The 72,089-nt window shown below is 46.1% G+C and overlaps 1 protein-coding gene across 1 annotated transcript; it reads right to left on the minus strand.

Moving 5' to 3' along the window:
* Window positions 1-3,595: 3,595 nt before the first annotated feature.
* On the minus strand, window positions 3,596-54,213 carry LOC146869055 (proteasome subunit beta type-7-like). The gene is made up of 8 exons (XM_085647137.1): window positions 53,259-54,213; window positions 24,225-24,318; window positions 20,497-20,594; window positions 14,821-14,961; window positions 9,515-9,630; window positions 9,074-9,132; window positions 6,238-6,389; window positions 3,596-5,805 (listed from the first exon to the last, which is right to left on the minus strand). The coding sequence occupies exons 1-8, from the start codon at window positions 53,321-53,323 to the stop codon at window positions 5,694-5,696; spliced, it is 837 nt and encodes a 278-aa protein (XP_085503263.1). The 5' UTR covers window positions 53,324-54,213; the 3' UTR covers window positions 3,596-5,693.
* Window positions 54,214-72,089: the final 17,876 nt, after the last annotated feature.

A 72,089-nucleotide genomic window follows, 5' to 3' on the forward strand; every position in this document is an offset into this window, starting at 1 on the left:
TTCCATATCGGAGAAGGTGGAACTCTAGGTGGAATTATTCTTTTAAGTCCTTCCATAAACGCTTTGATAGCGGGTACGTCAAAAAAATTACAAATAGTGACTGTTTTGGAGGTAAGCAGCAAGATGTAACCATATAGATGTATATGCTAGGTTACATTGTTGTAGATGTAAAAGATAACAGATAATATTTTGGATGGAAGCATCTAGCGGATCGAATTTGTTACTTGTACAATAAATGGCAAATCGCTTCAGCTTTCCTGCATAGCATGCTCTAGTAGTAGGACGTCTAGCCTCCTTAATGATGTTCATGCAGTCTGGTGAGAGATCAAGGTAGCCAAACTCTAGGACTTCAGGAGCCAGATCGCAATATTGAGTTGATTGGGATCTGGGTGCCTTATCTCTCCATGGTTCTGAGTGAGGAATTTGGGAGAGAGGTGGAGCTTTTGATGAGGCACTACTGAAAGTTCCAACAGAGTTGTGAACCATGGTTGGCGTGCCCATGTTGGAGCAACTAGGATCATTGTGAGGGAGTGTTGTTTGAGCTTACGAACCAGTAACGGAATAAGGTGGAAAAGCGTATGCAAATCTGCCTGACCAGTTCATCCATAGTGCATCGTCTTTGGACAATGGGTGAGGATATCTGGAGGCGAAGCTTGGGCATTTTGTGTTTTGGCGTGTGCCGAACAGATTTATGTCTGGATGACCCCACATGTGAAAGAATGGAAGAAGAACTTGAGGATAAAGTTCCTATTCGTGGATCTGATGTGTTTGATGACGGAGTAGATTGGCAATCTGATTGTGTTCTGCGAGCAGGTAAGTGTTTTGAGGAATGGCCCATCTCCATATGCTTTGCGCTAGTTGTGAGAGCTGAAGAGAGCGTATCCCCCCTGATTTTGTATGTAATACATTGCTGTCATGTTGTCTGACGGATCAAGACAGCTTTGCCCAGCAGCAAAAGTTGAAAAGACTTTATTACTAGAAAGATTGCCAGTAACTCCAGGTGATTTATGTGGAGTTGTTTTTGTTGATGGGTCCATATAACCTAAATGGTTTAGTTTTGGAGTTGAGCTCCCCATCCAGTGAGCAATGCGTCTGTGGTTAGCACTATTTGTGGAACCGGGTCGAGGAACGACCGCCCTTTGGATAGGTTTTGTGTGTTCCACCACTGCAGAGAGCGATGGGTGCGGCTGTCCACCAACATCAGATCTGTTAACTGGCCTTGAGCTTGGTTCAACTTGTAGGGGACGCATTTGAAGTCTTGCATAAGGAACGATGAGGATGCAAGAGGCCATCATACCTATTAGCTGCATGAACACTCGAGCTGGAAGGGAGTGCTGAGGTTGGAATTTTGATATGAGAGCTTGCATGCTGGCTATCCTGACTGGATTGGGGTATGCAAGGGCTTTTGAGGTATCTATTGTGGCACCTAGATGCTGAATAATGTGAGACGGTTGAAGGTGTGACTCAGGTAGATTTATTGTGAATCCCAAGTCGTGGGGAAGCTGGATTGTTCTGTGTGTATTGTTTACACATTGTGTGTGTGGCTTGGCTTTTATGAGCCAGACAACAAGATATGGAAACACGTGAATGTGTTATCGGTCCACTACAAACCGTAAAAAATGTCTGTGAACGGGGAGAATGGGAATATGAAATTGGGCGTCCTTGAGGTCTAGAGTGGCAAGGAAATCGCCCTGTTGGAGCAGTGGGAGCACCTGTTGGAGAGTGTCCATGTGGAAGTGGTCTGACTGTATGCAGAGATTTAACGGTCGGAGGTCTAGTATTGGTCTGAGAGCACCGTCTTTCTTTGAGATTAGAAAGTGAAGAGAGTAAATCCCTGTTCCTTGATGAGGTAAGGGAACTGGTTCTATTGTCTGTTTTTGTAATAAGGAGAGAATCTCTTGTTTTAACAGTGTCAGATGTTCTGGGGACATCGGGCGTTGTTTGGGGGTATCAATGGGGGAGTTGAAGTGAGTTCCAGGCAGTAACCATACTGGATAATTTGTCTTACCTACTTGTCTGTGGTTATGGCGTTCCAGACAGGTAGGAACTGTAATAGTTTTCCCCCGACTGGAGTGGAATGGTCGGGGGGAAGTCACTGTTTTGTAGTAGGAGAGGTGCAGGTGTTATTACCGCAGCCTCTACCCTTGTTGTTGTTGCCTCTATAACCTCCTCTGAAATAGCCTCTGCTAGGAGAGGTTTGAGCAGTGTTTTTGTAGGTGGATGTAGTGTTGTCCATCCCAATAGATTTAGAGGCGCACCTATAAAAGACGCGACGCAAGGAACCTCTACTGGTTGTTGCCTGTAGGGCTCCCATGGACTTAGCAGTTTCTGAGTCCTTCTTCATTTTCTCCAAAGATGTGTCTAAAGTGGGTCCCAATAAGTGTTCTTGATCAAAGGGTTGATTAAGAATTGTGGACTGCACATCTTGTATAAACCCAGATATGTGCAGCCATGCGTGTCTGTGTAGTAGAACGCTTGTGTTAACTGCATGGGACGCTGTGTCGGCTGCATCAAGAGCACACTTTATGTGTTTGTGATTAATTTTCCCTCTTGTATGAGGTCATTAGCCTTAGCCTTATACTGATCGGGAAGATGTTGTATGAGCTTTTTAAGTTCATCGTAATGAGCCCTAGCATACCTGGCCAGTAAAGCTTGGGTATTGACAATGCGCCAGTGATTTGCTGCTTGTGAGGCAATGCGTTCGCCAGATGCGTCTAATAATTTAGACTCCTTATCTGGAGGTGGGGCATCCCCTGATGTTTGGGAATTTAAACGTTTACGTGCATTTGACACCACCAATGAATCTAGAGGGAGCTGTGCTTTAATATAAGCTGGATCGTTGGGAGCTGGCTAGTACTTTTTCTTGAACCTGGAGTTGACAACTCTAGCCCTAACGAGATCTTTAAAAATGTCAGGTGCATGTTTGATGATACCCTTTAACGTAGGTAGAGTGCTTGTTGATTTTTGTGACTGTGTGAAAGTCTCCAACAAAAAATCTTCTTCCCGTGGGTATGAATGTAATTCGACCCCATGATATTGTGCAGCTCTGTTCATGAGGTGTGCAAAACCTATGTTGTCATCTGGGGGGATGGCCTAGATGGGTAGGAGTCTGGATCGGGGAGATTTGGGGCGTCTGGTGGATTATCATAATTTTCCCAAGGATCAGGTGGAGGGAGAGTAGTGTCATCATCATTATCCTCTTGTGGGATTTCATCCCCCCCCACTCCCACACTCAAGGTGATCATCATCACCATCTTGTGGTGTAGGCGAATATGGAAGCACTGGAGAGTGTGCTGGAGAAAGTGGTAAAGTGGTGTAGTGGGGATATTTGGAGGAGAGAAAGGCCTGGCTGGAGACGTTCCCATGTCTCTCTTCTTTAAGGGTATTTTGGGTTCTGCTGGGGAGTTCAAAGGTCTCTTTTTTTATAGAATTGTTTTGATTTTACCAGTTTTAGGATCAATATGAAGTTTTTTTTTGTTTAGGGTCCACTGGATCTGGTTGAAATAGGTCTTCTAATCCAGTATCCTTGTTCGGCACCGATGATTTTGGTTGTTTTGGCCTTGATTCCGAAGCTTTAAGAGGAATTTTAGTGTACTTTTGCTTTGGAGGAGCTGAGGAGTCCGAGGCCTTTTTTGGCTCCGAGGATTTATGGTCTTTTTTGGGCTCTGAGGATTTTTGGGGCTCTGAGGATTTGTTGAGTTTTTTCGGCTCCGAAGATTTGCTCTTTTTCGGCTCTGAAGATTTGTGGCCTGGTTGCGGCTTCAAGGGTTTATTCGGATGGTATTTCGGTGCCGAATGTTTGGGTTTAGGTACCGAGAATGATAGTTCGGTACCGATACGTGGCTGGCTCGGTCCTGAGTCGTCTGAAGGCTTGTCTTTGAACTTCGCAGCCGAGCCTGAAGGCGGGGCATCAGAAGTTCTGTCAAGGTGTCGACCTGAGCCGGAAGGTGACGGTGTTACCGGAGCCTTATGTTTTTGAGAAGAGCAAGGGGTGTCGATGTCGGTACTCATGGTTCGTTGCCCTGGAGTAACCATCTGATATTTGGCCTCTGATTCGTCGGTCTCGGAGACGCTGATGTCCTCATTTTGTGGTTCTTGTTCCTCTGGAGCATCAGGGCCTGCATCGAAGATGTCGTGCAGCACCGAGGTAGTGGATCGAGACATTATGTGACGTAGAGCCCGGTGATAACGTATGGTTCTCTTCGATATGAATGAAGCGCAGGCCGGGCAATCTTTGTCCTCGTGTTCTGGAGAGAGGCAAAGGTTACAGACCTCGTGGACATCAGTGTGTGGGAACTTGGCACCACACAGGGGGCATTATTTGAATGGAGTTCTTTACATTAGCTGTAGGGCCTGATGGCGCGGATAGGCCCAATGGCCCGCCTCGACGACTGGAATCGAAGGTGTTGAAATTTGTGTTGGATCCGCGTCAAGGAGCACGATCAAAAACAATACTGTCGAGCGGTAAAGGATTGCGCGTCGAAGGGGAATCGAATACAATATCGCCCCGAAGCGCAGCCGTTTATATCCAAACCTGATGGCGGAAAAAAACAATCTTAAGATGGAGTCGATGCCCATGCGCACAATCACCATAAGGAGGAGTCACCTATCCTGTGACTACAAAGACCTCTTCGACAAAAACAAACTGCAAACATCCGAGTTCAACACCAGATGGCGATCTATGCTCAAGTATACAATCTACAGCTCATATGCCTCGAACATCTATTTCTGAAGAAGAAAAGTGAATCAATCAAATATTAGTTGTGTATTTTGTTTTCCATTACAATGTTTGGGATTTATCTATTGAGGAAGTGGTACATATCCCAAAAAGCAACAAGATGTCTAATTTTGTCTAAAATAAGATTTTTTTTATACAATTAATCAAAAAATCCTTTAAAAATAATTGAATAAAAGTATAGAAAGGAAAAGAAAAAGAGTGTAATGTAATCTAAATGTGTGATGTTTCTATAGAGGGTAGCAATTTCATATGGGGACTCATGGGTGTAGTGCAAGTTAGCTGCACCACTGTGTCTCGGGGAGGAGAGCTTGAACTGTATACATCTGGACCTGCGGGTGGATTCAAAGAAAGAAAACACTTTTCTAAGTTTAGGGGAGGAGGAGCATTGAAGGAGCTGCACACCTCTGATGGCAATGTGAAAATGGAGGGAACCTCACAGATGTGGCCCAGGTCATGTGGATAATCCAAGGAGTGTTGCGCTCCTCAGACCAGGCACGGGGGATGGGAGTAGCTGTTCCTCAGAGGCCTAGGACTGAAGGTGGATTGAAGGAGGTGTACAATCCAGCCCACAGGTTCTGACCTGTAAGGGAGGATGAAAAGAGCAGCATAACTTGAAGGGCTGCTCAAAGACGAAAGGACGGAGCTGCATGTCGTTTTCACGCAGCTCGTGATATAATGTGCGGAGACCTCATATATTTAGAGAAGGGATAAGGGATGGTAGAAAGATTGGTGCACCTGTTGCCAGGTCTGGCTGATGACACAGAAATGGCATAGAGGCAGCTCTTGGATGGAGCAAGCTAGCCAGACACCACTAGCCTACAGCTGGCACAGGATTGAGGAAGTTGCAACCCTGTGTTGTAGGGCTGGGGGACATTCATGCCTCTGCTCCTGGCTGGGGAAGATAGACTCATTTATACACCTCTAGTTCAGGACTGATGAAAGCTCACAGTGGATTTCATTCTGTGTCCATGGGTTGCACCGCCTCTTCCACTACTTCAAGCTCCAGGGACGTGATGGTTTTCGTCAGCACTGCGGTGGTCCCCTTCCGGTAACGGTAAGACCCAAGCCTGGGAAAACAACAGGTTCAGAGGGCTTGAGTTAGACACTTGTGATAACTTGACATCGATCCATGGAGCACAGAAACACATTGTTATGACGGTGGAGACAGGATTCCTTAAAATGGAGCAATTGTAGGGGTCACAGGTACAAACACCATCTAAAAAGATCCAACAAACCGCTTATCCAGACACATTATTTCTCATGTGGTCTCAATCAGAGTTCTACTGTTTTGCTCTGCCAGACAAGGGGGAAGCACAGCTTCACACTGGAGACACATTGCACTGCTAACTACATACTGGGGTAACATTTCCCGCAGCAGAATTCACAGGAAGAATTCACAATTATAACCCTTTAAGAAAAGACCAGCTACACGTTGCCAAGAGTGTATTAGGGATATGCATGAGTAAAGACGCTCAGGAGCAGAACTGATTCAGGCTCACCTGTGTCCGCTCTGGCCTGGGCTGTCATACCCACGCAGAGACTCCGTGCCCTCCTTGGTGATGATGCACAAGTCCACATTGCTCCCGGATCCCAAGTCACATGTGATTCCAGCAGTAATGGCCTCCTGCACCAGCTGTTTGGCATCCTCACGCTGTGAGCGATGAAGTGGACCGAAAAATGGCAAAAGGGAAGAAAAGGCAATAGAAGTAGTCAAATTGGATGTCACTTCTATGTGATCCTGTATACCCGTAGTGAGTCTGAAGGCAAAGCAATAAGCAAGAGAAGTACAACTCCAGGAACACACATTAGGAAAAGAGATGCAGAGTTGTACTGCGGAGAGGCGCGTTCAAGGAATAATCTACTATCACACACATGCTGGAGGGACAGCTTCGTATTCCAGACAATAGTATTGTAGATCAACATTCACTCACTTACCTTCTGCTGGGACAGCCCGGCTTATACTCAAAGAAATCACATGGTGTGGAGGGAAGAGAAGCCAAACATCCTACACATAGGCACTAGGCCTCTCATTGTCCCATCAATCCCAGCCCGCAGCAGACATAGCAAAACGGATTCCCACAACCACATCTGGCAATCTGCAATCATCAGGCATTCACCTTGGCTATTTACAAGAGCTCTGCTGGGGGCTGGTTCATCAGATAGTGCTGGGAGTAAGTGACACATGCGTCTGGTTTTTTGGTGGTTTGAGAAGGGAGTGACATCTGCCCATTTCATGATCTTACTTAGCAGTGACGAGGACAGTTGTTCTTCGCTTCTGAATTCTACACCACAGACTTTACCCAGCAATCACCCTGGCCCTTAGCCTCCCACTCCATTCCAACTTTGTGCCGCATGGCATGTCTACGAGGGGACAGCATGCACAGTGTCTCTTCTGCTGCACTTGCTAGTCCTGCCGGCACATGACTTCCACTTGATAAACACAATATACAATTATACAGCGCGCTATTACCACCAAAAGTGTCCTGAAGCTAATGGAGGAAGCAGTGCACAGAATCAGGAATGCAAAAAAACTTAGGATCATTATCAGGAGACCTGATGATGAGATCCTGGCTTTAAGATACCCGCAGCCAGTGGCCGGAAAGTCAATATTTCTGCATTCAGAATGGAGTTTATGGACTTTTGGAATACAGTTGAGCCTGAGAGCATCGGGTGTGGAATGGTTGATACATGACCTGTTTTTTTTGGTTTTTTCAAAATATGTTTGGGATCTAAACCATGACAAGCCCCATAACAGAGGCAGAGGATCACAGACGCCGACCACTTCCGAAGGAAACCAGGGCAGAGAGCGGGGACCAGAAGAGACAGCGGCAGGGCAGAGGAGGCTGAGGAGAGATGCATGTTCAAGCTCAGACATAAAAATGGACTGTACTGTGGGGGTCCTTTGGAAGAAAAAGAATAATACTTTGGATGACCTGAAGATGAAAGAATCTGCTGGGTGCAAAACGGCAGAGTGGGATCAAAGCAAACTCCCATGTTTTTGGCAGAATGAGTATGGGAGGGTAGAGTACTCCGCCTCAGGTGGTCATAAAGCAGCTGACCATGCACTGGGGGTGGCAATAATTATAAGTCTTATCAATGTTGAGTATGAGCCACAATATGCAAGACAAAGCAGAAGAATAATATGGGACACAATAGCTGCCGAGATATCCAGGAGGATCTAGGGAGCCAGGACTCCCCGATCCACTGCAAGTTTAAGATTATCAGTGACATACATGAAAGCAGATTCAGTGACATACATGAAAGCAGATTCAGTGACATATAGGAATGTAGATTCAGTGACATACAGAAAAGTAGAATCAGTGACTTACAGTAAAGCAGGTTCAGTGACATACACGAAAGGAAAGTAGATTCAGTGACGTACAGGAAATCAGATTCAGTGACATACAGGAAAGCTTATTCAGTGACATACAGGAAAGCTGATTCAGTGACATACAGGAAAGCTGATTCAGTGACATACAGGAAAGCAGATTCAGTGACACAGGAAAGTAGATTCAGTGACACAGGAAAGTAGATTCAGTGACACAGGAAAGCAGATTCAGTGACAAACAGTAAAGCAGCTTCAGTGCTATGAAATGGTCTTAAACCCGACTAATTAGAGACCAGGAAAGATTTGAATTCAACAAAAAAGAAACCTGAGCATGAATGTGCTGTTCTAGTGCTTTGGATGGCAAAAGGAGCAAAGATATGTGGAGAAAATTGCTCACGACAACCGGGTTGGAAGAAAGTTTTTTGAACAACAAAACTATGACGTGTCTTTTCAAATTGCAAGTCCGTAGTCGGAATTCAACTCATGGCTATGCAACTAATACAAAGTTGTTAGAAGTGACATAATATTGGTATTACAGGTGATTTCTGACTTCAGCATGCATCTGTTATTGCAATAATCTTAAAGTGAGATTAGCATATATTATATAGCGTCACATTGTATTATATTATAATATAAAATATTTATACACTGCACGTCTCAAAGTGAATTTTGTAAATAAAAAGTGTTATTAGTAACTTAATAGTGTCCATTTTGTTAGCTTCTGAAAGATCTAAAGCTTAGTTAACCTTCCAGGACTGAAAACTGGTGACCTGTAGGCTTTACAAAGATCTCTACACCAGAGGCCGTATTACCACAGGCGTGTGCCACCGCTTTGTGTGTCCCTGGGGCACTTTGGCATTACAGAAGGGCCCGCAGCCCCCTCTGTAATACTGATAGCGCTGGTGTATTACCACATATGTGCAGCACAATCATCACCCCTCCTTCTGTGCACTGGGTGATAAAGCGACATTAGTGAAAACCATTGCTACATGGGGAGAAACTCTCACCTCCATGTTGGGCTTGAAACGATCTTCCAATACAGCGATGGCAGCATCTGATCCGGAACCTGTGGCCGCAAGATGAGAACGGATTAGAACCAGCATCTAGTGACAAGTCACCCCTCATCATCTACAGTCAGCTCCAGAGGTAGAGTATGTATGTCTGATCTGTCTACATTTATGAATTTGTGGTCTATCAAACGGTGTATCTGCCAGTCTCTGTGTCTGCTCATCTCTCCATCCATGGCCGTGTGTGTTTGTCTGCCTCTCGGTCGGTCATTCGTTCTCTTATGCACGTCCATCCATTAGTGTGCATTAATCTATCTATAAGTCTCTACAGGTACAATGTCTACTTGTGTCATTGTCATAATGGCATTTTCTCCACCATGGTGCACTGTCCATTACGCAAACACCTCAGTCATGCTTACAGTACAGGAAAGAAAGTCTTACCCATGGCAACGAAGGGAAGAGTGTCGGTGGATCCATGGGGGTAGATGGTGTACAGGTGGGATCCCTTGCAATCCACGCCGCCCACAATTATAGATGCGCCAATATGGCCCTGGTACCTGTGGCAGAGGAGGGCAGTCATATGCACAGAAGTAAGAACATGCATGACCTTAATCGCTTCTCGACCTGTGCTAAAGCACCATTGCACACGGAATACGCAGCCACTTGGATCTAAACGGAGGACGCGGTGACCAAGAGCATGCCTGCCTCAGCTCCCAGTGCTGGGTTGTACGGCGCCAACATACAACGACTAGACGAACATCTTCAGGGAGGGGGGGGGGAGAAATGAGAAGACGGGGTGGTCATTACCAAGCATTCCTTAAATCTCAGAACAGGGACGTGTGAGGTCTGCGCTCCATATCAGTCAGTAGTTACTGGCAGTATCTACTTTGGCGTCTGTCATTTACTACCAGCGCCCGGGGCTGCTGTTTTTGCCCGTTGTACACTTGACTCTCCATAGGCAGTAAGGGCAAGCAGTCAAAGCTGTCTCTAGGAGGCAACAGCAACACAAGCAATTTCACAGAAATAAATTCAAAGTCTAGTCTGGTCTTTTTTTAAGAGGAATGCCAAGAATACTTCTAGGTGGGCCCAACACATGCCACATTTTCAAAAAAACTTAAAACTATGGGCAGAGATTTACATCACCAAACCTACTTTTACTGTTTTTTATAGTAGATATTCCCAATCATGTGGCTGGACAGCTCAGCCATATGCAGGGATCTAGTGAGAATGTCTTGCGGCATTTCCGACAGGCTACTAGTCTCTGTGCGGAAACTATATAGCACAGAATTCCTAGAGGGAATGGAGCCCTCAGTGCAAAATCACTTTTTTTAAAACTTATTTTCACTGCAAAAAGCCCTTTATCTTCACCTCCATCAAATGTGGGAGTAATACGTCCCCCTTCTCATCCTGGAAGGGGAATTACTTCAGCCTTTCCAGCCACTTTACCTACACAATAAACCTATGATTCATAAGTTCATATAGCCAGGGTGGCGAAATAATCTCTACTCTTTTGAATACCATAATGTTCTCGGAGGCGCGATCAACATATACTATGGCCAAGACCAAAGAACATTTTTCAAAGTATCAGAATCTATTGGAGAAACATATTAAAAATATACGTAAAAATCCCTAACACGACTGGAACACATCACCGTTCCACACAGATCAAGAAAAGTAATTTTGAGGTAATTTAGACAATTCTTAAAGTAACCCTGTGGTACTGTATATGAAAAGAAACATTATCTCATTTTCATAACAGCCACAGAAGAGAAGATTTGCTGCAAATTACATTCGAGCTGATTTTTTGGGCTATGCTATAACTTTTTGAAGTCTTCATCAGGGGAAGGAGTGTTCTTTGTCTGCAATCCTCTATCCCAGCCTGCAGATAATTCTATATGCAAATATCAATGAAAGGGATAACTGCTGATAGCAATTAATGGAAGAATTAACATTATTATACACCATCTATTTTTTTTTTATCAATTGCAGTAGATAAGGTAATGACCTCATAGATGTTTAAGAATACTTGGTTGCAGGAATCATGTCAAACAGCATTCATAGCTGAAATGATCTTAAATCGATGAAGACAGCTATAAATACTCTTTCCAGAATCAATTTCACACGTTAGTAGTATGGGCTTTTTCAGTTTGAATAACCGTTAAAGGTGTCCTGTAATTTGGCACCAATGACTGACACCAGTCAGATGTCGCGCAAGCCATGTTGTGGTATAAACATCAAGAAAGTTCTCTGTGGTTTTTACAAGTACCTTACTTAGCTTTGCATCAAGCCGACACTTAACTTTTAACTTCTCACCCCCCCCCCGCCTCCCTATCATAGACCCTTCTTGCCCCTTAATTCCAACCTTTTTCCTCTCAATCCCTTGCTTTGCGTCTCAGTTCCTCCTACTCTAATCTAGGCCATTCCTTCCATCCCTCTCATATTTATTCCTTTTCTCCGCGTCTCTCTTCTCCCTCCGTAATTCCACGTGTTCCCTCTCTGTAAGAGGGTGTCCCGGTGAACTGAAGAAACTGAGCCTTCAAGTAAGTATTCAAGTTATTACTGTTACAGAGACCCACGACAGCTCCAGTTGCAGACAAGCAAAGAATGACACAAACTCAACAGGAGTTCTAGATCTAAGAGCGCAGTGACCTAATACATTCTTATTACATCACACTCGATATACAAATAACTTTATTGATACAAGAAAATACCACAAAACATAAGCATAAGAAATACAGCTCTCCACACTCTCTGATGTTCCTTCCCTCCTCGTTCACTTATTTTCTATTTGCTATCCTATCTTTCCCTCTGTAATATGTGGAAGGGAATTTCTTATGTAAGTAGGGGCATAAGTGTTATTTAATGTTTGTTGCTTTAAGGAATGTAGAGTATAGAATTCTTACTAGGTCACGCCATAGCACAACAGGTTAATTATTTAGGACACAACATTTCTGGTGATGGTATCAGACCCAAAGGATCATTGCTAAAAGGTATACATGAAGCGGTAGTTCCAGGTGACAAAGATTCCCTTAGGGCGTTTTTAGGCCTGAGTGAGTACTACGCACGTTTTGTGCAAGGTTATGCAGTAGTTGTGCAGCCTTTAAGGAATCTCTTGAAAAAAATGAGAAATTCATATGGTCCAAGGATTGTCAGGAGGCGTTTGAGGCTGTAAAAAAATGAATCACTTCTGCTTCTGCAATTAAGCCATTTAAGTATGGGGCGAAGTGCATAATTACAGTTGATGCCAGTGGAAGAGGTCTAGGGGCAGTCCTCAGTCAAATGGTTAATGGTCAGGAATGTACCATTGCATTTGCCTCACGTACCTTGAATATGGCTGAGAAAAACTATAGTACAATCGAAAGGGAAGCATTAGCGTGCTCTTGGGCCTCTGAAAAATGTAAAATGTACATTTGGGGGAGCAAATTTGAATTGCATACGGATCATAAACCCTTAATATACATGTTGGGAGATAGTTGTTCGAATAAAGCTTCATCTAGACTGATTAGATTGTTGGCTAGGTTACAGGAATTCAACTTTGACATAAAATACATTCCCGGTGGGAAAAATGTTAGAGCGGACTGTTTATCACGCCTACCTGTTGAATGTGATGATGTGGTGGATGTCAAGGATAAAAAATGGGAAGGATTGGAGTACGTGTTTACTATTGGAGATATAAATGAACAATTTCGGATTTCTGAGAAAGAATGGGTTGAGAATTGTGACAAAGATGAGTGTATGACTCAAGTGAAGAAATTTTTAATTGATGGTTGGCCCAATGAAAGATCTATGTCAATGGAGTTGAGATGTTTTCATCAGGTTGCTTCAGAAATGTCGATTGTTAATGATATCTTGGTTCGACAAGATTTGTTTGTCCCTCACAGTGTTTTACGTCCAAAAATTATTGCTTTGGCACATGAAGGACATTTAGGTATTTCGGCAACGTCAAAGAAAATTAAACAAATTTATTGGTGGGCAGGTATTGATGGGCAGGTTAGAAGATTTGTTGATTCTTGCACGAAATGCTTGTGTTCAGACAAGCATTGGAAGACCTCTACGGTTCCTTTATGTCCGGTTACTTGGCCCAACAATGCTTGGGAAAAAATTGGGTTAGATTTTTCGGGCCCCATTAACATGGTGGGTTGTGATAAAAGGTTTTTGATTGTGGCTATTGATTATTTTTCAAAATGGTTGTACTTTTCTTTTGTTAAGTCTGCTGATTCTGCGTCTGTCATAACATTTTTGAAACATCTGTTTTATATAGAAGGGAGAGTTAAGGAGATTGTTACGGATAATGGCTCCCATTTTATTTCTGAGTTGTTCACCAATTTTCTGGATAAAAATGATGTAAAACACATAAGGGTACCTTTATATAGTCCCTCTTCCAATGGCTTAGTTGAAAGGGCAAATAGATTAATTAAGGAAGGTGTTCAAACGGCAATTGCTAATAACCTTGATGTCAGAGATTACTTACAGTTCAAGGTGTGGAATTATAATATTGCACCACAGAGTACAACAGATGTGGCTCCTTTTATTTTGTTGAGAGGAAGGAAACCTATTACTGCCATTAGCCCAAATTGGTTATTGGATAGAGTGGAACGTTATCAAAAAGTAGACTTACAAAGTCTCAGAGAACATGTCCGTAAAAAACAAGATTGTTATAAAAAGAACTATGATTCCAGGATGCATGTTAAGGAAGGAACGTTGAGTGTGGGAGATTGGGTCCTTATCAAAAAACCGTATAGGGTTCGTAAGGGGCAGTCAAAATTCTCTGAACCTGTAAAAGTTGTAAGGATGAACAGGACAGCAGTTCTATTGCAAGATAGAGGGTGGTGGAATTGCAATGCTTTAGTCAAAATTACTCCTAAGCAAGCTGGCATCATTTATGAAAGGGTGAAGGCACATGGTAGCAAGGTAAGACAGGATTGGTTTGACTTAGATGCTCATACATGTGCGGGCCGCAGTAGGGATTTGCATGATCATTTGAATCAAGGAGATGGTATGGGGAGCAGTGACGATACAGTTGTTCCTTCTCCGCCATCTAGTTTCCGGTCTACAGGTGGTGGAGATGCTTCAGTCAGGAGTAGTTCTAGAATGAGATCTGCTCCTATTCATTCAAGGGACTTTGTATATTATTAATGATTTGTAAATATGTATATTTCCTCTGTTTGATTTTCCTTTATCAATTTTAGAGTCAATGTATTTTGTGTGCATTTTTATTGTATATTTGTATATATATATTTTGTGTTATTGCTTCAATTTCTCATTTGATTTATGGAAAGGGGGATGTGTAATATGTGGAAGTGAATTTCTTATGTAAGTAGGGGCATAAGTGTTATTTAATGTTTGTTGCTTTAAGGAATGTAGAGTATAGAATTCTTACTAGGTCATGAGAGAATGTTTGGGTTTGATTGTACAACAGACTGGGGCACTGGAAGAAGAAGGTCGTGGGTCTTGTCATGAATAAACTTCAACTTTCTTCAAAGAGATAATTCTCCTGATTTCATTGGATGCGCGATTACTACACCCTCGTATCTATTCCCACACTCCTTACATTTCCTCACACTCTCCCTCTGAACCCTTGCTTCGCTCTTCTATTCCCCCAGGGCGCCTCGAAGCAGCTGTGATGCTGGAAAAGCGACGTAACTTGTAATAGCAGATTAGACTGCGAAAGACTGTATAGTCTGTATGATTTCGCTGAATAATATATTTCCCTGGACTCAAGGGCCCGGGCCTGCCCTGGCACCCACCTGAACAGCATCTGTTTCAGCATCCTGTTGACGGTCACCACGCGGGGGGTGCGGCCGGTGGAGAGGGCGTGCAGCAGCATGTTGGAGGATATGAGCTGTGTGGTCACCTCTGCGTCCGCCGCCACGCCGGCTCCGCAGCAGCTGTGCGGGGGTGCAAGAAAACAGGAGTCATCGCACAGTGTCGGGTATCAGAAACTTACCTCAAAACACCCTCCCTGGATGCGGGCCTCTGCTGCACTGACATCTCCCAGTATGGGGACACACTGTTTGAGAGGTCATATTTGTTGCATAAAATAGCCGGCAGGTGGCGGTGTTGCACAAGAAATTAAATTTTACAATTAATATCTTTGTAAACAAACGCACTTAGTGCGCCTTTCACATTCTAGGCCCCGTAGTCCTGTTAGAATATTAGAAAAGAGCGGGAAGAACTGGACTGGAAGAACTAGAACTACCTATGCAAGGAAATGAGAAACAAAGGAGCTAAGGATGCACCCATCCCATGTCAGTTCTAGTGTTTCTTCCGGTGCATATTCTTATAGCCAACAATTTCCTTGCATGGGAAGATTCCCAGACCCAGGCTTCGCTCTTATTGTCTATTTGACGTCACTCACAACCCCTCAGTGAAAAACATACCGAAAATTCCCTGTTACCCATCTATAAATCTATATTTTATCAGGTGAGTTAGCCTAGTTGGTTCAACTGAAGGAAACGGAGACTACAAATGTCCGAATGCACTGAAATAATAAAGTAAAGCTGAACATTAAATGGTAGCTTGATATGGAGAGATACAGCACAGTGATGGGTGGGAGGAGATGCGACTTCCTAGATACGGCAGTGTATAAAGTGCGTCTTTGTGTAAGGGTGATGGCTTGGATACTCCCTAAACATTAGAAGTTATGACGGGTCTTGTGGAATGGTGAGGGATTCAGTACACACTAGATGTTAGTGGGTAGAAACTGTGCCCTGTGCCATCACCCGCACAGGTTTCCTGGTGCTGAGCAGGTGTGTGTGCCCAACGCTGCCTATGCTAGGTTGGTGAATTGAAAAGCCAGATTTCAGCTTCTTGCAGAATTCAAGAAGAGCGGAGGAGGTTCTAGTGGGAGTGGGAGGCCGTTCCACACTTTAGGAGCTATGTAAGAGAACTCCCATCCACCTTAGCTGGGTCTGTGTACGCGTGGGATGTTGCAGAAGTCCTGCGGAGCAGGCGTGTCTGGATGGTTGGTGGAAGGAGATGCGACTGTTCAGGTAGGTGGGGCCTGAGTTGGGAGTGCCTTGAATGTGTGTGAGAAGTCTGAATTGAGCGTGTGTCTGTATTGGACGCCAGAGTAGGTCTCTGCGGTGTGGTGTAATGTGAGGTTGAGGATGAGGTCGGGGTGGTCTGTAGTCTTGTAGTGAGTTGCTTGGTGGTCTGGGCATAGGGCCAGCCCTCATAGTCCAGCCTCCTGGTGACCAGGGTGTGAGCGGCAATTCTTCTTGTGTTGCATGGGAGCCATTTGAAGATCTTCCTCAGTATTTTCAGGGTGTGGAAACAGGACGCCCGGACGGCGTTGACTTGTGCAGTCCTGTCTAGTTTGCTGTTGATGATTGTTCTGAGGTTCTTGGTGTGGGTTCTTGCAAAGTGGTGGAGAGGCTATCAAGAGCGTCTTGTGTAAGGGTGATAGGTTCAAAACTCACTAGAATTTGAAGGTTATGAAGTACATCTGGCGATGGCTCCTCTATTCACAAGATTTTACAGAGTATGAACAATGTCTTGTGTAATGGTGATGGCCTCAATGCCCGCTAGATGTTGGAGGCTATGAACAGTGTCTTGTGTAATGGTGATGGCCTCAATGCCCGCTAGATGTTGGAGGCTATGAACAGTGTCTTGTGTAATGGTGATGGCCTCAATGCCCGCTAGATGTTGGAGGCTATGAACAGTGTCTTGTGTAATGGTGATGGCCTCAATGCCCGCTAGATGTTGGAGGTTATGAACAGTGTCTTGTGTAATGGTGATGGCCTCAATGCCCGCTAGATGTTGGAGGTAATGAACAGTGTCTTGTGTAATGGTGATGGCCTCAATGCCCGCTAGATGTTGGAGGTTATGAACAGTGTCTTGTGTAATGGTGATGGCCTCAATGCCCGCTAGATGTTGGAGGTAATGAACAGTGTCTTGTGTAATGGTGATGGCGTCAATGCCCGCTAGATGTTGGAGGTGATGAACAGTGTCTTGTGTAATGGTGATGGTCTCAATGCCCGCTAGATGTTGGAGGTTATGAACAGTGTCTTGTGTAATGGTGATGGCCTCAATGCCCGCTAGATGTTGGAGGTGATGAACAGTGTCTTGTGTAATGGTGATGGCCTCAATGCCCGCTAGATGTTGGAGGCTATGAACAGTGTCTTGTGTAATGGTGATGGCCTCAATGCCCGCTAGATGTTGGAGGTTATGAACAGTGTCTTGTGTAATGGTGATGGCCTCAATGCCCGCTAGATGTTGGAGGCTATGAACAGTGTCTTGTGTAATGGTGATGGCCTCAATGCCCGCTAGATGTTGGAGGGGAGGGGATGAACAGTGTCTTGTGTAATGGCGATGGCCTCAATGCCCGCTAGATGTTGGAGGTTATGACAGTGTCTTGTGTAATGGTGATGGCCTCAATGCCCGGTAGATGTTGGAGGTGATGAACAGTGTCTTGTGTAATGGTGATGGCCTCAATGCCCGCTAGATGTTGGAGGTAATGAACAGTGTCTTGTGTAAGAGTGAAGGCTTCAATACTCACTAGAGGATGGAGGCTATGTAGTGCGTCTTAAGGGTGAGAGCTTTAATACTCACTAGAGTTTGGAGGTTTTGAAGTGTCTTGTGTAAGGGTGATGGCTTCAATACTCACTAGAGGATGGAGGCTATGTAGTGCGTCTTAAGGGTGAGGGTTTTAATACTCACTAGAGTTTGGGGTTTTGAAGTGTCTTGTGTAAGGGTGATGGCTTCAATACTCACTAGAGGATGGAGGCTATGTAGTGCGTCTTAAGGGTGAGGGTTTTAATACTCACTAGAGTTTGGGGTTTTGAAGTGTCTTGTGTAAGGGTGATGGCTTCAATACTCACTAGAGGATGGAGGCTATGTAGTGCGTCTTAAGGGTGAGGGCTTTAATACTCACTCAAGTTTGGAGGTTTTGAAGTGTCTTGTGTAAGGGTGATGGCTTCACTATTCACTGGAGGTTGGAGGTTAATAAGTGGATCGTTTCTAAGAGTCATTTCTGGATACCTGAACATGTTTGCGGTTACGAAGTGGGCAGGTGCAAAGCTTATTTTGAGTCGGTGGTTTCCGGTGCTCGGCAGAGGCACTTAATACTCCACACTGGCCCTTATAATAGTCTGCAACATGGTAGCCCTGTCTATCTAACTTAATGATGAGCACAACAGTTGTTTATTAATTCAATATACATTAAAAATTACTAATAACTGCCGCCCCAGCCGTTCTTAAAGCTTTGGGGTCCTGGAAGAGTCTGAATTGTCACATTTGCAGGAGTGTGATGGTTAGAAGTTGTGCTGATACTTTTTGGTACTGTCATTGCAGCACTCGCGGGGCAATAGGTGGTGTAAGCTGCACCTCCTGACAAGGGCCTCGGCTCTTATATTTTAAAAATGAAGCACTGGTCTGGTGTAAAGATAAGAGTTAGATTCTTAGTAGATCACAGGGTTACGAAGTGTGTCTTGCGTAAGGGTGAGGGCTTCGCTATTCACTGGAGGTTGGAGGTTATTAAGTGGATGTGTCTAAAAGTCGGCCCAGGATACTTGTTACATGTTTGAGGATATGAAGAGGGCCTAAGAGTAGGACCACACATAGGGATGAGCCACTAGAGCGCAGTGACCAGCTCGGATGATATGGTTCAACAAAATCCTGCAAATAGCTCAGACCAACCCCAGCTTGTGCTCTGGACACATAGCACAGGATCTTTATCTACATTTGTTTTTCAATTGGGAGCCAGTGCAGGGGGGGGGACGAAGGTCCCCCCTGGAAACATCAACAGCATTCTTGCTGCAGAATTCTGGACCACCTGCAGCCTTCTAATGGAGGATTTGTCAGTCCCCAAAGCATGGTTCTGTAGTCCAATCTCAACATTGTATTGTATTGTATATAATATTTACAGAGCGCAACAAACACCCTACGGGTACCCCGGCGCTGAAGATACGTGAACACGGACCAACAAGGAACAAGAGGAAAAAAAAAAATAATAATAATAAAATAGAGCCTAAAATGAGCATTGCTCAGAGATAACAGAATCAATTACTAGGGAACAGCCACGTTGTGATCCTTTTCCTGAACAGGGACAAGGTACTACTTTGTCTGATTGCGAGTGGAAGTTCATTCCAGAGTTTCGCGGCAGCCATGATAAGACATGATAAGACCCTGTCTGTTGCGCTGAAAATGGAAGTAGCCAGATGATCTTCCGCAACCATTTCAGAACGGCAAAACAAGTGGCCGAAACCTTTGTCATTTGAGGCTTCATTGACAACTTTCATCCAGCAGGAATCCCAGATTCTAGCCTTTGTGTGTGTGCTGGATCAGAGAGCAGGCTCAGATTTTTTGTGCCAATGGGGGGTCCTTCACGAGGACGGATTCCTTCCCAGTACCAACATCTCTGTCTTTTCTCCATTCATTTTTAGTGATACTCACTAGATCTTGGAGTTATGTTTTAAGTAGCAGAAGGGAAGCTTTGATATATGGTAAATGTTTTTGCTATGTTTTGAGTAGGAATTGAAGTGAAGCTTAGATACTTCCTATATGTCAGGGTTTTGTTTTGAGTAATAAGGTAAGTGATGTTTAGATACTCACTAGATCTTTGAGTTACGTGTTAAGTAGTAACAGAAGTGAAGCTTTGATATGTGCCAGATGTTGTGGTTATGCTTTGAGTAGTGTTGGAAGTGAAGCTGCTAGGATATTCACCAGGTGTTGGAGGAATGTTTGAGTAGTAATTGAAGTGAGGCTTGGACAGTTAGTAGATGTTAGGCTAATGATTTGAGTAGTAACAGAAGTGTGGCCGGTGATGCTCACTAGATGTCGGGGTTATGTTTTGAGGAGTAACTGAAGTGAGGCTTTGTATACTCCCTAGATGTCAGGGTTAAGTTTTGAATCATAGTGGAAGTGAAGCTTGGATACTCAATAGATGTCAGTGTTGTGATTTGAGTTGTAACAGAAGTGAGGATTTGATAGTCATAAGATGTTGGGTTTATGTTTTGAGTAGTAAAAGAAGTGAGACTCAAATGCTCACTACATATTGGGGTTATGTTTTGATTGGTAATGGTAGTGAGGCTTGGATACTCTCTAAATGTTGGGGATATGTTTTGACTAGTAATGGAAGAGAGGATTGAACAGTCACTAGATGTTAGGCTTATGGTTCAAGTAGTAACTGAATTGAGGCTTCCATGCTTACTAGAGGTCAGGGTTATGTTTTGAGTAGAAACGTACGGGAGGCTTTGACAGTCACTAGATGTTGGGGTTATGTTTTGAGTAGTAACGGATATGAGGCTTTGACAGTCACTAGATGGCGGGGTTATGTTTTGACTAGTGATGGAAGTAAGGCTTGGATGCTCACTAGATGTTGGGGTTATGTTTTAAGTTGTAATGAAAGTGAGGCTTGGATACTCACTCAATGTTGGTGGTTTTGTTTTGAGCAGTAAGGGAAGTGAGGCATGGATACTCACTAGATGTTGGGGGTGATGAAGTGTATCTTGTCACAGTTCTTGTCAGCCACAACCATGTCATCTGTGGCCCTTGTATCTGCTCCCAGAACCACGCCGTCCTGCAGGGAGGGAGGGCAGTAAAGGGTGAAGGTGTAGCAAGGGAGCCTTTAATGTAGCTTGCATAGACACACACATGTACAGATTGGTATTTGGACACCGATATTGATTTGCAGATATACAGGAAAGCATTTCTAACTCCAAAGCATAATTACTATTCTAGCTCCAAAGCACACAATTGTGGGGGTATCCCAGCATAATTACTATTCTAACTCCAAAGCATAATTACTATTCCAACTCCAGAGCACAAAATCGCGGGGGTATCCCAGCATAATTACTATTCTAACTCCAAAGCATAATTACTATTCCAACTCCAGAGCACAAAATCGCGGGGGTATCCCAGCATAATTACTATTCTAACTCCAAAGCATAATTACTATTCAACTCCAAAGCACAAAATCGCGGGGGTATCCCAGCATAATTACTATTCTAACTCCAAAGCATAATTACTATTTTACTCCAAAGCACACAATCACGGAGGTATCCCAGCATAATTACTATTCTAACTCCAAAGCATAATTACTATTCTAGCTCCAAAGCACACAATTGTGGGGGAATCCCAGCATAATTACTATTCTAACTGCAAAGCACACAATCATGGTGGTATCCCAGCATAATTACTATTCTAACTCCAAAGCATAATTACTATTCCAGCTCCAAAGCACACAATCATGGTGGTATCCCAGCATAATTACTATTCTAACTCCAAAGCATAATTACTATTCCAGCTCCAAAGCACACAATCACGGTGGTATCCCAGCATAATTACTATTCCAACTCCAAAGCACACAATCACGGAGGTATCCCAGCATAATTACTATTCCAACTCCAAAGCAACAATCATGGTGGTATCCCAGCATAATTACTATTCTAACTCCAAAGCATAATTACTATTTTACTCCAAAGCACACAATCACGGAGGTATCCCAGCATAATTACTATTCCAGCTCCAAAGCACACAATCATGGTGGTATACCAGCATAATTACTATTCTAACTCCAAAGCATAATTACTATTCCAACTCCAAAGCACAAAATCGCGGGGGTATCCCAGCATAATTACTATTCCAACTCCAAAACACACAGGCATGGGGGTATCCCAGCATAATTACTATTCCAACTCCAAAGCAACAATCATGGGGGTATCCCAGCATAATTGCTATTTCAACTCTAAAACACAATCATGGGGGTATCCCAGCATAATTACTATTGTAACTCCAAAACACACAATTACAGGGGTGTCCCAGCATAATTACTATTCCAACTCCAAAACATACAATCATGAGGGTATCCCAGCATAATTACTATTGTAACTCCAAAACACACAATCAAGCGGGTATCCCAGCACAATTACTATCCCAACTGCAAAACACACAATCTTTGGGTTATCCCAGCATAATTACTATTCGAACTCCAAAACATACAATCATTGGGGTGATACAGCATTAACTGGGTGACAGCAGATTTATTATTCTAACTCCAAGGCCTACAAACCCTGGGGTGCACAGCCTGACCGGTGGGAGAGGGGGCAGCTTTACTGTGCTAATTCCAAAAGCTAAACTGTGAGGTCAGAGATGCTTTTTGGGGAGTGCATACCTGCTATCCTAAATTCAAGGCATACAAACACTGGAATAACACAGCATAATTGGTGGAGGGCAGATTCACTACCTTAATACCAAAGCATAGAAATATTGGAGTAACACAGCATAAGTGGAGGAGACCAGATTTACTATTCTAAGACCGAGACCTACACGCAATGGTGTAACACAATATATTTTTGGGAAGGCAAACTTACTATTCTAACACTAATGTGTACAAACACTAAAATAACATGGGCTAATTGGGAGAGAGCAGATTTACTATTCTAACTCCAAGACCTACCAATAATGGGCAGCACAAATTTGGGGAAGAACAGAATTACTAATCCAACTCCAAGTCATACAAACATTGGGGTAACACTGCAAAGCTGCAAACAACGAGGTAAATCAATTTTGGTGGAATTTAGATTACCTATTAGAAGTCTTTATTTTTTAAAACACTACCCAGCCTAACAGGCCATAAAACCCACAATCCAGATAAAAAATATTTAAACTATCACTGCATTTTTAAACATTTGCATTTAAAGCAAATTAGAAGAACTTATCAATATCACATACAATATCAATATAATTAAAACACTTTTTTTTTAAACTACCTATCCAAAACCCCAATAATTCTCCAAAACCAGAATTGTTTTAACTATTCCTAAACTATAAAATGGAATCCGTAAAATTAAATTACTCTAAAAATTGAAAAACAATTACAAAATGATATTATACTTAATGATATTTAAGGAAACAATATTTAAAATGTCAATATTATTCCACAACAATTGATGTACTTACCGTCAATATACCTATCTTTGATATTCTGACGCTCATGATATTTCCAACTTTATATTAAGGTCCATCAAAATTCTAGAGTTGATATTCAGGATCTGCACCCCTCGCCACCACGGGGTAATTAAAAATGCAAACAAAACGGTGTGGTTGCTGGGTGAACATCTGCTGGCAGCTGTGCTCTTCTCCACTTGTGCCATGTGAACTCTGTAGCCTCTTCCCAGACCTTTGTTCAGTTAATGTGCATAATTTGCTCCACTGACTGTGCTGAGACTTAAATTGATGTCCTTACCAAGTGAGGTGAAGCAGGTGATATGAAGATGAAAGTAGAGTAGTCTACCTTCCCTTAACTTTGTAATTTATTTCTAGAGTGAATTAGGTTTTTACTTGATTTAACATGCAACAACGTTTTAATACAGTGTAATGATGTTGCGTCTGAAAGAATTCATCATAAACCATCAACCTTTGATGTAAAATGGGAGAGAGAAAGAGATACCCATGTAGTTGCTGAATTGAACATTGTGAAACCAGGAGGCCTGGGATTAATCCCGACTGCCCAGCTTGTCAAACCGTGTGATCCTAGGGAAATAGTGCATTTCACTGTGACTCGTTTTCCTTCATTTTCACATATAAGAGCACCTTGAAATACATCAGTACAATAACCTATCATGTACATGGTTTATTAGATTACAGTGTTGTTCCATCTGTAATTGCATCTTAGGCCACACATTGGGTATCCATGACAACTGATTTGCCTCTCGTTCACTAATTGCATGAGTTTCATGGTGGGGGGCAGGGGAGCAGGAATCTTTTCAAATTAATTTCTCGATGTGTCACCTCAAATACATGTCACTGAATGCTACAACACAACCTAATGTACTAACAGGAAACACGTGCACAGGCTACAGAAATACACGTTTTTGAATTTCTAAGAGTCTGTATCATATGTTTACATGATGTTTGTTGCACGAGTTAGAAGCCGACAATGGTGATGACATGGCTCGTAGAGCCAAGCCAGAACACTGCGCCGGCTTTGCCCAATAGCGTTCCACCCTGCCCACCTCTATATACACATTTTAACACGCAGCTTCCAGGAGAAAGAGGGGAGCACATAGTTTGGAGTAACAAACCACCAATGACAGCAGAGGGTGCCTGTGATTGGCTGGCAGCTGTTGGTGATGTCACACAGGATAGAAGCAAGCACGCGAGACTGGCTGGTCAGTGTTGGTTGCACACAGGTGGAATTCACTCCTACCTTGAAGATGAGACCCGCTATGGTGGTTCCCGTCTTCCGTGGTTTGGGGGCCTTCGCCCCAGTTTCCAAGAGGTGCTTCTCTAGTGATGCATTCCTGTAAGGAGAAAGAAAAATGCCGAGATCAGTAAATCTCACCTAAACCACTCCCACCAACACCACACTGAGCACTCAGGACTGAAGCCTAATGGGCCTGACACTCACTACAGACTCACGGTCCCCACATTCACTGACTCCAGACTGAGCTCTGTCAGTACACATTCGCCTGTATCTTAATATATAGGCTTTGTACACATATTCCCGTTGTCTATTATATATTTTAAACTTTTGTGAATAAGTTCTGTAACTTTTGAACAACCTGATGGTTTGCCTGTATAACATCGCTGTGTTCTCCGGGCAAGTTTGAGTTTTCATATTTGTGAATGATTTAGCAATTTCCCTATAAACACTTTGTGGTAGCAGGAGTGTCGTCTTTGCATCCCCAGTCCAAACCGGACCATATTTCAAGACTGGACAAATTCATTTGCTGAGTGTGTGGGTATTTTAAGCGCCACCATTGTGATAGTCGATACTGTGAGTGACGGAACCGTATGCTTTTCATACCTATTATAAACATTATCATTACACAAAATTAAAAATGATGGTAACAAGTACTGCCACATTTTTAGAAATGGACTAATACATTTTGTGAAAGCTAAAACAAATAGCTGTCCACGTCCTGTGTGACATCTTCATCCAGTCCTAGCTTTTGCAATAACATCACTTTGCATGCTAGGATTTATTAGACCCTAATGACCTGCTGTTTGTTGAAAAGCCCGGTCTATATCATGCTATCACACATGGCATGGAACCACTTGGCAGTTGAATCAATAACAAGACGAAATGTACTCACTTTTCTTTGTTGCCTTTTGTAACGGAAAACTAGCATTGTTCATGATTTAGACCCTTGTTTACCCACCTTTACATCTGGTCCTGACCCTCAGCATACCTGGTGCACCAGACATGCATCTAGTCCTAAACAGGAAGGCGTCAAATGTTTAGGAGTCACGTGGGGCAGAGGGGGCGCGCGCGCCGAGGAGGTCTCAGAAGCGCAGATGCTCGTGGACGCTACTACCGCACACGCACAACACCCCTGTGAATGAAAGGGTGGTGCTAACCCCACTTCTCCTCCAGAACAATGGGGCCTGCACCTGCCCTCTGGTAAAAACCCAGCCATTGACTAACACCAGGTACGGCGTGTCTGAGGCAGGAAAATGAAACCAATGGCCCTCGCGGATCTGTCGCCCACCCTCTCTACCTTACAATAGCTCTCTTCTTCTCCCTCCCCCCACACGCGTCTTCACCTTCAATTTCCCACTCCTAGACGTCCAATCCTCCTCTGTCCCTCCCCGCTAGCCCTTGCTACAATCGTCAGAGACGGCACGTGACCCACTTCAGGGGAACGCCTTAAGCAGCCCTGCTAAGTGCCACGCATCTAGGGTCGGGCTAACGCATTTGGTCTGTTTTCCCGTATCACCATAAGGACCCGCACAGGAACACAGATATCACCGTGTTCCATCTCACAGTGCCTTGCAGTGATTAAAACGCTAAGCTGAAATGTCTACACTGAGGTATTTTAGCCTCTGCCATGGTCTATTTAAAGTCATTTGTCCTGGTAGCTGTTCAGATAGCGACGATCCTTACCTCATTGGCAGGACAGAGGACAGTGGTACCTGACCCCTGTCTGCTACGCCATGATTCAGGTCTTGGAGTAGGAACCATAAGTATTAATAAGCAAGCGTTATGCACTATAGGCAGCCCTGGGGCAGGCTAGCACCTGCTGTGATGTAGCGGCATGCGGCACACCAAGCCTGTATGAAAGCACTTATGTTGACGGTCTCAAACCGCTGAGGCTGAGGTTCCAGGCTCCCATGACAAGGCAGGGCATGCACTGTCTGGGTACTACAAAGAACCCACCCTTCAAGCCTAAATAGCAAAAGTGTTGTCCAAAATGTGCATAATATTTTATACTGAAATTATCCAGACTTATAGAAATGGTCAATTATAAATCAGACAGGAGCTTAAAGTGATTAATGTACCAGCCGGAGAGGGACATGCTTACTGGAGAGTCGTGGTGTGTGCAGCTACGAGTCGCACCTATCAAAATATCAAAAACATTCCCTATGTTTCGATCTTTGGTAGCATAACAAATCGAGTACCCTCACCTTCTCCCCCATATTGAAAGCGTGTCTGTTAAATTACTGCCACTCCAATATACCAATCATGTCCGTGTCCTGCCAAGGCTTTAATCGAGTCAACTTGACGTAAAGCTCCTAATACCCTATTCCGTTTTAAGTAGGCCCCCAACTCCATCTCAGGTAATGGTTGTTGTAATTTTTCCCAATTTATGTTGACTCATTGTCATGTCTGCCATTGATGCAGATGTCGTCTGTCCTTATCTTTGCAAGAATTGTGAAATAGATATGTCACCCGATGCAACGTCAGTCTGGGACCAGTGTCTAGTTTTCACAGTGGCAAGGTCAAATAAGAGCAAACACAGACATACATCAAAACAGTGTCGTCTGAATTGACGTCCATTTACCTTTATCTGATCATAAGGTTATGTCTGGAACATACACCTTGATGCAAATAATCTATGTCAGAAATTCCTGAACTTATGTCAGAAATTCCAATCCTTGATAAGAGGTAGTGTAATGGATTGCCACTCGTCAGGAGAGGTCCTTCCCCAGATTATCGCACAAAAAAACTGCCAGAGATGATCCGAACTGCTGCCCGCGTCCCATGAAGATCCTACATCACACCTGATATGGATAACGAGTTAAGTCCGGGAGAAAGGACGCTGCCGCAGCGTGTTTTTCTTTCACAGGGAACACGGCCTTCACGCCTCTCTGATATCCACAGCTTTTGCTGTCAACAAGGTATGCAGAGCGTTGCTTCTCCACAGAAAGTCTAGATTGCAAGTTCTACTTCAAAAGCTCTCACAACGTAGTGCATAGAAGTATGTTTTAGGGTGTTAGTTTTTAAATGGCATTTTAATTATGTTAGAAATGTTCATATTATTCTCGTTGTTTGCAACATCCTTATTTGTTGTTTTTGTGAGATTCTGCGTGGTTATTCTAGATATGCTGAAAAACAGGTTCGTCCTGTTGAAATAAATACTTTGTTGAAATAAATGCTTTTAGTTAAAAATGTCTATTGTTCTTAGTGCCATTTGTGGGTGTGGTATTGCAAAGAGTCAAACAGGTTTGTTTCCGGTACCACGGTGCCCCAAATCCCGGCTTAGGGATTGTTAGTAACCTAAAGGCAATGATGCCACTACAACAATGTATTGGGTGGGGTTCTGAAGATATACAATAACCTGTCTTTCACATTCAGCGTTGGTGCATTGAACCAATTTTACCTGTGTCACCCGTGGGTGGGAAAGCAAACCTTGTAGAACTATGCCAGAGTCGTAGTTTACTCAACAAACCTATATTGACCTTTTTGCCCTGCACTGCAACAAGCATGGCTATGAAATGAGAGTTGAACCTTTCGTTCAAGGCATGAATAAAAAAAAAATCTTCTACAGCTCATCCTCGTTGAACCTTGAAGCTGATCGCCTGTAACACCTTTTCAATGAGTACTGGCGCTGTAGCCAACAAACCATATCAATAGCAAAACTACAAGCCTGAATGTAATGTGCTATTCCTTGTAAAAATCAGTACAGGCTGAAGGTATCACTTAATATGGGGAAAGAGCTGCTTTTCACTGGGACAGCAGTGTATCTCTTGCCTAGCCATTATGTAAAGCTGCACAAAAGGAGTTAACTTCATAAAACTGATTTCATCATAGGAACATAATTGCTTTGTTGCAGTGGCAAAATGTGTCACTCAATGTTCACTCACGCATAAGGCATTGAAGTGTCACGCATAAGCACATTGAAACTTGCCAGCTATGCTTCAGTCATTCCTGGCATTTTCTTCCACAGCACTGTGCTGCTGGGACCTTTTAATCCATACTTCCAATGATGAAAGCAGATGGAGGGGAGTAGCTTCGGTGCGGACCAAGATAGACGCTCCCTAACTGAGCTCTGTGATCTCGGCAGTCGCCTTGGCTTGTTAACACATCCTCCCCATGATGCCCTGAAACAGTGCAAGGGTGAGGGGGACACCAGCGATTGAGGGAGCGAGTTGTAGCCGCAGGGTGATTGCAGAAGATGGTGAGGCAGCGATGGCCATGTGGAGCTTTGGACCGCGCCTTGTGACAGAGGCACTAAGCACGGGTGAGGGCCAGAGGGCCTGGATGGTGCTGTTGCCGGCTGGCACCGGAGGGCGCTGCAGACTCTCCGAATAGCCCTGCAGAGAAGAAAGGAGCAGAGTGTGTGGTGATGACGCCAGTGGCACCCCAGGCTCTGGTCCCCGACACCGCAAGGGGCGGAATGTTCTGCAGTGGGACGGGGTCTACCACACCTGAGGTGAGCTAGGGGCCTTTGCGGGTCACAAGGGCATGCCATTCTCTTTTCCTAACGGACTGAGCCCTGTGGAGAAGAAGCAAGCAATGCCTCCTGGTTCAGGTGAAAGAGAGGTCTGATAGGTCCCCGGCAGAACTCTCCGGCACACCTGGATCCCCTGCCTCTGTCACACAGGGGTTCAACTAGGCCTTCTTGTCAATATTGTCTGGACCGCAGGGGAATGTGGGCACTGGGGCAGTATAGAGAAACACAGACCTGCTGGGAAACAGCACATTTGGCGCTGAGCGGTCTGGAGAGATTTGTTACGTCCTGCCCCTCACTATGTCGCTTTGCTGGCGACTACGTGACCTGCTTCTGCGAGATTCAATATGAGAGCCCAATATCTAGGGATTGAAGTCTCACCACACACAGCCCATACCATTTATGACATCCACCCTAGCTGGCACTCCACTGGAGACTGCGCCCACTTTTAGAGGGCACAGATTCCCCACCGCCTAACTCTAACTATGTCTCCCCCAAAATAACACACACCGAGGAAAGTCACAGGCTTCTTTGGAGTCGGGATGTGGTTGAAGGACCTGGTAGGCAAGGCCTGGCAGAGAGGAGACAGGTGGCCCTGACAAAGGAAAATGTGCTTGCCAGCTCTAAGGTGGAATTGGGGGAGGAGCTCAAGACAGATATTACAACAGAGATCAACGCCCTAAGATCTGATCTCGGTGACAAAATCATCACGATAAGGTCAGACGTGGTTGCAGTGGGAGCCAGGATTGTTGAAGCAGAAAGCAACTTAAAGGATCATATGGGCAAGAGCCACACACAGATGGACACTTGCACAGCTCTTCATGCCATAAATGATGTACCTATGAAAAAGGTCGAAGACCTGGAAAATCTATCCTGGAGAGACAACATTCGAATCAGGGGTCTAATAGAGGGAGTGGAGGTTTCAGATCTTAAACACTTTGTCTTGGGACTCTTTTAATCATTAATTGGTACTGACTATGCCTCGATTGAGCTAGACAGAGTTCACCGCATGGACCCCTACCAAATGGCGAGATCGGACAGACCCCAGGATGTGTTGGCCAAGTTCCATGAGTTCTAGATAAAAGCACATGTCCTACAGGCGCCAGATCCAAGGACAACATCCAACACAAGGGCTACTCCGGTACATTGTTCCAGGACATTGTCCCGGCAACGCTTCTCAGACTACAGCAGTTCATGCCAATCACGGAACACTTTTGCCAAAATAAAATCAGGTATAGATGGCTCTATCCATTCGGCATTGCGTTTGATCATGGCAACAAGTCACACCAGACCTTAGACCTGGAGGTGGCGGCAGAACTCCTGGGAATTACATTGGCGTCGCAGAGGTTTGGGGATCCCCCCCTGTTTGGGGATCCCCCAACTGCCACATGATCATGAGAGGCCTACGTAGACTCCTACCATTGCTCCCCCCCCATGTTAAAGGTACAGTGGTCCGCTGCACAATTCTCAGCCGGCTTGATTATTGTAATGCCTTGATGCTCGAGTCCCCGGGATACCTGATCCAGCGCCTCCAACGCATTTAGTCAGCTGCGGCAAAACTCGCCCTTTCGAGACCTCGTATTTCATCCAGCTCCAGAGCACTATCTGATCTCCACTGGCTTCCGGTGCAACGGAGAATTCTGTTTAAATCCCTGTGCATAGTTTTTACGGCTCTGCATGGCCTTGGTCCTAGACCGCTACAAAATCTCTTCAGCTGGTACACTCCCACGCGCAGTCTGCGCTCTTCAGCAGCCAGATTGGCCATTACCCCCAAGATAAAGAGATCTACCTTGGGGGGACGTGCCTTCAGTGCTGCGGCAGCCCGTCTCTGGAACAGTCTCCCTATGGAGCTCCGACAGGTCCAGGAACTGACAGCATTCCGTAGGCAGCTCAAGACCTGGCTCTTTCCCAGAGCCTAACCCCTTTTTTCTCCTCCCTCCCCTCACTGTGTCGTCAGCGCCAGGATGCCCGTAGGGTTGCAGTGCGCTCTATAAATATTTTATACATACATACATACATACCATTACCCCTTGGCAGGTACAAGAGTTGCAGTGCCAGGGGCTCAGGAGGAACAGAAATGCAACTCGGAAAGAAGACTTATGACTTGTGAAACTGGTCCCCTCCTGGTGTCCTGTTGCAGGGGAGTGGCAATAGCTCCTTCTGGACCTTTAGATGCCATAACCACCATACCCATTGATGGGCAAGGATGATGGAATATGAGAGAGGTTACATAAAACCCCTTGGTTACACCTCCAAGCCCTCCCTTATATTGACGGAGCTCAAGTATCCTCCTTGGGAAAGAAGGGGATCCCTGCCGCTCAGACAGGGTGTATTTTGGCACAGTGACATTGATTGGTGTTATGTTTCTATTCTTGTTTATTAGTTTCACACTGTTTGGGGTTATGAGGGGAAGGCGGGGCAGGATGAACAAAAAGGGCGGGGAAACAGAGAGCCTTCACTCCTCACAAGGAGAACACTTTCAGTGGTCCACATAGTGGCCTGGATAATCGAAAGGCACAAACACTGCAAGACTCGGTATGTTGCGATTCTGATTCCCTTGTGAAAATGGGGAGGGCGGCTTTTGATAATCAAGATCCATGGTATGCGATTTGGTTAAGGTCCTCTTACTCAATGTTAAGGGGTTGAACGTCCCCAATAAATGGACCAAGATTTGGCAAATTCATAAAGAGGGGCAGGTACAGTCTCATTGCATTTCAGGAAATACAGCTGAAACAGAGAGAAGTCACTAGAGTCAGACACAAACTATATTTTCAGGCATACTGCTCACTCTCTTCATACATCATGGATTCCCCCTCCATGTTGCTGAGTGCAAAGCAAAAAAAGACAGGGAGGGCAGATACCTCATGGTTAGGGGTCTCTGTATTTCAGTTTTTATTGATTTTTACAGACAAATACAGACAGAAAACCATTTATTTTCCTGTCTGTATGTATTTTTAAAAGTGGATAAAAATGTAAATTGGATTATTTTTCGAGTGATTCTGAATGCTGTCATTCATGACTGCCAGCCAGGCCAATAGCTGTGCGGACTGACAGGTAAGGGGTTAAACAAAGAAAGGAATTTTAGTAAAGAGGCTTAAACAGCAGTAGTTATGTACAACCTTGATACCAAAATGTTCATGTTTTTAGAGAAGTGCATTGATTTATCATCTTTGGGCATTCATATCATGGAAACCTATCAGGTGCACATTTATCGGTTACATAAATGTGGAAATACTAGTTTCGATTTCACAAACCCCAAAATAAATATGGAAAATATTAGCAAAAAAGAAATATGAAAAAATACAGAGGGAAATGTCCAAAAAATAAATACCATAAAACCGGGTGCCCTACTCATGATTAAGGACTCGATCGATGACTGGACACTGACAGTGATGGTGCTCTAAGCCCAAACACTGGCCAAGATGCCTTCCTGTGTAAAAGTATTGATCTAGTGGTTGGTATTTGCTGTGGGTGACATCATCTTTATGGGAGACTCCATATTAGTCTGGAATCTCTGAGATAATAGGACAGGACCGTGCACCCCACACTCTGGGGGATTCTCCGCCACACTGAAAGGAAAGCTGTGGTACTTAGTGATTCATTATTGGCGGGGATGACATCCCTCTGACAAAGACTACACTTTCTTCTCCCTTGTACGCCAGACGCTCTCGAGAATACAAAAATATATTCAGTAGCTCTTACCTCTAGCTGCTCTAACGGGGGCCTTGGAGATTGGTATAGCTGATCATGCACCGGTGACAGTGACACTAGATCAGGGGGACCTACCTCAGAGATTCCCCAGGTGGATTATTAATCCTGGCCTGATTAGGAACCCAGTCCTTCGGACCGAGTTGATGGAGTCCATAAAGGACTATTTCCAACGTAATGACACCCTTGATATGTTGATTGAGAAGTTATGGGATGCTTTTAAGGTGGTACCACGGGAGACTTGCATAAGTAAACTATCCTATCTTAGAAGACTCAGACAGCAACAATGAGAGTCTCTTGAGAGGGAGCTTAAAGATCTAGAGAAAGACTATACATTAGCCACCACACTCCCTAAGCAACAGCAGCTTATGGCACTCCGAGGCCAAATACTCACTATGGACACTAATAGGGCCAAACTTACTCTCCTCAATCTGAAGCAGATGCATTACCAACACAGCAATAAGACAGGCCCCCACTTGGCTCGCCTACTATGCATACAACGTGAATGCCACTATGTTAAAGATATTGTCTTAGACCAGGGGTCTCCAACCTTTTCTGAACTGAGAGCTAATTATGTTCAATGAAACGCATTGAGAGCTACTAATATTATTAGTAGTGTATATTCTCCATTTTTTTTATTTGTATATAAATTGAACAAAGCAAAAGCTTTCTAATTTATTAAGCTGGGCTGCACACAGGTGAGCTCAGAGGTAGCTGGAGAGCTACAATAGCTCACAAGCTACTTGTTAGAGACCCCTGTCTTAGACAATGGTACCAGGCTCACTAAGGAGGGGCACAAGTTGGCGGCTTTCCGCTCCTACTATATCCAACTATACAAGAAGGAGTGAGTGCAGCCGCATAGAAGCTCAAACTGAATATCTACAAAGGGACAACCTTCCCAAACTTACTGAGCTGAACGCTGCCAGCTAGAAGACCTTATTACAGAACAGGAGGTCAAACAGGCCATTACCACCCATAATGTCAACAAGTCTCCAGGACGCTACAGCTATACGGGCATTTTTTATAAAACGTTGGGGCCCTGCTGAGCCCTTAACTGGCGAGAGTCTACAACTCTTCTGACTACAAAATTGGCTACCTCTACAAAGGAATCCCTCACCTTTTTGATACACACACCAGGGAAGGACCCCAAGACATGTACTTCCTATTGGCCTATAGCCTTGTTGAATGTTGTCACCTAGATATTTACTAAAATACTGTCAACTCGCTTGAAGAATATTCTCCCCCCAAGGCTAATGCCCATCTGGATCAGTCGGGCTTTATTAAACATCGCCAAACAAAATATAGCCTAAGAAGGGTAATCCACCTAGTTGAAAAGGGAACCAAGAAAGTTATACCGCCTGTGTTGGTAACTTTAGATGTGGAAAAAGCCACGAGAATACATATCTAAGGTTTGAATAACTGATTACAGCAAGAACACCGCGCAGTCTGCTCAATACCTCATTATGTATCCTAAACCAGGTAGTGCCAGACCTATTGTCATCTATACCAAGAATTTACAGTGGCTTAGAGCCCACCCACCGCGGCCAGTTGTTGGCCTTTTATCACTTTTATTTCTTTTATTTTTGTTTGTTAGCTTTCCTTGTCCATCCTAGCCCATCTTGTGTTTACCTCTCCTCTGAAACATAGCCTCTTTACCATCTGATGTGTATCTTTTTCTTTTCCCTGCTCACTTTTGAGGAACTACTTTTTTTTAAATTTTCCTTGAGCACTCCATGAGAGTGCACGTGTTTTCTAGCTCTCACCCTTGTGTGCTTCTCCCCTGCCAAATACCCACCCCCATGCTCCGTGTTGCTCCCTTCATCATGTGTTGCACCCGCTCCCATGAGCTTCATCCCCCCAAACCACCCACCCCACTCTCCATATTTCTCTCTCCCTCATGTTCTGCTTTTCAACTCCTTCCCTAACCAGGCTTTATTATTATTTTATTGTGTCGACCCCCCCCACTCCCCACTTGCTTCTCTATTGCTCCCCCACCTCTCGCGGGTATCTAAAGAAAACAAAATACAACATAAAGCAAGCATTTGCAATGCAATAGGTCTCGCATTTACGCGAGTTTGAGCTATTGGCATTGTAAATGACAATGCCTTTTATTTATTATTTTTTATTTTTTAAAACATAAATAAAAGGTATTGTCATTTACATTGCCAATAGCTCAAACTCACGTAAATGTGAGACTTATTGCATTGCAAATGCTTGTTTAGAACTTGTGCCCTGGGGACAGGGCTCACTCTGACACCGAGGGCAGTGACAATAGTGGTAGACATCCAGATTGAGACGCCCTACAGAGACGAGAGGCATTGGAAATAATAACAGTGACACCAGTTTATTCTATAGCTCTTCCAAATGCATTCAATCGTTTCCTAGCGCCCTGTATAATAGGTGCTAATGTTATCACATAACAATAATACACATTTGAGGGCAAAGTAGGCGTACAACAACACACTAAAGAAAAGCCATAACACAATGTGAGCTGCCAGATGTAAGAAGATCAGACCCGAGGAAACCAACTGTCTGATCTTGGACAAAGTGGCTCATCTCTCATATCGTCTCAATTTCGCTATTTGCCAATAGTGATGCATTCATAAACAATCTATCGCATCATGGCTCAGTGAGCTGAATGCTCAGTGCTGACAAAATGTAGTCATCTAGACGTGGCGAGTTCCATTCTCGGCATTCCATCATTCACACGTCAATACATCTAGGATCATGAATTGGTGAACTAACAAGTGCAGGTGAAGTTCAGAAACGGCAGAGTAGCTCTACACAAAAAGTTGATATATAAAGACAATGGATACAACACGTCCTCAACTTTAGGTGACCTCACCTGTTTCGCACCGATTGCAACAATATAACTAAAACCAAGGAGTCACTGCGAAAATGATTGAGTGAGGGTTGTTAGTGACATTCTGAGGTGCACGGGACACTTATGCATAAATATAATTATTTCTGTTTTTTTTTAAAAATAAGACTCTAGCAAACGTAAGACGAAAGCAACAATGTAAAAGTTTATTTTCTCATAAAACAACGGAAAATCGATGCTCGCATTTATCGAAGGTACGGGTGCAGTGCAAATGTTTTTGAATGTTCGTCCCATCGTGTGAGCATCAGCCTTCCGAAAGTTAACATTCCAGCGGCAAAATAAGGGCTGACAGAGCGCCAACGTGCCCGAGTGTGGGAGCCTGTCAAAGAAACACCAGACTTTACTCCCACAAAGACATTTGCAACAAAAGTATTTTAAATGCTCGGTCTGGCTTTACAATCTATATCCACAGTATGAGATCTACAGTTATTTAAAAAACATGTTAAATGAAATTACTCTCTCAGCCAACTGCTTGCTTAGTAGGGTCGTTCTTGAGAACGTATCTATGTTTATTTTTTTTTAGGGGGGTGCATAAAAGGCTGAAAAACCTGGCGCTTGGTTGGAAATTACTTTTTGTGCTGGGATACATTCTCAAACGTCTGCTTGTTCTATAACACCCTGCATCGTCGAACCCACATTTATTTTTTCACAGAGCCGCTCGGTGTTTAATGCCTGGGTCCGTGGAATGTCCCTAATTGATTACAGTCACGCGGTCACGTTGCGGGCCCAACAAGCCTAAATGTAATTCTGTCCCCCTCTGCAGTCCCGCAGGCTGCGGCAGAGCACAAGCAGTGTCTGTGAGCCTCCCGCCCGGGGTGAGCATCGGCATCATCGATTATCCCGATCGGTCAAGCGGCTCTGTCAATAACCCTTCTAATCGTAGCGGCTTCTGCGATAGGTGTTTTTACGCCTCACGCGCTCTGCGTGTGACCTCTGTGGTAATGCTCCTATACGTATGTAGTACACAGAGGCATCTCTGATGTGCCTTCTCTGGACATTAAATACAGGCTTCTCTGGTCAGGCAGCCACACCTATTAAATGCAGGCACATCCGATAGGCTTCTTGTTACATTTAATGCAGGCATCTATGATGAGGTTTCTCATGACGTAAAATGGCGGCCTCTGAGATGAAGCTTCTCAGTGCAATAAACCACAGGCCGCTGTGATGAGGCGTCGCACTGCATCAAATTCAGGCTGCTGGGATGAGTGCGGTGTCCCTGAAGTGGACACCGCAAAAATATAACTATATGGAGCGTGGTGTCCCTAGTGGGCGCCCCGCTCATTTAAGAAATAACAAAAACATACAATTTTGAGGGCATAGCGTTGCAGCATCGCGTTTCGTGAACGAATGACAAAAAGAAAGTGCCTACCAACTAATTGAAGGAGACAGTCTAACCACAAGTAAAAGATCCCGTCTGGGTGGGCGGGGCCAAAAGGAGACAGGGCGGTAACAAGGAAGGACTAAAAAGCCTCACTGACAATGGAAAGCCAGGGTTTAGCATGCACGATGACGCAAGCCAATGGAAAGAAGGGGCGGAGCCTAGAGTCCACTTCTGAAATTGGCTTGATTACAAGAAGGCTCGCAGAGCGAGCACTGCATGCGCACTGCAACGCTAGGTGAGACCTAAAAATGTAAGTTTAATTTTTTTCGTAGTCTGTTAGCTCACTTTTTTTTACCAATCTAAGTGGCATTTCTAATCTTAGATTGGTCAATTAAAAAATACGAACAGAAAATGGCGCCAAATTGCTGCTTTCTTCAACTAGTTCCAGCCAGTGTAATGTAATTACCTGTTATAATGGGTGATATTACAAGGCGATCCAGGCACTACTGGGATTTTGGTCCTGTTCTATCTGCTATATCTGCATTTGGGCAATTTATACTGCCACTGTTTCTCCGGATTAAAATCAGAATTATTGTGCCGCCACATAAATGATTAAATGGCAAAGCTGCCCTTTGCTCAGAGAGTGCCTCATGTGACACCAAATTTGGTGACTCTCCCATTCGTTCTCTTTAACTGTCTGTTTGTTGAAGAAAAGGAGAGGGGTAATGGAGTATAATATTAGGCCTCGGCGGAGTTTGCGGAGTTCCACGTGAAAAAGTCTGCGTAGTTCCACAAGCGTTAGCGCAGATCTTCCTGCCACTAGGGTAGAAATTCTACCCGAGTGGCAGCTTGCGCACGCCAACTGACAGTGGCGAGCACGAGCGGGGAAAAACTCCATCTCACTACAGTTTTCTGCATACCGTGAGCTCCACCGAGTGCAGAAAACTCTGCAAACTCCGTAAACGGAGCGGAGATCACCGCCCAGACCTATAAAATATGGAGGTTTTGGGGGCAAGAGAAAGGAGAGCCATGAGTAGAAAAGCAGTCAAAATGCAAAAATGTGCACATGAACCCTCCTTTGGAACCACGGCTGAAGAAGACTGCTTTAGGCTGCTCCTACGCCCCTCTAAAGGTCTACTGTCTACGCCATAGGCGTCGGCTCATCTCACACATGCTACTGACTGGCCCTATTGCAAGGAATGTTCTTTTGACTGTGGCCATTGAGAAGGAGAAAAAACAGGAATACTCTTATCAAGATCACTTTTCGCCCAACCTCCACCTCCTGCTCTCTATTGGGCTGTCAAACATTTGGCGATTTTCACCTGCATGCAAATAACATTTACCACCAAGGGCTAGATGTATTTTAAATTTTCTTTTGCTCACTTTTAGGAACGAATGTGAGGCAGCTTTTATTTTACTGTTTTGTGTCTAGCTATTTTACTATTTTGTGCTCTTGAAAATCCCCCCGTTTGGCATTTTTTTAATGTGGCAGGCAGTTATTACTGACGGTTAATAATAAATCCGGAGCGGTGCAGTCTGATTCGGGGGTCTATGGGCGAAACTCTGCTTTGTGAGTAAAAGAACGAAGGAGAATGGCTTGTTGCAACTGTCTGGTAGCTGGAATGGGCATTGCTTTTAATTGCAGCATGAAAGTTATTTTGGCCTGGAAAGGTGCCCTTCCCTCAGCACAAATAGCACTTTGTTCTGCTTTGCATCGCGTCACAGGAGCATTTCTTGGGGAAAATGTGGGCAGATTTGTGCAAGTACCCATAGTTTTTGAGCTAATAATCTAGGAAGACCGGGCTTTGTGTCAAAACCCCTCTTTGAAGCAGGTGCTAATATGAAGACCTGGGGGCATATGACATAAAGTGCTCCGGCGGCGCAAAAGGTGTTTGAGCCCTATTTGCACATCCGGTGCACTTTGGTATTACAGAAGGGGCTTCAGACGCTTGTGCGGCCTCTACTGTAATACCAATAGCGCTGGCGCACATAAAGTGCCAGCGCTATCTTCAAAGGGACGTTCCCAAATTTGCATGAGGGCGTGCCCCATGCAAATGAGGGAATCCCTTTGCTTCTGCGCCCGCGTTGTATTACTGATATGGGCGCAGAGGCAGTGAAGCCGTCAGGAGGCGCACTGATAGTGCGCCAACTAAAAGGTTGTGTTCTGTCAGTGCGCCCCGTGATTACAGGCCTCTGGAGTGGATGAAGGGGGCAGCGCATTCCCCATAATGCTGCGCAGTTTCCTTCATTGTGCCGGGAGCACATTTTTAAAGGTGCACCTGGCGCAATGAAGGAAAATGCGCCAGATGTTTAATGCGGCCCATGTTTTGTTTTCATCAAATATTCCACACATTGTAGGTGTGCTGCATATAGTACAATGTCTGAATTGTTTATAAATGTGTCTAGGCACGCACTTTTGCACTGGAAGAGAAGTTTCTCTCTCTGCACCATGGTGCAAAGGCTGCGCATGGTGAGCGGCTGCAGTCTGTGCACCAGCACAGGAGCAGTGAGCAGCAGCCGAAGTTTTAATGAATAGAGCTCTGTGGTGCCTTCTAGCGCTTGCGCAACTCAGCGCTGTAATGTGTTGCGCTTTTAAATAAATCTGCACCTTAGTGTCTCTTCCTACACAAAAACAATCCTGCCTGTAACGCAGACACCCTTGCAGTATGGTGCAGGGGTGCCTATGTTGGCGCTATGCTGCACACAGTGCGCCAGCGCTAGGAGATAGCAGAAATCTCTTAGTTGATAGGGTGCATTTCTGTTGTACCCCTTTCATGCAATGCTGCCCTGCATTGTGACAAAAATGAGTAAATATGCTCCAGACCCTTTACATAGCACTGCGATTGAGGTACCAAGACCCCTGCAATAAGGTTGCCATGGCGTGTTTCATGCCAGTGAGCTGTAAATCCTTTTTTCTGGAACATCTAGGCGCCTCTTTACCGCTTCCCGGACCATGGAGGTGATTTGGACCATGGATGCTGTTTCATTACATAGTTTTGGTATTTATGTAATGCAGGCCAAGCGCCGAGAAGAAGCAGACTTTCCAACAGGGAGATATGCGACAATCAAGCCGTTTCTTGGCACGGGCAGCACAGATGACTGACGCAGACGCCACTGGCTGGGGAGGAGGAGGAACACTGTCCTGCCTCTCTACCACCCGGTGACCCCTAAATCAATTCATCTTCACAGACATCAGTTCATCAAAATGCCCCTGATGGCGGAAGTGACATCACACACCCTTTCACTTCCTACAGCATCACAGGGCAGGCCCCTGACCCCATAGCAGGGCTCCTGGAGCTTTGCTTGCTTTCTTGTCCTCCTTCTGTCCTTGTGGCCCTGACACCAGGGTTAGAAACGGGCAAGCTCTGGTCAACAACTGCTATCCGCATGGAAGGCGACATTTCACTATTTCAGGCGCAGTTCAGGCGCTGCATAGTTAAACTGGCCAGCTGGAAGAATCACAACTATCTCTGCTTTCATTCTGATCAGGCAGAAGTTCTCATTTTTGGGAATCCCTCCATCTGGTCCCATGAGTGGTGGCCTCATTCTTTGGGTGAATGCCCGGCACCCGCAACTTCGTCCAGGAACTTACGAATTCTATTTGACAACATGCTGGACACAGCCATAACAGATACAATACATTAAAACGATATCAAATTCATTAAATAAGCATTTTTCATTCTGTGAAACAACTCTAAAGTGGCAGCTGCATATTAACAAATTCATTTCAACTTGTTTCCTACTCTTGAGACAACTTAGGAAGGTGATCCACAGTATTCCAGACAATTGCTGGGGCAAACCTTGGCCCTTAATAGACTGGATTACTGAAATGCCCTATAAATCGGGCTCACCGAGTACCTTACCAGGAGGTTAAAACCTATACAGAATGCAGCAGCCAGACAGATCTCTGTTAAGAGAAAATATGACAGTGTTGCCTCCTATTAGACAGTTTCATTGGCTGCCTTTGAAGGGGAGATGCCCACAAAGCTCTATATCACGCAACGCGGGGCTCATATGTCTCAGATATGTTACAAATATACTGTCCCTCCACACTTCCATGGTGGTCTTCTGCCCTCCAGACTTCCATGGTGGTCTTCTGCCCTCCAGACTTCCATGGTGGTCTTCTGCCCCCCAGACTTCCATGGTGGTCTTCTGCCCTCCAGACTTCCATGGTGGTCTTCTGCCCCCCAGACTTCCATGGTGGTCTTCTGCCCCCCAGACTTCCATGATGGTCTTCTGCCCTCCACACTTCCATGGTGGTCTTCTGCCCTCCAGACTTCCATGGTGGTCTTCTGCCCTCCAGACTTCCATGGTGGTCTTCTGCCCCCCAGACTTCCATGGTGGTCTTCTGCCCTCCAGACTTCCATGGTGGTCTTCTGCCCTCCAGACTTCCATGGTGGTCTTCTGCCCCCCAGACTTCCATGGTGGTCTTCTGCCCCCCAGACTTCCATGATGGTCTTCTGCCCTCCAGACTGCCATGGTGGTCTTCTGCCCTCCAGACTTCCATGGTGGTCTTCTGCCCTCCAGACTTCCATGGTGGTCTTCTGCCCTCCAGACACTTCCATGGTGGTCTTCTGTCCTCCAGACTTCCATGGGGGTCTTCTGCCCTCCAGACTTCCATGGTGGTCTTCTGCCCCCCAGACTTCCATGATGGTCTTCTGCTGGCCAAATTGCCATTCCAAAGTTTTGTGAATTATGCCTAGGGGGCAAGGCTGTGTCCGTGTTTACTGCCCAGGCCTGGAAAAAGCTGCCTTTGGCTCTTTGTCTTCAGCCGGGCTCACAAAAATTTCGTAAACCCATATTATTGTCATTAAAACAAAATGTGATTACCTTATTTAAAAAAAATAAATAAATAACATTAGTACTATTAATATGAAAATAAAATATGACAACTTCATTCCTGAAATTAAAATTGCCATTACTGACTTTAATCTACTTTTTTTTTACAAGAACATTAAGTTATCCTTTTTGCAGAAGTCATCTTTTTAGATTTTTCCAAAACCGTAGAACAATTACGGAGCAGTCAGTTTTCAGAAGATAGGTGCCTGCTTCTTTTGCATTTGTAATACTGAGAACTCCTTATTTCGGAAGGACAGAAATGTAATACTTAGTGTACTTTAGGCCTGGGCGGTGAACTGCGCTCCGTTCGCGGAGTTTTCTGCACTCCGCGGAGCTTGCGGAGTGCAGAAAACTCTGCTTCGCGATGTATAGCGGCGTTTTTTCCCCGCTCGCGATCGCAAATGGTAAGTTTGCGATCCTGAACGGTAAGTTCGCGAGCTGCCGCTCGGGTAGAATTTCTACCCAAGCAGCAGGAGTACCAGCACAAACTGCAGTTCGCACTGCACTCAGCCACTCGCTGAACTTTTGTAACTTCGCAGAGTTCCGCATAGCAAAACTCCGCGAATTACGTCCAGGTATAGTGTACATATGGGGGAGGGCACAACAAGTTTGTACATTTTAGACTGTGATATGAGAAAAGCTGAGCTGAAATTCCAGCTTTCCCTCCCCCCAGCCCTGACTTTTTGAGTCTGTTCCTCATTTTCAGTAACTAATGAGCCAGTATGTTTTATAACATGTCCACATATATTGCAGGAATGGCCATGATGGACTATCATTTACTGCAGCCATTTGCACAATATTTAGAACTTCTTCAGCGTTTTGGGGAGTCCTGTTTTACAGCGGCGGCTCCTCTGCAATGGCGGAGGAGCATTGCCCCACTGCCTGGCTCAGAGCCAGCAAATGAAAAATAAAAGGGACGGAGTCGAGGCATGGGAGGAGGAGTGCTATGTGCCTCCGGCCGGCCAAACACAAATGCGTACTTAGGTTTCTCCAGCCCGGCTGCATGGAAGAGCTGGGCTGGAGAAACCCCACAGCCTCCCTGGTCTGAGCGGAGCGTCTTTCCAGCCTGCATAGGCCAATCTCTGCACTGCAGCACGAGGATTGGATGGGAGTCTGTCCCAGGCGCTACTGGGACCACGAAGAGGACAGGAGTCACGACACGGGAGGCAGCCGGCGGCTTTAGGTAAGTTCTTTTTTTTAATATATTATTACTAACCCACGCCTGTGTGATACCCCCCACGCGCTCCCCCTCCCGCGTTCCATCCACCCATCCCACCACCCTTTCTTGCGGTGGCCGCCAACAACAAGACACCAGCGTTAGGCTGCCAAAAACATGAGTCATTTACACTTGTACGGAACGACCAGTACAGTTGATGGTAATTTAAGAAAATATAGAAAATAATAAAGCACGGAAATTTGACAGTAACCATCTTACAAACAACCTCCCCCTTTCTAAAGAATTCCTGCAAGTTCTACACAGAGGCAAAATTGGGAGCAGAAGAGAGTCCATACACAGAATGTGCATTGCAGATAAAAGACACTGTCTAGATCACAACACAAACTAAACGGCCTCTGGACTCACTCAATGGCACCGCTAACGGACTGGGGTCAGATGTAAATACTTATTAGTTAACTGTGTAAGCCCATCATCCCTGCTGGTATGTGGAAGTGTGTATAAAGGAAAGGTGTTGACTGCAGCATGTGCCCTAGCAGCTGAGCACGAGGCAAGCCATGTGTTTTTAGGCTTTACAGAAACTGACATTGTACCGGAAGGAATGATGCAAAATGAAGTGCTGGATGATTGACATTGAATGGCCGGAGTCTGATTGGCTGTTGGAATGTACATTGGCCGGAGGGAGTTAGAGAGAAAGAGAAAGAGAGGGAGAGAGCGCGAGAGAGAGAGAGAGCGCAAGAGAGAGAGAGAGAGAGAAAGAGAAAGAGAAAGAGAAAGAGAGAGATTTGTTTCCAGACTGTTGAGGGGGTTGAGAGCTAATTTGCCAGAGGTAGAAGAGTAGCGTATGTGGCCAGCAATAGGCCCAGCTCTAGAGGAGAGACAGGTGGCCAGGCCCACCCAAGGGAACCCAGTAGACTTCGCCTAGAGACCTGTAGGTGAGTTGGCGCTATATAAACCGAAGTTAACCGAAGTTAACAAGGCCCATGCAGAAGAGTGTCCGTTTGTGTTTCTTTTTCAATGTTTGACATGTGCCTGCTCCTGTCCTCTGTGCCTAGCATCTCACTCACATGAGAGCTGAGGGAAAAGCACTTTTTTGCTGCAACATATTCAAGGTTTTCTTTATTTGCCCACGAGGACGGGACACTCTCAATATCCGCCAGGGAAACTTTCTCCCGGGTCAAGACCTTGACCGGTAAACTACCAATTGAAAAGGTTACTTGTTTTCTGAGAAAAATGGCAATTTCTTTCCTTAAGGAGATTCTTGAAAGGCCCTAAGCTGGTGCCTGCATGTAATGTGTAAACTTCTCTGTATTCTTTTTTACACTCAAAACCTTGAAACAGCAAACCAGACAAACACATAACTGTGTGATTGTGACGCACCTCCAGACCACTTATTACCCCAAAAGAGTCCCAAAATTGTGAGTGTTATAGCTCACACGGTGTGCATCTCCACTGCTCCTGCCGTTTCCAAGGCGCAGTCTCCAAGACCAATGACACCTTAACACAAACGTGGAAAGCACCACCTGCACCAGAAATAATGGTGTCTGTCCACTGTAGGTATTATATAAAGTGTTCTTTATTCTTCTTGGTCACAAAACAACAGCCAAACAGCCAACGTGTTTCGTCCAACTGGTGTAAACTTCATCAGGGCTTAAGATAAGGTCTTCTAGGGTAGTAAATCTTCGCAGATGTAGAAGAAGGTTTGTGTTCTGTGTAAGTGCTCAAATGTAACTGCACCCTCATGGATCCAGAGACAGTTAAAAACAAAATTGCTTCTGTGCTGTAACCAGTAGCGGTGAGGGACGGTACGTATTTTCGTCCTCTTGCGTTGTTAGTGTTTGTATTCTTTTTAACCTGGTAGTTCTCCCCTGTTTGGATTAAACATCGCTTAGGAATAGTATAGAAAACTGTAAAACACCTTTGAAGTGGTTTGTTCATGACTGTGCTGTTTTAACTTTGTCATGAAATAGAAAAATGCAGTCTAACTTCATTTTCCCAGTTGCATAAAAATGCACCCTAGGCCAGAAACAATACAGCAGGGTGGCAACCTAGCCACGACTGTTTAATGATGAAACAGTTATCGTCTCTGAAAGGTTGATAGGGCTGGGTCAGAGTCAATCACATGCCAAAGAATACTTATTTTGGTGTTTGCCATGTGACTTTGTCTGCCCCATCCTTTGCCCCCTTACAAAGGCAGCAAGATGCTTTAAATCTCCCTTTTGTGCCTTTTTCTAAAACCGTACCTCTCTATGAAAACTGTCATTGCGGCAAGAGCTTTAAACGAACCGTACCTTTGAGAGACACTGAATCTCATGTAAAATGGCGTTTAATTTCTATTGTTTTAATCTGCGTTTCTTGCCCATTATCCATCACAATGCATCATTTACTGATTTCACCAAATATTTACCAAGAGGAACCTATCTCCCTCCTAACTATAAATCATCTTTTGTTCTCATCAATGTTATTTGTCCGCATTGTATTAAACATCTCAATCGTTAGCATTCCCTGGCACCACAAAAGGTGAGAAATTGGTAGGTTTGATGCATGGATTTATGAACTCTGACATAAGTGAAGAAGATCAGATTCCTGTGAAAACTGATTCGCCTGAATCCCGGCCTTGGCGCTAGACTCAACAAAGTGTGATTCGGGCCAAATCACTAAGGGTCTGATTTAGATCTTGGCGGGACTGGTCTCGCAGTCGATTTTTTGCGGTCTTCCCACTTGCCGCCTTGGCAGTCCGCCTGCCCGACTCAGATGTTGGCTGCGCATTGGAGGGAAGATTGCCACAGTCCCGCCGACTCCGCCAGGATCTGTCTCCTGCACGGACGACGTCAGCGACTGAAACAGCTGTTGGAGGAAGTTCCGCCGAGATTTCCTCCGTCCAGATCACAAAGTGTCTTTCCGGGAGGCAACTGTAGTGGAGAAACCTCCAAGCCCGGGTTTGGGGAAACAAAGAAAAAAAGGTGAAAAATACAATTTTTCTCGGGGCCAGACCACCGATTCCATTTTTAACGCCGTTATCCAGGTCCTCCCTGTCCTGCTGCTACTTGACCACGACGTTCAGCCAACCCTTTGTCGCCAGATTCTAAGATATGCTTTGTGGTGGGTGTGCATGTACACTCATTGGCGTGTGCAATGCTATATGTAAAAACAATGATTAGTACACTTTACCTACATGTACATATTGAAATATACACAACATATATGTGTGCTGAGATGTAAATAAGTAGTACTTACCTGTCTCCACGCTACCATTGCCTCAATACATCAAGACTCCGCCACCAGGACATCACCAGCTCAATGGGAACATCTAAATCAGCTCGGCGCAATCCCGCCGGCCTGATGGCAATGGAGTACTGCTAGCCAGCTGATAAGACCGCCACCGCACCGGTCTCATGTCTATTGCCACAAAATCTAAATACGGCGGGCGGGCCACTGTCAAATTGACGGAGTACTTGGGACCACCGCCGCAGTGGGACGGCAGTAAGAAAGCAAGATTTAAATCAGTCTCTTAATCTCTGTGTGCCGAATTGTGTGTCAAATTGATTTTTGTAATGATGTACAGAATAACTGTAAGAATTTAGATTATTTATTTAAGGTGAGTGACTACTCACCACAAGGAACAATCACAATTTTTGTCAGGGTGAACCACTGAAGTCACTCAATTAGGTTGAGCTCGACCCCCTGGAGCTTAAGTCCAGAGAGAGCAGGCTTAATTTAGGACAAAGTGTAAAATATTTATTCACTACCAAAACAGTAATAAAGTCAAATCATCAAGCAATAAAAATCCCAAACCGAATTAGAAAAATAGACAACATTATAGTTAATAAAATGACACTAAAATAATCAAAAATCAAATCCGGAGAACCAGATTTGATTTTTTAAAGATTTGAGGCAAAATAGCATATGAAAATGCAAACGACAATTCTAGTCAATGGTCGTGGTAGACCGGGACCTAGGTGAAATGTCAGGCTGACCGCGATCGAGTACGAATTTGCTAAGCCAACGTGGTTCGACATGGTCGGAGGTTTTACCTTGGGATTTAGTCTTAAAAATGGAAGTCAAACTCCTTCAGCACGGCAAGGTAGCAGGCGGTATCTGAAGAATTCTTCACAAAGTCAGTTAGGCATTGGTCTATGTTCCACTGAAGCCGTTGGTTTCGGTGGAAAATGCTCAGATTGGGAAAATTTGAAATTCGCGCACAGGGATATCCTCTAACCTACTGAATACTTTTAACAATTTCACCTAATCAAGATTTCTTTCCTCAGACTTACTCTCTTTTTTAGAGCTCGGAATCCTTCAGTGGGGCCAGGCAGCAGGCTGTATTAGACCGTGGATCGCATAAGGCCGCATTACTTCTCACGAGAGCCCACTGAATCATATTTGCTACTGCGGAGAAACTCTTAGTGGGAGAATCCTAATTTCTTAGCCCAGCAAGGCTGTGCCTTGGACGAATAGGTTGGGGTGGTTTGCCCTGGTCGTCTGGAGGTCTTTAAGGTCAAAAACTTACAAGTCCTAGGTTCTCAGAGCTGGTAGGAGATGTCCAGGTAGACACAACGAAGTGTCAAGACTCATTCCAGCAGAGGCCACCATCTCACAGACTCTTGGTCCTTCTCAAATCAATGGATAAAAGTTCCTGGTGGTAACCCTACCCACTTTTGCAGCAGTTCCCGTTTGCCCTACTGCAAACAATTCCAGTGTGTCTCACTGCTACAGTACACAATGGGAAAACCCTTATCCCCTGTGCAAAGCCTGTGTGCTCACCCAGAAGTGCAGCCAGGGTAATGAACAGTCCTCTCCTTTGTGGTCACTCTTAACCAGCTCAGGGGACAACTCACTGCCCACTGCGTTTGGTGCCTTCCTGACTGGGAGGACAAGGGCTGGGGGCCTTTCCTGGCATCAACTAACATTTGCATGCGACAGGGTAGACCCCTTTGATGTAAATTAAGTTCCTGATCACACATCAACTAGTCTTCCTCTCAGAGGAACAAAAACACCTCCCCACACTCAAGCCTTTGTCTCTGCTCTAGGAGCAGTTTTCACAACTCATCAGGGCTAATCACTCACTCAATTACTGCTGGAGAGCTGATGAAAATTACCCTCTTAAAGCTTCAGACAGGAAAAAAGTAACTTTCCTCAACATTTATTAAACATGCGACTTTACCATTGTATTGGGTTTCAATAAACTGGTTGTTCAATCATTGTTCTAGCTGGTCCCTAATTGTGGATAGCAAAATGAATATGTAATATCGCTTCCCAGTGTTTCTGTGCAGGCCAGCCAGGCATCCTACAGTGAAAATAGCGTTTGCGTGTTAGTCACTGTAAGGACATCTCAACTTAAAATTTCTACATGTCCTACTTTTAAACACCATGCACGCTGCATTTTGAGCTACAATGCCCATATAGGGCTAACTAATTATTATTTACTAGGAAGGATTTCTCCTGTCAAAAAGGGTGACTTTAACAGGTTGCATTTTAGCAGTCAAGCAACCCCGTGTAGGAACAGTCAGGCTACACCAGGTACGCCTGAAGGCATGTTTTCCCTGCCACTGTAGTGGATGTCACAATAGGTGCTGCAGTCCACAAACAGCATTTTACTTCCAGGTCCTGGTGCACTTTAAACCATATACTAGGGGCTTATAGGCAAATTAAATGTTCCATTTAGCAAAAAGCCAATTTAACAATGTTTTCGGGGAGCACAGGTATGTTACTACTGGTTAGCTCTGCTAGAGTGCACAGAGTTCTAAAGCCTGCAAAACAGATAGGGCAAAAATCAGGGGGACATTACCCAAGATGGTTATCTCCTACAGTCAAGTAGATTGTCTCCATGCAGCAATCCAATTTTCCATACCTCCTGCATATCCAATGATGTTCGTATCATGGTGGGCCTAACTAGTGTATGCTGCAGCAAAATTATAGCAAAATTGTGTGCGATTACGCAAAAGGATAACCCTGCATTTAGCACATTTTTCTCAGCACAAAATTCACTCTCATGTCCATAATGGACCTGAGGATACACTTTGCTCTCAGAGAATAGTTCTAATTACAACAGAACACGCACAGCAGCAGCTGCCAGCTGCTACTCGCTTTCTGTTCCTGTGCTCTTGCAATAAGCATTTTTGCCACAATTTATTAAAAATTATATGAGCAATGTTAATTGTGTCATTTTCAGTCATTTTGCATCAGAATAGTGACACGATATTACAGAATTTACTCTGATTACTCCAGCATAATTAAAATTTAGCCCGGGGATAATTAGCATATAAGTATGAATATAAACTGTGGGAATGTGGGGGAAGCCCTTAAGCCGAGCAACCCCGACAGAAGCAGAGATTTTAATGTCGCTCTCTCTGGTGTAAATCAGGACAAAGCTTCATTCCCAGGATGCACTTGGTTAGACTAAACTCCATGCTAGCTTGCTCATACTAGGAGGAGTTAGGTACCCTGAACAATGTTCTGAACAAGCCAAACTGATCTCTGTGAGAGTTTCCCTGTATGCGCCTCTGCAGCAGAGGCCAAGGTGCACAGACACATGGCCCTTGCTGCATCTAGCATCGCCTTTTCTGTTGGGCCTGCGAGGTGAGTACAACATCCGTACCACACCTATGTAAGAATGCGTTTTCAGGGTTAGCAATGGTCATGACAACTGTCCTTTTCGTTTAACCAAAGCAAGGTGTCTGTAGGCTGGTAATTTGGCAACTGCTTGACGAGTCATACACCACTGCCCTGCTTTCTTGACCTTTCCGCCAAACACTAAACCCTCTGTGTTTGCTGTTTTTAGTGCGGTCTTGTTTTTGCTGTATATATGGAGGGCGCTTGATTGATGACGCAGGCTGACGCTAATTCTGTTCAGTGTGATTGTGTCCGCTGCGTACTGTAATATTGGTGTCAAGCTCCATTCCCTTTTTGATGCTCGAGATCTATAATAGCCAAAGCAGCCCAGACGTCTGCCACATAGAGGCTGAACAAGAGAGGGCTGAGGTCACGGCCATGGTGCACCCCCTTATTAATATCGATCCTGGGGGGGAAAAGTGGAGACGCTGCTAAGCTTTATTTGAACCAAGGATCTGACTTAAAGCTGCTGGACAGCTTGCAACAGACAGTATGGAAGCCTGCAGCTAATAAATTTAATCCGCAATATGTCCCTATCAACTCCAACAAATGTCGTTTCGATGTCAATGAAGCGAGCATACAGTTGTTCCCCGGCATTAACATATTTGCAACCATAGACAGGGCTAAGGTTTTGTGTGATATGCCATTGAAGAAAGCCTGTTTGAAGATTGGCCAAAGATTTTGATAAGCAACCCAAAATTCTAATTCTTGTAATAACTCCAACATCAAGTAGTTACTGGTTTTATGTGGGAGGGTATTTTATATACAGAGTGCAGCAATGACCTCCGTCCGCGTATCCAGTAGGCCTTTGTTGTTTCTTGCCTGCTTCCCTCATGCATCTTGATAGCCCGCCCAGGTGTTTTCATGGCCCTCCCAGATTGAGAACCCTGGAGCCAGGCCTGGCCAGTGGGGTCACTGCCATGACAAGCCAAACATGGTTCGGAGCCAGCTAATACCACCCGAGAGAGGCCGTGGTAGGCCAGGCACGGACTGGATCCAAGCAGTCAAGGGCTGGACCGCCAAGTATTAGGCCTTGTCAAGCAGCTTCATGCAGACTCCCCAAGGCTCTCCGTGTCATGAAGTCAGACATTGCGAGACGCACCGGGGCCACTGGGGAGCGGCCGTCTCACCAGCTCCTGGTGTGTGTGTAGGCAATGCATATCAAGCCACCACTCTAGCTGCCATCCCTGTGGGCCATTAGGGGCCTTCAAGAGAGGGAAAACCTAGATCACCACATGTGAACAGGACCCTCCCCTAGGATTGCCACCGTGCCAGTATTTTACCGTATTTTTATGTCCATACCAGTAAAAAATACTGGGAGCAGCAGTGAAATCTGGTATTACCTCATCATGTATTGCGCAAACATCTCCAGCAGGGTTTTTCATAGTCCCATTTTTATGTCTAATAAAAAGGAGGAAATTTTCCCCTCCAAATCAAAGAAGCAACAATCTACTTCTCTTCCAGACTACAATCTCTGAATCGATGGGTGAAATCCACGTTCTCTCTTGCTTACAAAGAGAAAGGGTCAACCTGTCCTGGGTTTGCACAGGGAAGATCAGCCTGGGGGATGTCAGCTTCCTGGGTGGGGGGTTCAGCGGCCATCTTTTTTGGAAATGTGCAAGGCAGCGACTTGGGCGGTTCCTTCTACGTTTGCACGTGCACTATAAATTCAATGATGGAAAGGATTATGGTGAGTTTGGAGTAAAAATAGCATTAAAATTAAGGCTCCTTGTTTTGCGTTTTTATGAATTTTTACTGATACAGACAGAAAACGATATGTTTTCTGTCTGCATTTATTTTTAAAAGTGGATAAATACAGAAAATAATGTTTCTTTTAAGTGACTTTCCGAGCTGTCTTTATTGAATTGTAGCCTAACAGCTGAGCAGATGGACAGCATGGGAAATTAAAACACAGGATGACATTTCTTTAAATAATGGCATATGTCAATGTACATTTGTGGTATAATGCTAATATATAGTTGATATATTGTTAAGCAATATTTGTCAGTTTAGATACTGAAATCACGACAGGCATCAAAGTATGAGCGTGTGTTTTATCAGCTAAATAAATATGGAAATGTACAGTTTTACAACTACATTTATAGAGAAAACACAAAATAAATATGGATAAAATGGCCCAAAAATAAATATGGATAAATACAGACGGAAATGTTAAAAAACATAAATACCATAAAACCGGGGGCCTTCATTATAAATCAGTGGTGGAAACACTTGAATAAATCCCCCCAGAGCAGCATTTGTTTTACATCTTTTTCTCTTTTGTTCCTCCCAGGTGTTGGTTGACCATGCATTACTCTGAATGCCTTGGTATGCATTACTGTGAAATGTCTGCAACGACGAAGTAAATGAGAAATGTATGTTTTATTTGCTGAGTGGTAATTCCATTACACTGCGTTCTATCTTCCTCGTTACAAAGGTGATGGTTCAGTTAAAGCTTGGTATGTTCAAAGAGACGACACTTTTGAGCCCATACTTTCAGGCCGGGCCAGCCTTTGCCATGGGCGAGCTGGGCCCAACGAAGGGGTCCTCAAACTGACCGATGAACACAAAAGGGGGCCTATTGTGGCCTCATTTCACTCATCTGCAGCATTGAGGCTGGATAGGTCACGCCCTCCGCAAACCCGCATCAAACACCACTAGGCAAGCCCTGACCTGGAACCCTCAAGGGAAAAGGAAAAGAGGAAAGCCCAGAAACACCTGGCGCCGAGTCCTCAGGGCTGACTGCAATGAGAAGGGTTTCACCTGGAGTCAGATTGAAAGAAAAGACCAGGCCAGGGATGGCTGGAGAGTCCCTGGCCCCAGGAGGGGGCAGAAGGCAGGGCCGGACTGGCCGTAGCAGGCACCGTGCGTTTCACCGGTGGGCCGGTTTTAGACCCCTGGGGGATGTTTTTGCTACCGGGGCCAGTTTTGCAATGTCGGCCCCCTGCAACAAAAGCAGCACAAAGTATTACACTAGCATTCCCCCTCCCCCTATCCCCCCCCACCCCCTACCCGCCTCCGCAGCCGGCCGGTTTCGGTTCCCAGTCCGGCCCTGGACCAGTAGGCATAAGTAAGCAGTAGTGAGGATGCCAAATTATTTGGCACCACCCCCAGGCGCTATTTCAGTAAAGGTCAGCCCTGCTTGCAGGAAGGGAGAGGGTGCAGGAGGACTAGCTGTTGGGGGGGGGGGGAGGAGGGAGGGGGAGAGAGAGCGAGAGAGATTAATGTTCATGTGTACTTACCCGTGGCTGTACCCCGCTTTCAAGGGGGTTTCTTTCCCTTCACATAACCTGCACCCTGCTTCCCCCAGCCTGATTTGAGTCGGACATTACATGATGGAGGAGGTAAGTGCAAGGGAACCATTGTGGCTGTGGGGGGGGGGGGGTTGTGTCCCTGCAGTAAATCGACATGCAGACTCGGAAACACGTGAGATCCTGTGTAGGTGTACTGCAAACTAGACCCAGACGGTAAGAATGCCCCCCCCCCCCCAACACCAATCAAGAAGTTACTCTCTTCCGCCTCTCTGTGTACGTATTTTAGGGTGCATTGCATTATAGGGAGAGTCCCACACACACAAATTGGTGTGTTGCCGAAAAAAAACACACTCTTTAAGTATGGCGCCAAAACAGTGCGAGACAGCCCTGGTTACAAACAGTTTCTTATGGATGATGCTGACATGGGGCAGAGGTTTTTGGGGTGGTCGGTGTGCAGCATTATAAACCACGGATCCTAATGGGGAGGCCTCGAAGCGACCAGGGAGGGTCACCCTTATTCAGAGGCACGGGCAAAGTCCGTGGTTTGCAGGGGACACCGGCCCTCCCCGCCCTGGTTTATCATGAAGTCTCTTAGGACTCTCCGGTGAGGGGTTTGAATCCTCCAACCCTCACAGGAGAGGGTCTTGTTCCTGAGCCTGGTGAGTCCCTCCCTCAGGCAATGGTGGATGTCACTTGCTCCTAAGGCCGCAGGCAACCACCATTTTAAGGACGTAAATCTACTCAGTTCTGCCCAGCTCGGTACTAGGGGGGTCTCACCTGAGGCAGTTCTCGAAGCTGAAGCCACCAGCGGGGGGCGTGAGTGAGACCCCCAAGGCGAGCATGGTGGACGCACGAGCCTCCGTCAGCAGATTTCACGGACTGGACAAGCCGACAACCGGGTTACTTGGTGCCTACAGCGATGTTTCGTCGACTTCCCGTCTCCACCCTGATCTGTCTCCGTCTTTCTCTTAATAATGTTTCCCTCTCATTCTCTGCCAGATGTCTCTTCGTTTGTCTCTTCTTATAGCTTGTCTTTTGTCTGGTTTTCTCTGGCTCATCTCTTAGTATCTCATCCTCTGTGTCTTTGACTATTCTTATTATATACCTTTCACCTGTCTCTCTTCGTTAGTCTTATGCCAGTCTCCGTCAGTGTCTGCACAGTTCTCCCTTCGTCTATCTCTTCCCTTAACTTTCTTTTCTTGAATGCTGTCTCTTCTCCGTCTTATTTAGTTTGCCTCTCTTTTTTTAGCTTCTCCGTAGGCTCCTGTTTATCTCTCTCTCTTTCTCTGTCTCTTCTTTTGTTCTCTGGGTCGGTCTCCCTTCGGCTGGCTCTTCGCTTTCTCTTTCTTCACCTGGTCTCTGTCTTTCCTCAGTCTACTTGCACTAGTCTTTCTCTGTCAGCCTCTTTCTTGTCAGGATTCGTCTCTTCCTCTTCCCCTGTTCCCTTGACCGGTCTCTCCCCGCCTGTTTCTTCTCCTTCTCTTACTTCACCTGGTGTCTCTATGTCTTTCCCCATCCTCCGTGCGCTAGTCTCTGTCTATCAGCCTCTTCTGCGGCTGTGTCTCTCCCTCTTGTCTCTTCCCTTGATCTCTTGCTCGGTCTCTCTCCGTTTGTCTCTTCCCCTGGTCTCTCACTCTCTCTCTTTCGTGTCTCTGCTTCCTTTGGCGTCGACTGCTGACTCCCCGCTCTCCCCCCGCTTCTGTGTTGTCTCTTTCACTTTCGGTTTGAAGTCACGCGTCTTTTTGGATGAGCTCCAGGGCCCTGCCCGCCCAACGGCCCTCCCCGCCCAAAGGGGATTTTATTCTGCCTTGTTAAACTTGCAGAGCAGGTCGCCACTCTCTCCCCTCACACCCAGGGCCGCAGCGGGGGACCTGCGGGGCCAGGCCAGCCCATATTTCTGCCCGCCCGCCCCCCCTAAATCAGAGGCTCTCGTGTGTGACTGCTGTGGCACCGCACCTCCTCCAGCGCAGGCTTTTTCTATGTATTTAAAGCCAGCATTAAAATGACGATGACAGCCTTTTTCTGATTTGCTATCATTTGGAATTCTCCGACCAACACTAGTTTTAAAGGTAGGGTAAGATGATCTGCCAGGTATGTATGTGCAGAGACTTACGCATCATTTGCGCCTGCCATGTCAGTAATCTTGTAGTCCACACTTTGCCTTGCCTTCTGCCGCCACATTGCTGGTTGGAGTTCATGTTTTAATGAGGCATGGTTTCTAGTACATTGTTCCTCCTAAAAGTTGAAGAGTGTGGGTGAGTGCGGTGAACAACATGCTAATTTTACAGCCACAGTTTCTGCACTAACAGCTTTTCTGCTTTTGTGGTGGAACTCTCCAAAATAGTGAGTGCATCGCAAACTCAATTTTGCTGAAACAAGTAACGTCCGTTCTTTGTTGTGAAAACCCACTTCTGTGCTACAGTCAGTATTTTTTGTCTCAAATGACTCAATATCCTTCAGAAGTGAAAGGTTGGGGCTTCTGAATGTCATTTTAAAACTCAGTTGTAAAATGCAATCTCTCAAAAGTGGTCATGCGCAGCCTTACCATGCCATTCATTTCACGGAGAAAAATAATCACTTCTTCTAGTGCCACCATGCAGAAGGCGTCCGTGACCGTGAAGGTTCAGGTCAACTTGGAGAGAGAGGCCTTCTTTCCATCTCACCACTCGACGAATATCCTGTTCACTGCTCAGGGTTCGGCAGTGCACACATATAGTAAAGTGAGGCTAAGGCAGCATCCTTACCACGCACCATTACGTGGTGCCAAATTGCAATAAAAGAGAAAAACCGGGGAGGAGGGGGGGCTCTCTAGTCTGGTGCTGCATGGCTAACCCTGGAACAGACAGGCATGAGACTGGCATCTGTGCTGGCACCATTTAATGCAAGAAATCAAAGTAACCTCCTGCAGAAACATTTAGCAGCAGCAAGCTATTTTCACAAGGGAGAGAGTTAACAGTGGTCATTTAGACTCTACGGGTTATGCTAGTTAGTAGTTCCCGTTTTTTTTTTTGCACTACTCCTGACTAGAAACTAAGCTGAAATGGTGCTCGCTCGTGTTGTAGGTCCTCTGCTCCCACCAACTTTGATCAGGTGATCAAACAGTGAGAGTAAAACTTTTGAAAAAATGTAATTTGAAACAGTGCCGGTACCACTGATGGACATTATTCCCCATTATTAGCGCTGGCGCCTAATTGGCAACAAATAGCTCACCGTCTGGTACCTGCTATAAAGTGTGATTTGTGCCAGAGAGTTTTTGCACTCACACTTTACACTGGGGTCTCAGTAAAGCGCTATGTGCACTGCAAGTGCTAACATATTTCACAAGCCACCCGCTGCGCTTTAAGCTCGGAATGGAAAGGCGCACTTGTCAGCAGGGTTCATTTTAGCACCACTCCTGAAGTAACCCGGCACGCACAATGTTTCTTGTCTTGCCCGGCGCCGGTCGCATTCTTGCTCGGGTCTCAGTTCAGATCTTCCTCATAATAATACATACAGTAAAGCAGTGGTGGAAGTGGGGAAAAAAAAGTAGGGGAACTGTGGGCAGAGAATCAGAGGGCGGGAATAACCTGAGGATAGGATCAGGCGGCGGAGTGAGAGGTGTGGCCAGGATGCGCAACACATCCCAATCTTTAGTATTTATTTGGCAGTTCACTGACCAGTTACAGCTTATTATGTTATTTAATTCAACCAATGGATACACGTGATTATTTAACGATTAATATGAGTTATTGACATTAAAATAAATTCACAAATGGGGATATGTTTCTAAATACAGAATGTCCCAAATATACTTAAAAGTGGAAGCACAAGCCATTTGTTTCCGAGCCATGGAATTTCTGTCATCAGCAATATACATAGAGACAATCAATTTTACGTGTGTAAATCACTGTATAGGTAATGTTACATAAGACCAAGGACTACAAGGTGTAGGAGTCACATGAAAACCATACTAGTAGACAGTATAGTTTAATAGTGATTGATCTGGAGAAACACAAACTCAGAATATAAAACTTAATACCATGATTGGGGGTTCTCTTTAATAATCATAATCGATTTCTATCCAAATGAACACTTTTTGCAACATTAGGATAAACAAAGGCTTAGGGAAAAAACCATAACGCTCTAGTTTATACCTTACAGTTTGTATGCAGCTCTTAGATGACAGTCGATAGCTCACTGTTCTTTGTTTGGATTTTAACTTATAAACTGCAAGTAACAAAAGGATCTCACTGACAAAAGCAGTAACCCACTGACCTATTTACATTATGTGCACTATGTGATGGGCATGGTAAATTTTTTTGCAGCAAGCACATTAACCCTCTGCGCTATCTTTCCATGAGCCAAAACTTCCACTGGACAAAACTCCGATCTCGCTCTAGGAAGAAGTTTATTCAACGGAGCTATCATGAAATGTTTATTATTGCCAAAAATTGCTGAAGGCCAGGAAAGAGGCAGCAAGTGCATGGGCGTAGTTCGCGAAGTAGCACTACGCGAAGCTACGCAAGGTGCACTTCGCACTATGCGAGCTACGCGTAGCACTTCGTAGTACCCTGTTCGCACTGTGCAAGATGTCGTTTTCAATGATTGCAAAGTGCGGACAAGCAACCGGCACTGTGCAATCATTGAAAACGGCATCTTGCACAGTGCGAGCTGTATTTTTCTGCCGCTCGAGTAGAGTTTTACTCGAGTGGCAGCTTTCTCAACGCGGACTGGTAGTTTCTCATCGTGAGTGGTCGCGAGCATACGCGACTACTCGCAATGAGAAACCTGACCTCCTCGCGTTGAGAATCACGCCGGGAGGTTTATTTTCCACACTCGCGATCGCCAACTTGATGTTGATGATCGCGAACGAGGAAAAAGTCTTGCCGGGATGTCATTTTGCTTGCTCGCGGTCGCCAACTTGACGTTGAGGACCGCGAGCAAGCATAAAATGACCGCTGCAATACGCAACACTACGCTACGCGTGTTTGCACTGTGCTACGTTCAATTCGCGTAGTGCGAAGTAGCGCAAACTACGCGAGCGTAGTGCTTTGCCCAGGCTTATTTAAAATCATAATATACTTGCAAACATGATGGCCCCACCTGAAGTCAGTGCCCAGTGAGATTGCACCGCCCTAGAGCCGCCCTGCTCAAAGGTCCTGTGACCTCAGTGACAGAGTCACTGCTGCTTCCTAGGCCTGTCCGCAAGACTGGAGGTGAGCTTCAGTATGGGTTGTGGTGGACAGGCCTTCAAGGTTGACCCACACTTGCCACCACTAGGGTCAAGCTGCTGGTGCTAAGACACCTGGGCATCTAAAGTCTTGCGAGGCCTTCTATTGTCTAGCACGGGAATGTGCTCCCTCAGGAGAGTGGTCTGGGGGAACTGGTCATAAAGGCTGAACCTGGTTCCCCCAGTTCTAAATTCAGCAGCTCTGACCACAGTCCTACATCCGCTCCCCCATCTGAACAGCATACTGTCCCTCTGAGAGAAAATCACACTGCCTTCAACTCCAGTCCAATTTGACCTGCTATAAACAACTGGATGCAACTCAATTCAAATTACGCACTAGGCAAGAGCAATATGCTGCCTAAAAGAAAAAGTAACAACATCCTGGAAAAAGCAAACACTCATAGGGAATGAAAGATTAAATAAAGCATGTGAAATGTAAGCAGGAACAACATGGTGAACTTAACGCTTTTACACTCATTATTCAGAAATCAATGAGTATTTTTGCCTGAAAAGTTAAGGACATAACTACAGGGCCCAGAAAGGACCCATTTCAATGTCTACTGCTCATATGCTTACAAAACGTTAGCAGTATGGTTTGAAAGACCAAATTAGTGAACTCAAAGCTGCTGTGCACATTTTGTTTTCCAATCCTCCCATCAACGAGGTATTGCAGTACCTCCAGCACTGGTGCACATCCCCACCCAAGGAAAACAATGCAGTTAAAAGAAAGACAAGAAAACAAAAGTAGCGCTTCACTGGCAAACTCTGTAAAGTGACGCTAATGGGTTTGGGTGTGAATAAAACCAATCTGGCCACTTTAAGAACACTCTGTCTTGCTTTTAGTTATTTATTTTCATATTTCGAACCGTTTATTTCCGAGGCTGCACGTTGGAATAGAAAAATGTCAAAAACGGCAATTCCAGGAAAGTGTTTTTGGGTCTCGCGTTTGGCAGCGCATGCGCTGCATGCGCTGTCTCAGCGAGACTTAAAGTAATGTGTATGTTGACTTCAAGTTGGTGTAATTTCTCCTGCCCCTTGCGATTGGATTAAATCTGGCATTGCTGTTGTTTTCTTGATTTTACGTGTGTAAATCACTGTATAGGTAATGTTACATAAGACCAAGGACTACAAGGTGTAGGAGTCACATGAAAACCATACTAGTAGACAGTATAGTTTAATAGTGATTGATCTGGAGAAACACAAACTCAGAATATAAAACTTAATACCATGATTGGGGGTTCTCTTTAATAATCATAATCGATTTCTATCCAAATGAACACTTTTTGCAACATTAGGATAAACAAAGGCTTAGGGAAAAAACCATAACGCTCTAGTTTATACCTTGCAGTTTGTATGCAGCTCTTAAATGACAGTCGATAGCTCACTGTTCTTTGTTAGGATTTTAAATTATAAACTACAAGTAACAAAAGGATCTCACTGACAAAAGCAGTAACCCACTGACCTACTTACATTATGTGCACTTTGTGATGGGCATGGTACATTTTTTTGCAGCAAGCACATTAACCCTCTGCGCTATCTTTCCATGAGTCAAAACCTCCACTGGACAAAACTCAGATCTCGCTCTAGGAAGAAGTTTATTCACCGGAGCTATCATGAAATTTTTATTATTGCCGAAAATTGCTGGAGGCCAGGAAAGAGGGAGCAAGTGCATGGGCGTAGTTCGCGAAGTAGCACTACGCGAAGCTACGCAAGGTGCACTTCGCACTACGCGAACTACGCGTAGCACTTCGCGAACTGCGTAGTACCCTGTTCGCACTGTGCAAGATGTCGTTTTCAATGATTGCAAAGTGCGGACAAGCAACCGGCACTGTGCAATCATTGAAAACGGCATCTTGCACAGTGCGAGCTGTATTTTTCTGCCGCTCGAGTAGAGTCTTACTCGAGCGGCAGCTTTCTCAACGCGGACTGGTAGTTTCTCATCGTGAGCGGTCGCAAGCATACGCGACTACTCGCAATGAGAAACCTGACCTCCTCGCGTTGAGAATCTCGCCGGGAGGTTTATTTTCCACACTCGCGATCGCCAACTTGATGTTGCTGATCGCGAACGAGGAAAAAGTCTCGCCGGGATGTCATTTTGCTTGCTCGCGGTCGCCAACTTGACGTTGAGGACCACGAGCAAGCACAAAATGACCGCTGCACTACCCAACACTACGCTACGCGTGTTTGCACTGTGCTACGTTCAATTCGCGTAGTGCGAAGTAGCGCAAACTACGCGAGCGTAGCGTAGTGCTTTGCCCAGGCTTATTTAAAACCATAATATACTTGCAAACATGATGGCCCCACCCGAAGTCAGTGCCCAGTGAGATTGCACCGCCCTAGAGCCGCCCTGCTCAAAGGTCCTGTGACCTCAGTGACAGAGTCACTGCTGCTTCCTAGGCCTGTCCGCAAGACTGGAGGTGAGCTTCAGTATGGATTGTGGTGGACAGGCCTTCAAGGTTGACCCACACTTGCCACCACTAGGGTCAAGCTGCTGGTGCTAAGACACCTGGGCATCTAAAGTCTTGCGAGGCCTTCTATGGTCTAGCACGGGAATGTGCTCCCTCAGGAGAGTGGTCTGGGGGACTGGTCATAAAGGCTGAACCTGGTTCCCCCAGTTCTAAATTCAGCAGCTCTGACCACAGTCCTACATCCGCTCCCCCATCTGAACAGCATACTGCCCCTCTGAGAGAAAATCACACTGCCTTCAACTCCAGTCCAATTTGACCTGCTATAAACAACTGGAAGCAACTCAATTCAAATTACGCACTAGGCAAGAGCAATATGCTGCCTAAAAGAAAAAGTAACAACATCCTGGAAAAAGCAAACACTCATAGGGAATGAAAGATTAAATAAAGCATGTGAAATGTAAGCAGGAACAACATGGTGAACTTAACGCTTTTACACTCATTATTCAGAAATCAATGAGTATTTTTGCCTGAAAAGTTAAGGACATAACTACAGGGCCCAGAAAGGACCCATTTCAATGTCTACTGCTCATATGCTTACAAAACGTTAGCAGTATGGTTTGAAAGACCAAATTAGTGAACACAAAGCTGCTGTGCACATTTTGTTTTCCAATCCTCCCATCAACGAGGTATTGCAGTACCTCCAGCACTGGTGCACATCCCCACCCAAGGAAAACAATGCAGTTAAAAGAAAGACAAGAAAACAAAAGTAGCGCTTCACTGGCAAACTCTGTAAAGTGACGCTAATGGGTTTGGGTGTGAATAAAACCAATCTGGCCACTTTAAGAACACTCTGTCTTGCTTTTAGTTATTTATTTTCATATTTCGAACCGTTTATTTCCGAGGCTGCACGTTGGAATAGAAAAATGTCAAAAACGGCATTTCCAGGAAAGTGTTTTTGGGTCTCGCGTTTGGCAGCGCATGCGCTGCATGCGCTGTCTCAGCGAGACTTAAAGTAATGTGTATGTTGACTTCAAGTTGGTGTAATTTCTCCTGCCCCTTGCGATTGGATTAAATCTGGCATTGCTGTTGTTTTCTTGATTTTACGTGTGTAAATCACTGTATAGGTAATGTTACATAAGACCAAGGACTACAAGGTGTAGGAGTCACATGAAAACCATACTAGTAGACAGTATAGTTTAATAGTGATTGATCTGGAGAAACACAAACTCATGCGCTGTCTCAGCGAGACTTAACCTCTTCAGCGCTGCGCGGATTCCCGCGCAGTGCTGAAAGATCTGAGCGCGGGCGGGGCCATGACGGAACGGTTCCGTCATAAGCACAGCCCAACCGGCGTGCATGACGGAACCGTTCCGTCATCGGCATCGAAGAGGTTAAAGTAATGTGTATGTTGACTTCAAGTTGGTGTAATTTCTCCTGCCCCTTGCGATTGGTTTAAATCTGGCATTGCTGTTGTTTTCTTGCTTTCTGTTGGCTGTTGCTCCTATGGTAACTTCCTTGTAGTCCCGAGGCAGCGGCGCCTAACTACAGTTTTCCTCCGCTTCCTGGCACTTAATTGCCTGCAGTGTGCCATCTGTTGTTTACCACTCCCTAACTGACATGTGAGACCCTGCCAACAAATGTAAGCTCTGGTTGTGGTTGGGGGCGTGGCCCCCCTCTTCTCCCTCCTCACCTTGTTTCTTCTAATGGTGTATCTGGTCTGACTCCAGCCTGTAGTGTTCTCCGACACGGGGTAGCGGTGCAGTCTACCCACGTCAGAGGTATTGCGCTAGCGCTGGCACTGGCGCGTGACGTCACACGCTTACTATAAATAAAGGGGCGTGGCCCGCGGAAAGCAGTTGGGACCACGCTGAGACCAGAACGAGTGTCCCAGGTAGTTATTACGGCGGCAGCGCTGATAACATGTGCGCGAGCGGTCTCTTGAACATTACACTGGCGACGAGGGGCAGAAACGACCCCATGCAGAGAAAGTTAATGAGCCTAATCTAAATGGTGACGAGTGAGCCTTTGATCACAGCCCTGGACCCACGAAGTGCTGCCTGGCCTGTGCTGACCTGCTGTGTGCCCCCAAGCGAGTCTGCTGCCTCCGAGAGAAGCCCTGCAGCTCCGGAGAGAACCTGGAGGGAAGGGAGGTCTTTCCCACACACCCGGTGGAGCCCACGGAGGAGTGTGCCCAGCATCCTGGTTGGGGAGGGACCTACGGTGAGGCCTAGGACATACAGGCCACAGGAGAGGACCCTGACAGCACTTTAATCGCCCTCGGCCGGGCGGCTGCTATTGCGCCCAGGAGGTAAGCAGCGCACGTGCTGCGAGGTGTGATTGCGGCTGCGCCAAGATGGCGTCGATCCCCGCCATTGAGCCCTTTGTGGTGGACGGGGCCCCCTCATCCCTTGCCCCGCGATGGAGAGACTGGACCGATCGCCTCCAGATCTACTTTGAAGGGGCGGGCATAGCCCGGGACAGGCGCAGAGCCCTACTCCTCCACCTCGGAGGCAAAGACATCCACCACATTTACAAGACCCTGGTGGAGGCCACACCCAAAACGTATGTCACGCTTCTCAACGCCCTAAATGCGCACTTCGAGCCGATGGTGAACAGGGACTACGAAAGATTCATCTTTCGCCAGGCCAAGCAAGAGGCAGAGGAATCGTTAGATGCGTTCCACGGGGACCGGAAAGAATTGGCCAGTACGTGCGGATTTCGGGACGAACAGGAAGAAATCCGAGGTCAAATAATACAAGGGTGCTACTCGTCTAAACTCAGAGTAAACATTCTTCAGGAGTATGGCAAATCTCTAGCGGACATCCTCACCCTGGGCCGGTCAAAAGAACTGTCACAAGCCAGAGCATCCCACATGTAAGTGGCTCTCCACCGCCCTCTCAAGACGGAGCAGGTCAACGCGGTGGAAACAACAAATGTGGTGAGGCCCAAAGCGCGCCAAAACACAGGGAGAAAACAGCAAGACAGGAAAAAGGGATGCGGCTACTGCAGAGGCACACCCCATCGCATGCAAGACTGCCCGGCGAGAGGGAAGAGGTGCAGTGCCTGCGGGTGGATGAACCATTTCGCGGCGGTATGCCGGTCTACGAAATCACGGAAGGAGGCAGCACAGACAGTGGCTGAAGAGCGGGACAGTGAAGACATGGATGATGACGCGGGAGACTACCCGGTCCACTACGTATTCGCAGTAGATCAGCCACGACGGAAGAGACGACGACTTCCAAGGTGCAGAATCAATATCCACCACCAGGATGTGAGAGCCACCATAGACACTGGGGCTTTGATCGAGCTAATGGCTACCAATGTGTATAATCAACTAAGTCCACGTCCACCATTATGCGAAGCAAGGATCAAAAGACACCCATCCCGCTCTTGGGGTGTTTCAAGACTGAGATGAGACACCAAGACCTCAAGATCCCCACCACAGTGTACGTGACTCCAGAAGGAAGCGGTATGCGGATAAGCGGATAATCAGCAGAAGAGCTGAGGCTGATATCATTAGCCATAGCGGTACAAGAGGAAGAACTGGATGCCATCATGGAGGAGTTCGAAGACGTCTTCAAAGGCATCGGATGTCTGAAAGGGAAAGAAGTCTCTCTCCACATTGACCAGTCAGTCCAACCGGTGGCGCTGAGGCACAGGCGCATTGCGTTCCACTTGCGCAAGAAGGTCGAAGAAGAGCTGGAGGCACTGGAGAAGCAAGGGATTATAGAAAAGGTCAGTGGACCCACCCCTTGGGTGTCCCCGATCGTAGTGGCACGGAAACCGAAACAGCCGGGGCAGGTCCGCATCTGTGTTGACATGCGACTCCCAAATGCCGCGGTGAAAAGGGAACGTCACCTAACCCTCACCATTGACGACATCTTGGGAGAACTGAACGGCACAAAATGGTTCTCGAAGATGGACCTCCGGTCCGGATATCATCAACTGCCACTACACCCGGACTCTCGCTACATCACCACATTCTCTACACATCTCGGCCTCAGGTGCTACCGACGCCTCAATTTTGGGATATCAAGTGCTGCGGAGGTATTCCAAAACACCATCCGTGAAGTCCTTAGCGGGCTACCAGGGGTCTTGAACGTAAGCGACGATCTACTCGTATACGCATCGTTGATAGAAGATCACCACCGGAGACTTTGCGGAGTCCTCCAGAGGATCAAAGAATCCGGACTGACCCTACACAGAGAGAAGAGCCAGTTCTTAAAGACAAAGATCAGTTTCTTTGGCTACACATTCTCCGACCAAGGAATTGCCCCGGACCCCGACAAGGTGAGAGATGTACAGGAAGCCCCAGCACCTTCCAACATTTCGGAAATAAGGAGTTTCCTAGGGATGGTGAACTTCTGTGGGCGGTTTGTCCCGGATTTGTCTAATCTCACAAAACCCCTCAGGGAACTAACGAAATCCACCACTACATGGCAATGGGGCCCCAAACAGGAACAAGCCTTCAAAGATACCAAGGCAGCCTTGTCGGCAGACACAACACTATCATACTTTGACCCGGCCAGATCCACCAATGTCGCTGTGGACGCCAGCTCATATGGGCTAGGAGCTGTGCTCACAAAATTGCAAGGAAATGGAGAGTGGGCCCCGATAGCATACGCGAGCCGCTCCCTGACGGACACAGAACAGAGATACTCGCAGATAGAGCGAGAAGCGATCGCCATCCACTGGGCCTGTCGACATTTCCACGTCTACGTGTACGGCCATCCATTCACAGTGTCCACAGACCACAAACCCCTCATTCCCCTGTTTCAAGCGTCAGCGTCTAAGCCTCCGCCGAGGATTGAAAAATGGATCCTTCAACTACAGGAGTATGACTATTGAATGGAATACAAACCAGGCTCATCCAATCCAGCGGACTATCTTTCGAGGCATCCCAGGGTGGCCACCAAAGCAGAAGAAGAGGACGCCGAAGACACGGAGGAATATGTCCGGCTTGTATCGGAAAGATCCCGACCACTTCCCATGAGCCTTGGGACGATTGTAGAAGCCACCCGGAGGGATGAATGCCTGCAACTGGCCCTAACGACGGTCCAATCGAATGACTGGCGCCCCATTCAGTCCACCATGGCCAGACGATCGCCGCAAGCAAAGACCGTCCTGGAGTCAATTGTGCGGGTCAAGGATGGACTCTCAGTTGACAACAGTGGTTGTCTGCTCCGAGGCCCGCGACTGGTGATCCCATCAAGTCTGGCTCAACAAGCGGTGGACCTTGTACACCGGGGACATCAAGGCATGGTGTAGACGAAGAGTCGGCTGAGGGCCAAGGTATGGTTCCCAGGGATGGACCCACTGGTTGAGCAAACAGTCAGAACATGCCCGTGGTGCCAGGCGTCAGGTCAACCGGATCACCCTCGCCCCGTCATCACCGAAGAAAACCCCCAACGGCCATGGGAACGGTTGAGTGCAGACTGTGAGCGCCTCCCCGATGGACGCTATGCCCTAGTGATCATCGATGACTACACGAAGTTCCCAGAGGTCGAGGTCGTGGGAAGTCAGACAGCCGCAGAGGTCATTACAAAATTCGAAAAGACCATCGCCACCCACGGAATATTCGAAGTGGTGAAAACAGACAATGGCCCACCCTTCCAAGGGCAATTGTTTGCTGACTATCTCAAGGCTTGGGGGATTCAGCATCGGAAAGTGACCCCTCGCTGGCCTCAAGCAAATGGGAAAGTAGAGAGGTTTATGCGTACTCTCAACAAAGTAATACGCATCGCGCATGCCGGTGGATCACCGCTCGAGAGAGCCATCTATAGTTTCCTGAGAGAATACCGTTTGACGCCTCATCTCATGACAGAGGCAGCTCCAGGACCGGCAAGCATGGGCCGAGTAGTGCGAGACACCATCCCGCATCACCCAAGCTGGACGCCGTCTCAGATTGACGCCGGAAAGGTCCTAGCCAACAGGACCAACTCCAATGACCAGGCCAGCGCCGACCGACGAGCCCGAATGTCAGCCATTCAAGTGAGAGACAGAGTCTATATCAAGGACAGGTACACTGGGAGCAAATTCCGGCTCCCATTTGAACATAGGTCCTGGACAGTCGTCCGCCGAACCGGCACCATGATAACAGCAAGAAGAGGAACCGAGGAAGTCAAATGCAACATCTCTTTCTTCAAAAAGGTGCATGCCGGAACTCCAGACCTGCAATTGTCAGAACACCTGGACGCCAGACCACATCATCCGCCAGTGGAGGAAGGCCCAGAAGGTGATCAAGGGACGACCACCACCGAAGATGAGAATCGATACGACCAGGGTGCCCCTTTACTGCCGGGAACACCAGTCGGAGGTCTGCCAAGTTCCCCGGTGAGATCCCCTGGGAGCAAAGTCTCGCAGGGGATGACCCCATCTTTGCCGTCATCACAGGGGACCGCACTCCAGATATATCCTGAGAAGAAACCTGGCTCCATCCTCCCGGCTGGCCGACTTTATGGTGTGACGGACCTGGGACTGGAATTCTAGTGACTGGTAACAGATCCACATGATCAATGTTTGTTTGTTGTTTAATAAAGGTTAGAAGGAATGTAGTGTTCTCCGACGCGGGGTTGCGGTGCAGTCTACGCGCGTCGGAGGTATTGCACTAGCGCTGGCGCGTGACGTCACGCGCTTACAATAAATAAAGGGGCGTGGCCCGCGGAAAGCAGTCGGGACCACGCTGAGATCAGAACGAGTGTCCCAGGTAGTTATTACGGCCGCAGCGCTGATAACATGTGCGCGAGCGGTCTCTTGAACATTACACAGCCCAACTGCCTGCTCGTGTCCAGGCTGTGATCCCATCCGAGATAAGCTCCGAACCTCTCTGGTTTCCTCCCACGACCCACATTACTTACTGGAATCTTAAACATGTGTCCCTGTTTTTTTGGGAAGATTTAGTGTGACTTTCATGTCCGACGTCGGAGCTGCTGAGGCTAACGGGCCTTTCATCTAAACCGAGAGTCTCTAATCCCGAAAGGTCAAGGATACGTTAATAGATTTTACACAAAATCTCAGCTCAAAGTACGGAATGCTAAAAAAGAATACTCTCTTAGGGGCTCGGAGAGCGGCGGACGGAGAGAAATGTGGTAAATGAAACATGTGTGCGGGGGCGAGGGGATATATATGCAGGCCAGTGGTGCAGCATGGGGAGCTCCACACACCCCCTGCTCTCGCCTGCAGCCCCGCCCCCTCACCGTGTTCCTACGTGAGGCAAACGCAGGGGTGGGAAATTGTCTAGCTACACCTCTGAAGCAGGCCGGACTAGAGGTGCACTCGTGGAGCTGCTTGTAAGGCGAGCGAACCCAGACTCTGTCAGCATTAATCACCTTCTCCCCGTCTTCCTCTCTGAGGGGAACAAATTGTGAGCATCTGCTTCTTGCATTTTAATTTAGAAAGTGGTGCTAATTCAAAGAAAATAATTTTCTTTGTTGACAACAAGACATCTGTGGGGGCCCGGAGGGGATGACTCCTGCACTTAAACATTAACACACGTTCCTGTCTCATTTAAGGCCTTATCACAAGCCCATATTATTGAGGATGTCAATTTCCTGCCCCACCGCAGAAACATAACATGACATTTGATTACAATTCATATGCACAGATATCAGATGGCTAACCTTAACATATTTCTACTACATAGTTTTCCTATCCGAATCTAACATCTGGATCATAATCATACATTCATTACTTTCTGCGTATCCTATTTGGGCCTACGGCAAGGTCGCTAACCGGTGTCAGATCCTTATCAATTAGCCAAGCCCTTCCGTAGGAGTGCGCATGCGCAGAGGGCCCGCTTACCGAGAGGGTACTCCCCCCCCCCCCCCCGGTTAGCCCCATACGTTCCCTGAACTCCATTAAAAATGGGGGCTCTTGTACTCTGCGCCATTTAGTGACATCCATGCCAGTGCGGGGTGGCCAACCAGCCTAAAGAAAGCGTGACTCTCCCCTTTCCCCACACCCATCCAGCCAACCGGATGTACCACCCCTGGAGTTATAGGAGAGACCCCTTGTCCCTCCCCCTGGGCGACCCCATCCGAGAATGGCGCCCCCCCCTAAGGACCTTAAATTTACTGCTCACCAGTCATGACCTTACCGCCACAGGCCAGCGTAGTTGCCCGACTATCTGGCCCCCCCTCCTGTTGCCCTGAAAGGTCATGCCCGCCCTTACACTCCCTAGCCAAGCTATGAAATTTTCTAACATTATTTCATTACCTAACCTAGGCAAGTGGACCCCGTCTTTTAAGAAGCACAGTTTTCCCCTGACACACCCATGTGCAATGTTCTGTAATTGAGGGGATCTGAACAGTTTCCCAATTTTATTATTGACCCTCCTTACCGAGTGATTCAACGCTTTCACAGAATTCTCCCCCCTCCATTTGAATCTGGGTATCATCTGCGACCAAACTATGGTGCAGCCCTGGCACGCCTTGGCTAACCAGCCGACTTCGGAGATTATATCCTCCATCAAGACCCTTCTGCCCAGTGTTACCAGGTAATTCCCACCTAAATGCAAAATAACTATTGCGGGCGGACGACTGTGTCTCTTCAAAAGACCCGTCACAAAACCCCTAAACTGACTGAGGCAGAGGCCCCCTTTACCATGAAAAGATACTTTGAAACCATCCTGCTCAGCTCTTTGTCTGTAATTACCTGAAAGGAAAACAGATTTCATACGCAGTATATAAGAATGACCAATGACCCACACATTCTGTGTTCCTTTGTCCCGCGGTTTTAACCGCCGTTGAGAAGAATCTTGCTGTTGTGGCGACGGCAGTTTCCCCCCTGCGTAACAGGTCCGAGAAACTGAAAGCAAACAAACAAATAGACAGGCATCAGTCCACAATTGTATTGTACCTTCACAACATGTGCAGCCGCACATAACGCTTATAACTATTAGAAGCCCATCGTCCAATCTTTTTTACACTACTGCTATGCAACCCCCTAGCCGTTGCCTCTGTGGCAGCCCCTATTCTGAATGAATGAGTCCCAAAGTCCTTTGGATTCAGACCTGCCTTGCCGATCGCCATGGCCAATACCCTTTTAAACTGGAACATGGTAAGTGGGGTACTGTCCGCATGTAGTAACAATGTCCCACCTACCGCACTACTCCTCTGTCTGAGGTAAGCTTCTAGGTGCATCACTTGGCAACATGGATTGTTTTGTGCCCTGTGAAGTACCACCCCCTCCTCCCGAGCTTCCTGATCGGTTTCTGATTTTTTTAATGGTTAGTAGCAAAGCGTCACCCTGTATCTTCACGTGCTCCAGGAGGAGCCCACCCTGTACATCCAACTTGTTGCGTGCCACCAGTTCCCCCACCCTGAATGTCCCATAGAAAGCTAATGCAAAGGCAGCTCTGAATAGTAATGCCTCCCCTATTGAACTGCAGATGACGCCCAAGGCCGTTAGCAGAGCATTCAGCCGCTCCAAACCAATCGGCTGCCTGGTGTCAGGAGCAGCCCCCTGGATGCGTCGCCAACCCTTTAATGCCTTTCTTACAATTAAACTATTCGTGGGGTCTTTTGTGTCCCTGATCTGTGCAAAGAAAGAAACCACTGCTACATGTCGCCTGGCTGTCGCCGCGGAGCGCCCCTCCCTATTCAAATTGTCTAAATACAAGAAGAATGCACTCGACTTATGCCAGCTATCCGCACAGTCCTGCCCCAAAAAAGTGCAGTAAGACCAAAACGCCCCTTCGTAAGCTTTCCTGGTCCTGGGTGCTAGGCTAGCAGCCACGAGGTTCTGTAGTTGGGGGCACCAATCTGCCAGAGTACTTCCGGGAAGTGTGTTGGTGCTGTCTCTGCAGATGATAGATGTTCCCTGAAAACCTGCATCTTGAAGCGAGAGAGTGCGTCAGCAGCATTATTCATACATATTTAGCCTTAAACTGTATGTTCAGCTTCATGCATAACAGCACTATCTCTTTCAACAGGCGGAGAATAATTTTGCACTGTGCCGCCTGTTGGTTGATGCATTCGACCACTGTCATGTTATCAGACCAAAAAATCACCGATTGATTTCGCAGCTGATGGGGCCAAACCGTCAATGCCACCCAAATGGGAAACAGTTCCAAGAAACCTATGTTGGCTGTTAGACCACTCTCGACCCACCAAGCCGGCCACTGTTGCCACACCCATTGGTTCCCGAGTATGGCACCAAATCCCACACTGCCCGCAGCGTCAGTCCATAAACCTAAATCCGTGGAAGTAGTGGGGGGACCGGGCCACACTACCATGCCGTTGAAACCCTCCAGAAATGCGATCCAAATCCGCATGTCCTGGCGAACCTCAGAGGACAGTCTTGTGTGATGATGTTTTTCGTGCAGGCCTGTCAAGGCCTGTGAGATGGAACGTGAGAATGGTCGCGCCATAGGTATTACCCGGAGCGCAAATTTCAACTGTCCCACTGCCTGTTGCAGCTGGTGTAAGGTTACTTTATCTTTTGACAGACATTTTTGCAGTACTCCTCGAAATGTCATTATTTTGTCTTTAGGTAACCTAAAGCATCCTTGTACTGAGTCCAATTCAATGCCTAAAAATTCAATTGTGGTTGCTTGACCCACCGTCTTCCCTGGTGCCAGAGGGATCCCAAATGTACGCATGAGCACGCAAAATTCCTCCAATGCCCCTGCGCATTCCCGGGAGCCCGCCGACCCCAGAAAGAGAAAGTCATCAAGATAATGCATGACAAATTGGCGTCCAGTCGCCTGCCTGAAAACCCATTCCAAAAATGAACTACATTTTTCAAAGTAAGCACAGGAAACAGAACAATCCATGGGCATGCACCTATCCATGTGGAATTTCCCTTGAAATGAAAAACCTAAAAGGTGGTGATCTAAAGGATGAACCGGCAGCAGCCGGAATGCGGATTCAACATCTGGGGGGGAGCAGACAAAGTTTGGCACAGGGACAAAGTCAAATGGACCCGCTATTCTACCCAGGCGTAATTTTTTGCGCTGCCACCCCTGGGTTTGATCTTACCGACAGCTGATTTTTACACTCTGGTGTCCCTGTGTAATCCCCAACTAGGATCCTAAAACCATACAAAAACCCTTCCTGTAACATCCTAGCTGTGGCATGATCTGGGTACCTATTTAACCAAGGAGTCATAGCAAATACATCAATGGGTGAATGCGTTACCATTTTTTCTTTACCTTATTCTTGTTTTTTCCTCCCTCTATTTCCTGAGAAGGCATTCCCTTTTTTAAGGCATTTCGACTCTGGGTGCCTTCGGCTCTGGTGCATGTCTTTCTATTAAAATCCCAGCACACTCCCTTTCGGCCCCCCCCCCCACTCCCTGTACCCGGGGCCGTGCCCCCGGTTTGTGTCGGCCGAAAGGACTGAGATGACTGAGAAGTGTGACCCATGCCCCAATTTTGCCCTGCATTGCCCGGCTGCCCTGGGCCAAACTGGTAAAACCATGAGATAGAATCCACCCGGTCCCATTTCAATGAAGGGTCAAATTCTTTCGCCTTCCTGAAATTCATGTCGTATTCTTTCCAACCTACGCCACCATATTTATCATGTGTCATCGTTACCCTGCTCTGGTAACACGCCATTTCTGCTTGCAGATTAGGTGAACGTTCTGCTATTATGGCCATAAACACTGAGAAAGCCCTTATCCAATTGGCCAGTGTCTCCTCCACCCTGAATCTTGACATTTCTACCCGCCACTCACTGGGAAGCATCCAATCTTTTTGCCTCTTAGCATACTCCATTTCCCTGTTATCAACCAGTAAAGAAAACATATTGACATACGCACCAGACCATATCAATTCCCTCACTTCGCGTGTTACATGCCATGCTAAATGTTCCCTCCTGGAGGGTAGCACCCCCGCGCCCAACAATGGCAATGCCACCTCCTTACCTATTGCCCCAACTCCCGCTGGCTCCGCCATTTTGTCTTTTCCACTGTCGCTCTCCTGCAGCGCTGGTTGCGGTTGACTGGCCTTATTCGGGCCTGGGCTCGGCACCCCACTCGGGGCAGCCATAA

The sequence above is a fragment of the Triturus cristatus genome, chromosome 1_1 (assembly GCF_964204655.1).
Source record: "Triturus cristatus chromosome 1_1, aTriCri1.1, whole genome shotgun sequence".
In the NCBI taxonomy this organism is placed as follows: domain Eukaryota; kingdom Metazoa; phylum Chordata; class Amphibia; order Caudata; family Salamandridae; genus Triturus; species Triturus cristatus.

Bases quoted from the DNA above. Each gene is read 5' to 3' on its own strand.
- LOC146869055 (XM_085647137.1), bottom strand. From the start codon at position 53,323: ATGCTCGCCTTGGGGGTCTCACTCACGCCCCCCGCTGGTGGCTTCAGC. The intron at 24,319-53,258 runs GTGAGACCCCCC...TTCTCCTTACAG, and splicing joins AGCTTCGAGAACTGCCTCAG to GAATGCATCACTAGAGAAGC. The intron at 6,390-9,073 runs GTGAGAGTTTCT...CATCGCTCACAG, and splicing joins GTTTCAAGCCCAACATGGAG to CGTGAGGATGCCAAACAGCT.